The following is a 72,089-nucleotide window of genomic DNA, read 5'->3' as shown; positions in this document are numbered from 1 at the left end:
GCAATAATAATAATAATGTCTTCTAAATGTCTCAAAGTGCTTCACAGAGTATACTGTAAAGTGAATTGTCTGTATATTTGTGGGTGAAATGCAGCAGCCAATTGCGCACAGCAGTGCCTTAGAAACAGTTGTGGATTGAAGTAACCAATTTTATGTTTTTTTTTCTTGAGGTATTATCAGTGTGGAGTAAAGAAACTTGCCCAAGGTTTTGCTTGATGGGAATCAAACCCTGGTTTCTATCTTGCGAGCCGAGTACTCTAACCACTGAGCTACAGGACTCCTTACTGTAATTCCTCAGCTAGTTTTCCAATTTAAGGGACGAAAACTGGTGCAGCTGAGAGATTTACTCTGACCTTCAGATAACTGACATTTCATTGTTCTTTAAATTGAGGTTAAGATTTATTGTGAGGTTCAATTTCATTTTTTTTAATCATTTTGCAAAAAGTTAGATGTCTTAGGGCACTGTACCTTATGTGCAACTTTCTAACATTCTGTTTGGTCTGCGAGTATATAGTATTGATTAGGGGTCTTGTTTTCTCATTATTGTCCCCAGTGTACTCCTTGCATGGCTTTTGCAAGGACCAGTGATCCAACAGTTGAAACTATAATAATCCTTGTGTGATAAGCGCCTTATCATGTCGTTGAGATGTTTCAAAGCGCTTCACAGAATGTAGTGTAAAGTGAATTAACTGATTATTGTGTGAACGAAAACGCACCATCTTTTAATCCACCCGGTTGCAGGTGACATAACAGACAGAGCCAGGCTCCTGCCCCAGCCAGTCACATGGATCTGTGAGCAACACACTGCTCCCTTTTTGGTCAGTTCAGCGGCTGCCTCGCTCGCTCGCTCATGGGCGGGCAGAGAGCAAGAGTGTTCAGTGGCTGTCTTACCCGCTCGCGGGTGGAGAGAGAGAGACTCCAGGGCAGAGAGAGTAGATGCAAATAGAAATTCTGGAAATGCATAGTATAGATAATGCTATTTTTGTGCATTAACCTGATTCATTTGGTTGCACACTCATCTTAAGAATCAGAAGATCAAGTCCCGTGTTGAGTTTTGGAACTCTTATATAGTCTATGCTGACATTCCAATGCAATGCTGAGGAGGTGTTGCATTGCTGGAGGTGCCATTCTTCACATCGCAGTCCTGCCTGTCTGTTCAGGTGGCCATTAAAGATCCAGTGAGACTATTTGAAAAGAGAAGGGAATTTCTCCCTGTGTCCTGGTCAGTTATCCTCCAAAATATATTTTTTAGTTGCTCATTCACACCACTTTATAGTGGAGTCCTGTAGCGTATTGGTTAGAGCCCTCGCCTCGCAAGCGAGAGGATGTGGCTTTGATTCCCAGGCAGGGCAAAAAGTTAGGCAAGTTGCCTTACTGCACATGCCTCTTCATCTAGGAGTAACCCGGTTGTTAGTCGATTGGAGGGGTGCTTTTCCGGCTGTGCACAATCGGCTGGTGAGTTTCGTCCACAAAATATACAGTCAATTCACTTTACGGTATAATCTGTGAAGTGCTTGAGACGTCTCAAAGGCATGAAAAAACGTTATACGAAATGCAAGGATTGTTAAAATGTGCCAGGAGTTTTACTATTTTTGGTTCTGAGCAAATTGAATCCTCCGAAGGATTAGTCCTTTGTTGGATAATATGCACTTAGAAAAGAGACAAGTTTAACTGGTATTCATAATTTATCAGGCCCTACATGGAATTTATCTGATTGTGAAAGTCAAGTAATATTTTTGTGGCAGGAAATTACACATAAGTAGCTAATTTAACCAGGGGGTGTAATTAGCTGCAACAACATAGATATGTTGTAGGCCAATGGATCCTGCCCTCACAAATTGCAGTAGTCAGGACTTTATGAGTGGAATGGCCAGGATACAACAACAACAAAATTACATTCATGTCGGGAGGTCGTCCCAAGGTGCTGGACAGTTGAGAGATATGGACCTGAGCTGGGGGTCGGAATTAGGAAAGGTGGAGGGTAAGGGGGAAGCAGGGAGATCGAAAGCACGGTTGAGATGGGTCTTGAAGGTGGCAAGAGAGGGGGCGAGATGGAGGGACTGCGGATTGGAGTTCCAGAGGGTGGGGGCAGAGTGGCGGAAGGCCAGCCCGCCAAAAGTGGGGTGAGCAAGGCAGGGGGCGTGAAGCAGGCCAGAGCCCGCTGAGCGGAGGGAGTGAGCAGGATGGTAGGGGCTGAGCACACACCCAGCAATGCATTGGATTGTCAGCCTAGACTGTATGAATTCAGAGTCCCAACACAGGGTTTGAACCGACAACTTTCTGACTCAGAGACGAGAGTGTTTTGCACACACATGCTGCCTCTCTTTATACTTCCTGCCCTGGCTCTCTTCCCATCACTTTTCTCACTGCCTCTGCTGCTGCTCTCTGTGTTAGCAACTCTTATAGATGGAATGCCTTAGCCATAGTGATTGTCATTTCTTCACTGCCAACTCCAACCAAGTGTTGGAGAAGAAGAGATTTTTGTACTAATTCAACTGTTACAATTTTATACTTGAAATAAAGGAAAAAATAAAATAATTTTATGCTTTAATTTCCTGTGTTGAACATTACAATCTGAAATGCACATATATGTTCTTCAATATGGGTGTTGTGGTATAGTAGGGATGGTGAAAAAAGCTATTTTTATATAGTACATATAAAAAATGTACATATTATATAGTAATCACCTAAACATAGGGTTCAAGGCCAAATGAGCTATAGTAAAATTGAATCATTAGTTATAGTCAAGTCTGGCATATAACCTTTGATGTCTGACTTACCAAAATTTGTTGAAAGAATTCACATGCTGCATTGATTGATTTTAAATTTTGATGGAGCACACCATATTTCAAAGGTATGCACACCAACCAGAAAAGATACTGAATCTTTAAAGAGAAAGTAGAAGTGGAGCATTTATTACCTGTCACACTACTCCGCCTAACAAAAGTAGTATTTATTATCCAAACAAAATCGATATGTCCTTCCTTCTCGTATGCTCTGTTTCATGGGATGGTGGGTTTAAAAAAGAACTGTGTAGGACATGGAGAATTTTTTTCTTATTGACGTGCAACAGTCCTTGTAATGAAAACTAGTTCTGTATATATTGTGCAAATTGATTTAAACCGACTGCAATCGAACCTGTGCATTCTTTGCTATATTTGGTGTATTTAACTGATTTAAGCTGTGCTATAAACTACCTGGTATGTTTGCAATAGTGGTACAACAGAAAGGGATGTGCATTGGAATGCAAAGCTTTTCTGCCTTTTTGCCTGTTTAATTTGTCACTGTGTTCAGACAATATTGATTGCATTTACAATCAAGATCATGGCATTCATTCACCCAATGAAACTGTTTAAGCTGAAAATGAATCTAACCTTGTGCTTCCAATATGAATTGAGAGAGGTTGTCTGTTTCAAGTTTTTTTTAAAAAGAAGGCTCGGGGAAAAGAGAACATTCAACACTGAGTGGTTATTTTACTTTTTTGTATTATAAACTACATATGCAGGTTTGGAAAAAGTTGAATCTTAGCATTTGAAACCAAATGTTATAGGAGAGTGAAGTTTTTTTAATATTTACTTTGTCTTATTTGTATTTTGGGAAGGCAACGGCATGACTGCAAAGGTTGCCAGGAAAACTAGCTTGTGTTCAGTATTTATTGGTAGAACTCTTTGCATTGAAGTCTAACCACAACAACTTGCATTTATATAACATCCTTCTCGCAGATAGTTTAAATGCCCTAAATATGAACTCAATAGTTTGCCACCAGCTAAAAAGTATTTCTCTTTAAGACCAATTCTCCGCCATGCTCTTTTGTTTTGGAGTGGAGTTCAGTGGTTTCCCTCTTTTAAACTTTAAAGCTCCTTCTTCCTGAGGTGGGGTACAGAAGTCATCTCTGGAATCCTCTAATTATGTATATTGCAAAACATGTTGCCATTTATGGTATGGTGTGACGTAATTCACGATTCCCTGACAGGAGGCACAACATCAATGGATCTGGAATCGAGAGATGAAGCGGAAAAGTAGATTTGGGAGTTGTCTGCATAAGTATGAAAGTTAACCCTGTATCTGTAGATGTCACCAAGCAGGTGCATGTAGATGAGGAAAAAGAGAGGGCTAAGGATAGTATCTTGAGGTACTCCCAAATAATAGTGCAAGGGTGGGAGGAAAAACAAGTAAGTCCTGATGTGGCACTTGAACCCACAATCTTCTGATCCAGAAGTGAGAGTGCCTGAACACTGAGTGCCACCGCTGATGCAATCAATATCACCACATCTTAGTTGGTCTATTCCAAGCTAGATGCTTCCTGGCATTTAGGGCTGACCTTGAGTCTTCCTTTGGCAGGGATGGGGATAAAGAGGGAAACTGCCTTACTTTAAAAAAAAATTAAAATAACTCTCAAAGGGCACTGCATAAAATGAAGCCAATGCATCACTAAGTTTATTTAGTTATTCATATCTTTAAACAAACATTGACACTTGAATTATTCAACAGAATGCAAACAGACTTGTTTCAAAACAAGTCAGGTACATCCCTAACTGAATAACAGAGCAGATAAAGCATTGTTGGAGAGGTCCCAATCTCATTTGAAGAACCATGCTCATTTATGATGCCTACAGCCAAATCTGTTTACGCCCCACTCTGTAACATAAATGTTATAGTTTGCACGCAAAACACACACTCGTTGCACTTCATAGCCTGTGAAGTGCCTGTTGGAAAATACACATTTGACTTGGAGTGAGGATAGATTTGGCTTGACTCTCCACAACTACAGTGCCTGTTGACGATATCTTTCCAGGTTCATACATGAAATAACTACTGTAACTGGGAAAGATACTTGAGAGAAACTTGTGCCTATTGAGCTATTAACCAGCTTTTTATTTGAGGGGAAGGGGCACTTGCAACTTTAGAGCTAAATATGTTAACTAAAAATTGAGAATTGATTTTTACATGGCTGTGTGGTTAGGTAACTGTTTACAGTGACATGTAACAAAGCATTTCTGTGGGATCTTAGTGTCCAGCTCCACCGCTCTGATGTGGCCCGTTTGAAGGGTTCTATATAACTGCAAGTCGTTGTTGTTGGTCCAAATTGAAATATTACAACACTTTTTTAAAAAAAAAGTCATAATTGGATATGTTAAATCACTTTCTGAGTTTGATGAAATTTTGGTTTAGTCAGACTGGAATTCATAAAGTGGTCTTGAGCAAACAAGACTTTTGATCTTGGGGTTTGAAGTTGACATTTTTGTGCACAACATTGCTAACTTCAGAACATAATTAATGGGTAAAAATCTGACTATTAAAGACTGTACTTCAGACCAATAGTTGCAGAAAGATTCTGATTTTTTTCATACAATTAGTTTAATTGCTGATTACTGAATACGCAAGATTCAAACTTATTTCTCAACAAATGTTAGCTACTTTTATGGAAAACCCTATACATTAACATTGTTTAAGAGGATGTCTGTTCATAAGTTATCTACTGAATAGAAAAAAATGACTGGTATGAATTCAAGCCCCATGTCAGGATTTTGATTACTGGAGAGTGTGCTACACTGTCAGAGGAGTCCTCCTTCAGATGAGGCCCGTTTGCACGTTCAGCTGAATGTTAAAGATTCCCTGGCTCTATTTGAAAAGAAAGTGGAGTTTCTCCCTATGTCTTGGCCAGCAAGCTGCCCCCCCACCCCCTCCCCCCCAAGTTAAAATTGGTCATTCACTGCATGGTTGTTTGTGGGACATTGCTGGAAGCAAATTGGCTGCCAAGTTTGCCTGCAAAATACAGTCACTATACTGTAAAGTAAATCCTGTGAAGTACTTTGATGCATCTTCCTGAAGCAAAAAGGCGCTTTATCAAATGCAGAGATTATAATTATTGCACGATCTGCTTGTTGGGTGGTGGTGGGGTGGGGGGCGGTTCAGAAAATGGGAAGAAAACTCTTGTGAAGTCTGTTTTTAGAAAGTGGTGTAAATGAATTGCGGACTTGGTGGGTCGATGGATTGACTTTTACAGATGTGTAATATTGATGTAGAAACTAAAGCACTATAGCAGTTAAAGTACTTCTTTTGGAACCAGACTGTCAAATCTGCCTTATCTAAAGCCAATCTCTCCTAAAATTCTTTGCACATCTGTTTTATTAACAGGCAATGTGTCACAAAAAGAATATATAGCGGTCTGTTGGACTACAAAGCTTCAGTGCTTATTAAAATCAGACTGCCACCATTGGTGCAGAGTCATAAAAAATTCAGAACAAAACAAAATTTCACATGGAAAGCTTTTTTTAAAAAAAAGGTTGAATTGATTGTACTCTTGCAAAGCCGAGCAGCTCTAGGTAGGGGTGGGGTGGTGGGGAGGTTCTTACATGACTGCATACAAAATCTGTTTCAAAATTGAATGATCCTCCTAGTTTATTTCTAAGATTTAGACAGGGGTGTGCAATTATTTTGACTGGCGGGCCACTTCATGAGTTTTGGTAAGCTTCATGGGCCACACATTTAATAGAGATGCGAATGCTTAATAAAAGCTCAAGTCTTACACTTGTACATGCATAAAATAAAGTCTATATAATTGACATTCATTAAAATTAGGTTAAGTAAAAACAACTCATTGAGCAGACATTTATTCGATATTTATTCACATATTGATGAGAATGTGAGAAGCTCACTCAATGAAGAATGAAAGCTCTGATGTGCGTTAACCAGACAATTGAAGTCAGGCATCGTCTCCGTTGTTGCAATGCGGAGTACTGCTGCAAGGTGGTCATCAGTCATCAGAGAACTATGTTTTGATTTATTGAATTTCATCACAGAAAATGTCTCCTCGCATATGTATGTTGATCCAAACAACACAAGCATCCTCCAGGCATGAGCATTTATTTTTGGAAAAGTATATTCATTAAAAGAAGCGTAAAAACTGGGAAGCGGCACTGATTTGGGAAGCAATGGATCACATTACAGGTCAATAAGCTCGAGTTGGAGGTCAAATAGGGTTTTGTCAGGATCAAATGAGAAAGGTGAAGAGACCACAGACAGGTCATTTCTGATCAAATTGAAATCCTGGAATCGGCAAGAAAATTTGGCATATAAGTCAAGTAGTGACGAAGTATACTTTTAAAGGCTTTGATCGCAAACAGTAATCTGCTACAAAGTTGGAAGGTGGGCGAACAGCCTGTTTCCTATCTGACGCAATAAAATAAATAAGTTTGTCATAAATGACTTGACACTGCAATACAAATCGTGCACAAAGGCCCCCTTCGTTGCAGTTTTGAATTCAGTTCATTCATGTGGCCCATGATATCAATGGCAAATGCGAAATCAGACAGCTAATTTGCATCATTCAGCTGTGGGAAATCTGAATCTTTTTGTTTCATGCCCAAAAATAAATCAATCTCTGTTCTCAGTTCTCACACTCTTTTCAAGACCTTTCCTGAACTAAGCCATCTTACATTCGTGTAATACAGAACATCCGTGTGCTTGGATTCCAATTCTTCAAGCAGAGTTACAAATTGCCTGTGGTTTAATCCTCTTGCTCGAATGTAGTTGACCACTTTCGTAACTGTCCACGACATTGCTTAGTTTTAGAACACTCATACAGAGGACCTCTTGGTGGATAATGCAGTGTAGAAAAACAATATTCTGTTCTGGATTTGTTTCTTTGACTTGATCTTGAATTCTTTTCAGTAACACAACATTTTTGCCTGTCAGATTTGGGCTTCCATCTGTGGTCACATTCACCAATATGTTCCACTCCACTCCTAATTTTAAGATGCACTTATTTACTGCCTCCAAAAAGTCTTCTCCGGTTGTTGTATCTTTCATTGACTGCATTGATGCCAATTCTTCTGTGAGCTCAAAATGTTTGGTGATACCTAAATAAAAATTATCAACTGGGTTGTGTCTTTGACATCACAACTCTCATCAAGTGCCAGTGAAAAACATGCAAAATTGCTTAATTTATTTTGTAACTGCAGATACAGGTTCTCAGAAATATCCTTGACACGTCTCACAATAGTTATCCTTGATAAGCTAATGTTCTTGAACTGTTTTTTCTTGTCTGGGCATAAAATTGAGGCAGAGTCAACCATACATTCCTTTATAAACTCTCCTTCAGAGAATGGTTTGCTGTTCTTGCCGATTTTGTCTGCAATCGTGTAACTCACTCTTGTAATCTCATCCTGGGACGCAAATTGTTTTGCGAAAATGCTTTGCTCTCTTTGTATTCGAACAACTATCTCATCAGCTTTCAAAATGGCGATTCACATTGTAGTCTTTGAGCACTGCCACACTATCTTTGCAAATTAAGCACACAGCTTTTCCACCCACACTGGTAAAAATATTTAGAAGTCCATTCTTTGTTGAATATTCGGCCTTCAGGATCCACTTTCCGCTTCTTTGATAAACTCATTTCGAATTAATGTCCTCTTTAGTGAAAAGTATTGCTGCGGTTGGTGTGCGCACGTGTGTTTGAAAATTTGCGGGGCAGATTTGAAGGGCTGAATGGCCCACTCCTGCTCCTACACGCTATGTTACAATTATAGGCAAGGTAAGATTTGAAGATATGACTATTTTTCACTGACCTGTTGTATTTTCAGTGTTTTTGTGTCTTCTTTGTAAGACTTTTAGTGTTGGCTCACCTGATTAGGAAAATAGGACGGCCTTTGGATTTCAAAAGATGGTTTGGGTGCTTTGTTTTGTGGTCAATGTGTAAACTTGAACTACGTGGTCAACATAACTCTCTGAGTGGATTATAAGCTTTTACTGCAGGAAGTAAGCATGCAATAGGTTTTTATTAGCCCTCAGTATGGCATACTTCCTTTTAGCTCAACTAAGGAAAGCAGACATGCGTAACCAATTAGAGAACACGGTAAAGCTGAATAAAACAGATTATTTGCAACAATGCTCGAATGGCAGCACTTGGGCACCTCACCAATTCACAGTAGTCTATCAACTTTGAATATTGTTAATGAGAAGAAACTTTGACTTTCAGACAGACACAGCAGGGTCGGAAATAACCATGGTTCAGCTAACTGGAAAAGCTGGAGTTTGATTTTTTTTCTCAAGTTTTTGGAATGAAGTGATTAATTTTACTTTTGTTGCTCAGTTTTTTTGAAAAGTATTTAGGAGACACTGTTAAATGCTATCCATAGTGGTTAGAGCATTCGCCTCACAAGCGAGATGACTCAGGTTCGATTCCTGGCAGGGCAAAACGATACACAAGTTTCCTTACTTCACACGCCTGTTTACCTAGCAGTAAATCGAACCTGTTTGTTAGTCGATTGGTGAATCGTTTTCTGGGGATAATAGTCCTTTCAAAAAAATAATAATTTGGTCACTCAATCCATGACTGTTTGGGGACACTGCTGTGTGGCTGCCACGTCTCTCCCACAAGATATATAGTCAATTAATTTTACAGTATATTCTGTGAAGCGCTTTGAGACATTTCAACAACTTGATAAGGTATGATATCAAATGCAAGTATTATTATTTGCCTGCATGTTTTGTCCAAATTGCTTTTGATCAAGCATTATGTGTGTATTCCAGTAACTTTAGTTTGCTGCTTTGCTAGCACACAAATAATCTGTTAACTGTAGAATAGTGGCAACCTTTGCCTGTTAATTGTCCCAGTGCATTGTTCTGTAAGTAGAATTTTTAACTCTTCAAACAGCCAAATCTATAGCTGAAAGTTTATCAGAACCGCTTGAACTCTCAGAGGAAATTTTATTTTTAAATAATCTGTGAACAGCTTGTGAGCATGAAGAATTTTTATGAGGAAACTTTTTAAAAAAAAAAATGTTTTCTATGCAGCTGTCAATATTCGGAAAACATAAATCAGTTATGATTTGCAAGAGTGATGTAGGTTGTAAACCATAATTTGACCATGTGGAGTTGCATTAATTTTTCAGAGTTATGCTCATATGAAATACCCCAAAATGCTGCTTGTAATAAATTACTCTACTGAATGCCGTATCATAGTTAAGTGCTAACTCCAAAGAAACCAGATAACTTATAATGCATGTTGATTAAGCTACTGTGGAACCATACTACAGCTTGAGCATGATACACTCACCTTCCAGAGCCAACCAGTCAGTTAAAAGATGTCCGCCACCAACATGCATAGCAAGTGCTGACCCAGATCACTATAATATAATAGAGTTGCCTTGAACACTACAGACAAAATGGTAAAATTTTCATTAAAAGAATCCCATTCCTTGTCAACAAATCTTAAAGGTTTGGGCATACATTTTATGATATTTTGATATATAATACTTGACATGCAAGTTTCTGATATCTCGCCCTACAAGCGAGAGCCCCGGGTTCGATTCCCAACAGGGTGAAATGTTGGGCAAATTTCCTTACTCTGCATGCCTCTGTTTACCGAGCAGTAAATAGGAATCCACTTGTTAGTTGATTGGTGGATCGGTTTTCCAACAAAAAAATCGGTCACTTCAATCCACGACTGTACGTGAGGCTCTGCTCAATTGGCTGCCATGTTTTGTCCACAAAATGTACAGTCAATTAACTTTGCAGTATATTCTGTGAAGCGCTTTGAGACATCTCAAAGGTGTATTAAGGAGCTATATCAAATGCAAGTATTATTATTATCTCAACATTGGCAAGTGCGTTTTGCTCCTTATAATTCTGATTAATTCCACAACTGATGAAGCCAGAGTAATTCTGTGAAGAAAACGTAGAACATGCAGTCATATTGTACAGGACTGGAAACTTCTGCTTCATCTGTCCGGTCGAAAAGATTGACACAATTGAACAAAATAAACACTTATTTTTCTTCAAGGCTCAATTAATAAAGCGAATATCCAGTTTACAAACATGAAAATTATTGCATAAGGCTTGCAAAACTATACAGTGAAAACTGAGGAATCCGAGCAGCCTGCTGGTCTAATGGATGGTATGTTCAGATTCCATACAGTCACAATAGACTGACTACCAGTAGACAAATTCCATTTCCTTCTGAATAAAGTACATCTGGTGAATACAGAAAGACTACAGGAAAACTAGGTCAAGCAATCACTTCCATTCAGCAACCACCCCCTGTTAAAAACCAACCTGGAACAGTCTGGACAGATTTTGCATAATAAACCACTTTTATTCAGTAACGACCTGTCTAAAGAAACCAGTGGCTGCTCTTTGCTCTTACGGCCTGTGTATTTGTACCGATCCTCTTTTCAGAGGCCAAGCTTTCTGAAAAACAGTCCGAAAATAGTGAGACCCCATGAGAAAAAGGTTATGGACTTCAGCAACTGGTAATGCCTTGTAACTAATTTAATTATATGAAATATTTAGTTAATTAATCTATTAAAATTAATTAATGGGTTCATATATCCACTGTATTTTTCTATACACTTAGAAATACACTTATTGTTCTATACACAATAACAAACTCTTACTTAGAGGTCACCCTTATATAAAGGCCAATTTGGCCCAGTCCCCATGAGTGGTCGTTGAAGAGGGCTTTGACTGTATTTCAGTTCTAATTGAGGATCAAATTTCCTGCGAAAAAAATTGAGTAAAAATAGATGAAGGAAGAATATTATTTTGCTTTACTTTTCTTCTCCTTCTGGACTTTTTATCATGTACCCTTTTAGGTGTTCCCCACATGCAAATTAGGAAATCAAGAAGTTGTTCCATGACTTGCTTTATTCCTCTGGGTGTCGTCAAGACCTCTAAATAAACTCAAGAGAGTTATACAATACAAATACAATAGAGTTTTATAATTATATAATGTATTTCACATCGCAAGGACATCCCAAACTAATATCCCATTTGCCTGTAACTTGGAATTTTATTGACGTGCATTCATTGGATGGATATGGCCCCTTACACTCATGATTATCATGTTAGTTATTGCGTTTTGTGTTTACAAATGTAGATATTGAACCTGTAGTTATTTCTGGGAGGAGAGAGAATTAACATTCAAGTTAGAAGAAATGCTATTTTTCTCCATCTGCTGGTGTCCATCTAATGCAATCTGAAAAGTTGTAAAGGTTTCTCACATGTGTCATGAGAGAGATTTCTGAAGCTCTGGTTTAGTAATGAAGCTGTTGTGAAGACTGTCATCAGCCCAGGTGTAAATCTGTCTGCAGCTGTGAGTTGGTTGAAGTGATCGGATTTCATACTTGTACCAGTTGGTCTTGCTCCTCAATTCTTCCAAAGGAATGTAAGTGGATTTAGCAATTGATGGTCTTTCTACTGGGCAGAATGTTTTCCATTCTAAACCATGCAATTAAATTAGAATACTAATAACCCCTGCATTTGATATAGCGCTTTATCGCGTCTTTGAGGCGTCTCAAAGCGCTTCACAGAACATACTGTAAAGTGAATTAACTATATTTTGTGGGAGAAATGTGGCAGTCAATTGCACGCAGCAGTATCCCACGAAAACAGTCGTGGGTTGAAGTGACCAATTTATTATTGGTATTTTTTTTGAAGGAATTATTACGAGGGCTCTAACCACAAAGCGACAGGACTCGTAAATAAGTTTTTTTCAACTGACCACGTCAGAACAAATGTAACTTACTCTTTGTAAAATCATTTGTATTGTCTACGCGACCTCAAACTGATGAAAGTGATCTTCTTGTGTTTTCAAAGCATCATTATACGAAGGCCCTGGGGTGTCTTTATAGAAATCGATCACAGGCGGGCATAATGCACGTGAACAAAGATGACTACTGTGCATGGAATAAGTAGATTGAGTATCAGTGTCACTGTGCTTTTAAATCTTAAAAGTTCTCTACCCCACCTCAGTTCATTATGTCAAGATACTTTTGAAAATGTGTTGGGTGTGCGATGAATTGTGAGGAGTTTTGAAGGGCAAAGAAACATTATCAGCAGAGAGGTATAGTTTAATGTTTGCATTTCTGTTACTAGTCTCTTGATGTTTATAATTTTATAGAATGCTATAGGCAATATTCAATAGCTCTTTCCATAACTTAGCAGATGAGCTTGCGTTGGTGTGTTCCTTCTCCACTTTGTTCATTTGCTAGAAGTAATTTATTTTCTATTATAACCTCCAAACCATTTATGTACGTTTAGGGCATTGGCCCTAATGTTCGTTCCTGATAACATTGTTGCTTTCAGTAACCCCCCCCACACACACATACACACACACACACACACACATTCCTTGTCTTTCACCCTCCTGAGTGGCACTGTGCCAAAACATTTGCTAAAATCTAAATCCATTGAATTCTTGTTCGCAGGCTCTAATTCCTTAAAGAAATTTTGTCAAACATGATCTACTTCCCATAAAGCCATGCTGAATCCCACTTCTAGGTGCTTTTCTCTCTCCTTCAGGATACACTGCAATACGTTCCCTATAAAAGATGAGACTCACTAGCCTGCTGTTCTCCAGGTTATCTTTTTGAAAATTGGTGATGTGTTCCCTGTTCTATCCTTGGGCACCATTCCCATTTTTAATGAATAAATAAGCTTTTACTTTACAGAAGTTTGATATGCATCAGAGAGGAGAGGGGGTCAATCTTAGAATGCAGTAATTTCCATAGCTCTACAAGCACTGTTTTTCACAGAGATTGAATGGTACTTTTGTGTTCAAATAACAAAAGGGGGTTAAACTGGCATGAGGATAAGTTATTGGCTGTGATTACATGCAATAGTTACGCCAGCTATTTGTGGGGCCCTCTTGAGTTTTCCCCTACAAGTTGCAAACAATATTGATTTTGTTCTCTTTGACTGACAGGCCAATTTACATTGCATTTTCATGGAACATATGATTTGCCTGCCCCCTTTTTTTAACATCTTAAAATACGTGCTTGAAATGCTGACAGTGAGTGCTGATAGCTGAAACGGACAAGTCTGTCTGCAATGTTTGGGCAGAATTATGTTGATGTTCTTGATTTTTTTTAGTCTCTCTCGTTTTCCTTTTAATCAACCTTCTGCTCATTTCCCCAATCTATACTTCACATGTAAACCTATTTAGATCTGACTGTATGATTTTTCTCCCCCGCCCCTTGTTTCCTTTCTCTGTGTTTCTGCCCTTCTGTTGTGATTCCTTTTTGGTTTCCCTTCTCCAACAGGCAGTAAACAAACCAAACTATCTCTTGATTTTCCTAGCTTTTTGCACAGTACCTTCTTTCTGTACAGTACAATTGTTGAAATTGTGCATGTGCTTTTTTAAAAATGTTATTGTGGCGATGGGGAGTTACTAATCAACAGATGACCTTTATTTTACAAGAATCTGAATCAACAACATGATTCTCCTTATGCACACGACTGAGCCCAGTAAATCATTCTGAATGGAATAAATCACCAACCATGTGCACAATGGAACGTCTTGAAGCATTTACAAACTAAAACTGATTAGAAACAAAGTGAATATTACACAGTTATGTATAGCAGCTAATCTGGTGCCAGCAACATCCCGCATGAACAATAGCAAGATGAGTAGCCAACTAGTTTGGATTTGGGGATGAATTTCAATGAGGAAGAATATTAGTTGGGTTCAGTGGAAAAAAAGCTCTATACTAGTATGAAAACGCGACAGAGGGCGGAGGGAAGGTGATGTCCACTAGAAATTAAGTAGATGGATGCTGAATTAATAATGCAGGTCATAAGGCAATGATCGTGTCTGCTCACTCTTTAAAGGAGTAACACATTCAGTCTCCATTTACCTGCCTTTTCCTCATATCCCTACAAGTCGCCCACTTTTTACAATACAGTACAATTTACACTTGTATACTGCCTTTCATGTTAGGAAGAATCCTAAAGTGCTTCACAATTCTAGCTGGGCACTGGAGCTGAGAGGAGGGGGTGAAGAGAAGAAAGATCACCAAAACCACGACCAAAGAGTGGAGGGAGCAAGTCACAGGGATCTGTGATGGAGTTCTGAGGCATTAATACCATGCGCCTTAATTTTTTTTGACAAGCCTTTATTTCTGAAAACCTTATTTTCTGAAAATCTATTTGTTTTTGTTGCATCTGAAGTTAAGCTTGGAAAGTTTTTATCAAAAGGCACCTTCCACACTGTGCTATAACATTGAATCAACAGTGATTCTGAACTAAGCCTTATTTTTTTAATGTTTAAATGGTACCTTCCCGAATGCTCAAAAAATATCCGAACAAGGTGGGTGTCTGGAGCTTGTGAACCCAGCAAAAAGGTGTCTTAGAGAAGGTTCTCTCACTTGAATGGGAACAATATTAATACCTATTCTATGGCTCATTGGTGTTGCATTGCACATGCTGTAGTTGAGGGTCACTGTGTAGTTGTACTTAATGATGTGATGTGAGCAAGCTTTGATATATACTGTAGTTTCAGCTTGCAGAACAAGTAACTAATCAAATTCATTTTTGTACTAGTTCACCACATAATCGCAGACTGTGTATATACTGGGTAGTATCCATAGTTTGTTGCAAGATCACCATACTAAATTTTAATGTTAAGGTCTTTCTAGCTTTCTGTATGTTTTGAGGAAAGTAACAAATTATTAACTGAAGTTGAAAAATATTCAATTGAGTTTTAATTGTGTTAGTGTATTTATAAATTAAGTGATTCAAAATATTTTTGTTTCAAACTGAGTTGACAAATATTTTGCTTTATGTTCAGAATAAATGAAGCTTAGCGCTTGGTAGAAGTGGCACAATGTGGGACGTTGCTGTGCATAAATTTGCTGCCACATTCACGTATAAAACACACTTTGATGCCACTTGATAGAATATCCCATGAGGCGCTTTGAGACATCTTATAATGTGATAACGTGCTGTATCAAATGCAAGGATTGCTGTTATTAATTTAGTATTTAAGATGAATGTAACATTGCTTTGGGATAACATAACAGTTGGTTACTGTGTAGATAGGACTAAATATATCAGCATATGCTGTCATTCAGACCCAAAAGGACCTGGATTTAGATTATTGTTCAACTTTGATCTCTGGGCATCTGGGCATTTTTGGGGGGCTTGGTGCAGTATATTAACTAATTTGGTTTCACCATTTTTGCACCAAAAAATTATCAACAAGATTGAAAACCTGTACTGATGAATGGAGTACTGTTCTGCTTCTGGTATGGTATCTATTTGTTAGGTCAAGCATGCTTATTGTCTAGTACAGAACAATTAAGTTTGAAGTGAAATGTTTTGATATGATATCTCTGGCTTCTGTCAGTTGTGTGTGTAAAAAAAAATAGAAATAAGAGGTTGGAGAGACCCTAAAGTTTTTCTATTGTATAATTGTGTTCCTTTGTAAGATGTCAATTAATTCCTCAATTGACAGTTGGAGGGGTTTGTTTTTTCAACATAGTGACCTGATGTCTTGTCCCACAGGAGCTGAGCAGCTGACAGCACATACTGATATATTTAGTTCTATCTGCTCTGTAACCAGCTGTTCTGCTTGCACCAACCTAGTTGAATCAGTATTCCATTTCAGATCTGTGTTGCTTCACCTGTCTGCAAAATTACAGTGTTGTTCTGTGGTAAACTATTAAGCAGTATTGCTTGTTCAACAGTAAGATCTATGAACGCCATGTTCATCCCGGGCAGATTGCCTTTGCAGCTCCTTCAGTTAAGTTACAGAATCTCATTGAGCGATTTTTAGTTCTCATAATTTTTGAGACTCGAACAAATTATTAAAATGCTAAAATAAAATTCTAAGGCCTAACATAAATATTTGTTCAGAATTTTTATTCATAGAAGTTTTTGAATTTCCATTTGATGTCACAATAAAGAAACACTGGTGTTCTCATCATACACTATAACCCTGTTATAATGTGCTTCATTATAACATTGATTCATTCATAGGATTGGGAAGTGTACCCTGATACTTATTTAACCACAGAATCCAAAATGCAAGCAGAAAGATAGCTGTTTCACTTCAAAACACTGATCAGGTTTTAGTCTGTTAAAAATATTCGACTTCCAAGTTGCCATTGATTTTGATTCCTGCACAATGAGGATGGAAGTTGGCCAGATGTGGAAGCCCTAACCTCATTATAGCACTGGATGGTATTTTGTGGAATGTTTGTACATTAAGGATTGACCAAATCCTTTCATAGCTTTTCATGTCACTGACCAAAATTGATGCATATTTCAGGAAGGAAGGGTTTAAATTGTACTAATCTCAAGTCAAAATTGTCTAAAATCACTGCCCAAAAGTCTGGTTGATGAACTAAACTCGAGTTAGTTTGTTACTGAGAACTGGGAACGTGACTGTTCTTTTAGCAACTAATTAAATTATCAGTTGCGTAGTTTTCTTCAGCAGTGTTCACATGCACACAGAAATATGATCTGTTTCCATTCATAGCAGCGCTGAACTTGGCTAAATTACATGCAAGATGCCATTCCTGTCATACTAATATTTGGAAGCAGAAATAACAGTAATCTGCTCTTAAATTAGTGTTGTGGAAGTCTTGGTTAGTGAGGATTTCCATCCCTGCCTTTCCTTTCTTGTCTGAGGCTCCAGTCTTTTGGGATGAGGGCAACTTTCCTACATCCTGCAGATTAGTTTATGCTGCATTGATCTTCCCAGAAAGAGGTCTCCTGTGGATTTTGGAGCTGAGGTGAAGTTATACTTGACACAAATGAACATGACAGCTGTTTCAGTCAGTGCAGGAACTCAATCCTAGGTGCAAAGGAGCACATCCAATGTTCATTTTAACAATTACTGTACTCAAATAAGTAACCTGAGATTGGGGCACATGGATTTATGAAGCAACATCTAAATTTGGCATTGCTTAAGACTTGTTCATGAATGAACATGGTTTCCATAATGTTCCTTATGTGAGAACATTCTTTCTGTACGCTGATAGAAAGTGAAGATTGGATATTTTTTATAACGTCCAATCTGTTATTGAATGAAATACATTAAACATGACTTGAAATACAATTCAAAATAATGGCTAAAAGCTTAGGATATTTCTGAGGTTAAAATGTTGTATCTGGTAAATAAGCAGATAAATAGATTGCAGTGTAATTTCAGGAATAATTGGGCTATCAACCCAGGACTAAGAATTTTGTCTTATTTGGTTTTAATTCCTTTTCTTCTACTGGATTATGGTTCCACGAGTCTTGTTGGCCCTCCGTTATCAGCCAAGTGGCCATATGAGACCACTTGTTAAATTGCAGGATGAGACTGATGCTGCCCTCAGCTGGCAACTAACTTTTAGCATGGGTCTCAGGATAGCGATCAGCAGCAGAAATCCTGTTTGAATTTTCCTTCTTCTTTGAGGTTAACTGTGAAAGGTCAATTCTTAGGTGGGATCTGAAGTCATATGGCTACTTTCTGCGGATAAAGTGTGAAACGCACATTTCAAACCAGAGTCTGAGATTTGGGTCTATTATACATCTTGGAACGAAACTTTGAAGGATTGATTATTTTACAATTTGACATTTAGAATTTGAGAAAGTTTAGTCTGAATTCACATCACTCCTGAAGACTTTCCCCTTCGATTTTAAATGAATAGCATTTAACAGCGGTATGATTTGACGCCAAGCTGGAAAGAGAGTGGGGAGATAACCGAAGCCACATCGAAGAGAAAAGTCTTCAGGTGTTATTTGAATTCGGACAAAGAGACGGCAAGACGCGGGGATTGAGGCAGGGAATTCCAGACATTCGGGTGTAGAACATGCTGCCTCATGTTATACTGAGTTCTGGTACTCATCCAGCACTGTCAAGGGTCCTCCTCTCGTGAAAGCGCTATACAAATGTAAATTGTATTGTATTCCTTCCTGTGCCTGGAGTATCCAAAGGACTTCTCAAACGAATCTCTAAATTTAAGAGGGCGCAATGTTCACTGTTAGTGGACAAAGTACTATGTTGGAGGCTGCATCATTCCTAGATAATTATGCTGAACCCAGCACCCAGCTTTGGAATTCTGTTCGGATTTTTGCAATGTTTTTCCCGTAGACTTTCTAACAATCTAACTGTTGTGCTCTTATGTTTTTTGATCCTCGATGGATTGTTTAAATTCTAACTGTTCAATGATTCTACATCTGATATAGCATCATTAAAATATTTGCCACTTTGTGAAAGGGAATTCTGTTTAAGGTCACTTGTTAAACTCTGAGATTTATTATAAAAGTTAGGCCCTATGAAGGCTTTAGTAATGCTTGTGTCACTTGAGATAAGGTGCAGTTCTAGGTCAAAAGACTCTCAGTTTGCTTATGAGTACTGTGAGCAGGTATTAATTTAAACAATTACATAAAGCCTTTGCAAAATTCTGATGTAACTTGTGAAAGAGTGGCAACTGAAATTTTCACTTCAAAATCTTTTTCACTCCATATCCTATGGTGTTCAGGTAATTTCTGTTGCACACACCTGTTGCGTGACCTGGATTTGAACCTACAATCATGGTGTGTATGGTCTGGTATTGCACTACTAACACTTTCGTATCTCATTTGAAAATGGGGAGCTATAATTTTGAAATTATTTCCTGCTGAGTAATTTTATGGAGTTTCTCAATTAGTATAATCTAATTGAATGAAATGGGCGACAGTACTAAATTTCTGTCTTTGCTTAGTCTACCATTAATTGCTGACTTTTTAATACAGTAAATGTAACAGTGATTTGTACGTGTGAGCTGAAAGAGACTTGCAGTGAATAAAATACAATTTGACTTTGTGTAGCTTTCCAAGGTTTGTATATTGTGCCTCAGACATCTCCTGCTTATTATTCAGTTCATCCATGTGGCAGATTCAAGATCAAGGAAAGTCATGTATATAAAATTGATATTTGAGTATGTTGAAGCTGTAATTGAGGTATTTGGTGCCACAGTATGTGATTCTCATGTAGATGAATTACAGTCTTCTAACGTCTTGGTGGCATTTTATTTAATGAATACATCACAGAGATGATAAAATGTTCTTGCTTACAGTGGTCAGTGTAAGTGGATGGTTGAAGTGATGTAAGATAAGATTAAAGCCAATTTCGGCCACAAAATACGCGGTCAATTCAGTTTACAGTGTATTCTGTGAAGCACTTTGAGACATTTCGGGGTCGTGATAAGGCGCTGTATCAAATGCAAGGATTATTATTATTATTTGTCCAAAGAATTTGCATCTTTCCAGTGTTTTAAGAATCCCTATACTACCAGCTCTGATGCTGGTAGGCACCAATTCAAAGTTGATCATCAGATGCTGAACTAAGTTGTGGAAAATTAGCTAAATTACCCAATAGCACCTGAGTGGAGTTTTCTCCCAAGTTGTTCAGTGGTTGCTGGGACCAAATGTCTGACCTAGTTTGTTGGTTGGCTGGTTCAACCCTGTTAATGCCATCTAAAGTACTAAAAAATGTTTAATTGTAATTGACAATATCCTGTGACCAGCAATCTTGTGTTGCTAAGCTTTTCCTTCTCGTGGTGCACAATGCATCCTATCAAATACAGAATAAACTGCTGAATGTTACACATATCTATAATACAATTAATATCTATTGATGAAGACTGCAAGAGCAAAGTTCATCTAGTTTTATAGGAAGGTATATGTTAAAATTGAACTGCAATTGGCCCATTTTAACACCAATTATATTCTTGCATTTAATTGTCATTTTTTGAACCTTGCTTTACGACTCCTGTCTGAACCTTAAGACTTTGTTTGGAAATAAAAAGATTGCTTGTCTAGAAATAGCCAGACCATCTCAGGGCAAAGTGTTACTGAAACGAAGACTGTACTGATCATTTTAATTCCTCTTCCTCTGAGTTTCTCTTTAAAGTTTATTTGTCATGCAATTTTTTTTACAGAAATGTGCACAGAGGTCACTGCCTTGAAAGCAATCCTTTCAATTACACTTGCCTGCCATTTTACATATATCACTGGAATTTAAATCATTGATCGTTTGCAACCCACTACTTTTCCAGCTAGGACCACCCTATCCATTAGGGCTTTGGCTTCCAAGAGCAAGAGGAGCGAAATGGGACAAATGCCTGCTCCCAGTAACCAATAGCATAACTGAAAACATTAATTCCATTTGAAGTCTTGCTCAACGTGAAGGACACTATATAAATGCAAATTGTTGGTTAAACCATTTTGCTTTAATTACATTGGGTCTGTACATTTAAGTGGCACAACTTTCTACTACAGTGTATATCACCTTATAAAATGATAGACTTAGGAAACTGGCAATATTGTGTGCAAGTAATTTGCTAAATTAATAAGAAATCTGAGATGCAACAGTTGAGCTCCTTATTGCTATTTATTTACCCCCTACTGCAAAGTCCGCAAGTGTACATGTCGGTTGAGAAGAGAGGATCACGTTCAGCTGTAATTAATAGTCTGCTGATGCTCACTCTTTGCTCCATGTGAAGAATAATTGCAAGGTATTTTTTTAAACATAGTACTCATTATACTTTGCTGAATTCAGTTAATCCATACTGCAGGACATACATTCGTGCTGATTTTAGAATATGGTTTAAAGATTGTCTAAATTCCTCTTTAGAATAGAAAAATACCCCAAATGGCGGGTAAATGGAACTGAAAGGATTGCTCTTAAAAGAGTCACCACAGACATGATGGACTGAATGGCGTCTTTCTGTAAATCGTTATGATTTTAATTTATTTTTAGATTTGAATGGTACATCACATTTTTGCATTTTGTTAGATTTGATGTATTTTACACCCACCCTTGATATTTGCCATCAAAGTATACACACCTATCATAGGCGGTGGGTGAAAATATTGGGTGGTGGGAGGGGTTGAGTGGTCAGTCCCCATTATGAGAGTCACAGCTTCCGCACCAGTGTCAAAGATGGCTGCCCCCTTCCTCACCGTCCAGACTCTAAGGCCCAACAGTTGGCTATCTTTAAGGCTGGCACGGAGCCTGTGTGAGGAGGGGAGGGAGAGGGAAGTCGTCATCTATCGACTGCTCACCGCCCCTTAAGGAGGGGCCATCTGCAGCCTACGATACTCTGGTCCAAATACACTGTTGCAACATTAAACCCAAATAAAACCTCTGGTGTAAGCAAGAGCTAATAGAAACAAGTTTAGACATTTATAGTCTTGTTGAACGTTAGGTATCAAAATTATTTTGAATGATAAATAATCTTCACATTTGATATACCGCCTTTCACATCAGATGGACTTCTCGAAGTGCTTCACGGGATACACTGTAAAGTGGAATGACTGTATTCTGTGGGTGAATGTACAATCATGAAATTTGAATGTACTGTAAGGAATTAATGTTTTTATGATGCTTTTCAAAATCAGATTATTGAAAATAATTATTCTTCCTCACTCTTTCAACCTACATGTAGAAATAAGATATTGTTTCATTGCAATGAGAAAAACAGTGCACTGGCCAATTAACAAAATTGCATTCCAATCAGTCAAGTGATCTTTCTCTTCTCCTCGCTCCACAAAACTGTATTAAAGGCTGGTTATAGATTATCTTTTGTTTATCTCCTTTCAGATATCTCCCATACCAGATAATAGCTACATTTGCTGTTAGAATTCAGAAACTGATTTGACCCAGCAGTTGAGAGATGTTCTTGTGAAATGTTATCATTCATTCTCTAGTTTTGTACCTCCAGATTGTTTAAACGATTTTCACAAATGTTATTTTGAGAAGAAAGTCAAGTGCAGCAAGCATCCATTAAACCTGACCATGGTTTCATCCGAATGCAACCACCATCCATTAGATTAACCACACTTTAATCGCGTTGCATGCAACAGCCATTAGAATAATATCCTATTGTGACTAATACCGGACTGAGCTAGAGAGAATCTCGTGTGCAGAAGGTTAGCTCAGATCGCATTTAATTTCAATTGCACACAGGATAATAATATAATAATAATTCTTGCATTTGATATAGCGCTTTTCATGTCTTCTAGACGTCTCAAAGCGCTTCACAGAATAGACTGTAAAGTCAATTGACTATATTTGTGGGCGAAACGCGGCAGCCAATTGTGCACAGCAGTATCTCACAAACAGTCGTGGATTGAAGTGGCCTTTTTTATACATATCTCTCTTGTGATACGGTAGATTCAAATTTGAAAAATAATCCTTGCATTTAATATAGCACCTTAAATGTCTTTGAGACGTCTCAAAACGCTTCACAGAATACATTGTAAATAATTAACTATAAATGCCTGGGTCCTGAATACACTGTCTTCAGTTGAAAACGTCAACAAGACCGAGGCTCTCCTGATTGACTCTCATCAGCGCCTCCTCACCTCAGGTGCTGACAGCATCACCATCCATGGTTGCGCACAACATTTTGCTAAGCCAGTCCGGAACCTTGGGGCCTTGTTAGACCCCCAACTATCCTGTCTACCCCACATCTGCGCCGTGACTGCTCTGCCTTCCCCCACCTCTGCAACGTCACCTGGCTCCGCCACTGTCTCACACCGCAGGCCGCCGAAACTCTAATACATGCTTTCATTACATCGAGGCTTGACTATGCAAACTATTGGCGGGCGGGCCTTCTGCCATTCTGCCCCCACTGGAACTCCATCGTGCAGTCCCTCCGCCTCGCCCCCTCCCTCGCCACCTTCCAGACCCACCTCAAGACCCTCCTCTTCAACCGCGCTTTCTATCTCCCTACTTCCCCCCCCCACCGCCCTCCACCCTCCCCGACCCCCAGCTTGGGTCCATAACTCTGTCTGTCCAGTGCCTTGGGATGTCCTCCCGATGTGAACAACAACAAAATTACATTTATATAGCGCCTTTCACGTCGGGAGGATGTCCCAAGGCGCTTTACAAATGTTGTTTATTTTGTGAGCGAAATGCAGCAGCCAATTGTGCACAGCAGTGTCCCATAAACCATCGTGGATTGAGTGACCAAATTATTATTAGTTTTTATTTTATTTTTGAAGGGGTTCTTACCCCAGGAAAGGTGATCCTCCAATCAACTAACAACTGGGTTCCCACTTACTAATAGGTGAACAGAGGTTTGTGGAGTAAGGAAACTTGTCTCACCTGAGAATCGAACCCAGGTCCTCTCTCTTGCTAGGCAAGCGCTCTAACAGTATGCTCCAGGACTCCACTAAATTTGCAGGGAAAGGGTTACTCGCACCAGAAAGAATCCAGAATATTTGAATGGATTTCAAATGTGGTGAAAGGTGTTCTTACATATGTTGAGTCATTTAGTTGCACTAGCCTTTATGATCCTAAATGTCTATTTATAAATCGTTCTGTTACCTCAGTTGTCCCTGTGGCACCCACTCAATCCAAGCAAAAACTGGTTAACCACAATGTTTTTAAAAAAGAAAAAAATTGCAACTTTTAAGCCAGTGATATTGTCTCAATTCAGTCAACTGGCAAAAAAAAATCTTTTGTGGAGAAATCCCTTTTACAGATTTTTCCTTATTCCTTCCTGACCCCTTTGTCTTTACAAAGAAGAAATGTTGTGCAATTATGTTGATGCCATATTTCCATCCCTAGCCCTCGTCCTCTGCAACTGGTCATTGATACAGCACAATACAATTTACATTTATATAGTGCCTTTCATGTTGGGATGATGATAATAATAATAATATGATGATGATGTCTCAAAGTGCATTAAACAGCCTGCTGGGCATCTGAGCTGGGATGGGAAGGTGGTGGTGGGGCTGTCGAGGAGCATGGTGGGAGGGGGAAAGATACTCAAGTGTAGTGAAAGAGGTAAATCTTCAGTTGGGCTTTAAAAGTGGGGTGGGAGGGGAAAAGTCAGAGGGAACCCCAGGATGGAGTTACAGAGAGTGGAAACAGAATGTTTGAAAGCTCACCCACCGATGATGGAGTGAATCGAGCAGGGGACGTGAAGCACGTCACTGCACGGAGCGAGTGTTGGGTTGGTAGGTTTGCAGAAAGTCGCAGAGCTAGGGTAGGGTGGGCTCTTTGGAGAGATTTGAATGTGTTAACTTGTGATACCCAAAAAATGGGTGATACTACTTACTGAGACCATTTGAGACTGTCTGAATCCTGAAAACATAGTTGCTGAGATTGTCTACCCCCACAGATGTGTAATAATGCGTGTACCTCCAGTATCCTACATTTTGTACTTGGATTAATTTCAAAGCTATTAAATGTAGTCAGGCAACAGTGAATAGCTTGATTTTAGATTTGTTTGTGTACTTTGGACAAAGCTTCTACAGGATAAACATTTTTTTAATGGTACTTTGGGACATTGTCTTTTTAGCAATTTTCAGACCTTGGGAAACAAACGTCATTAAAACAAATCTGCTTGCATTTTAGTTGGTTGTAATTGTTCTGGAAAGAAAAACAGTTGAGCAAAATTATAGAGCTGGCAGAACCAATTTGAGTAGAAATGAATAAGAAGTAATTGGCAACTGCAATTGACCAGAAGGTCATCGGAGAGCAGTTTCAACAATTTTCTAAAGGATAATCCAGAAGGGATTTCAAAATCTCACTGGAAACAGAGCAGCCTGAAGGGAAAGCTAAAAGTACAAGCAATTACATTGGGTTTTCAAATACTTTTAGCATAAGTGAAAACCAGGTTAAATGCTGTACGTTTTTTTTATCTTCATTAATGGTATAGAGTGGGTGAAAATCTATTGCCTCTTTCTGAAAAAAACCAAAGTGGTTCTTAGCCAACCTGTCCGAATTGACTGATTGGCTGTATTATTTTGCCACTCGACTTAATCTTGCTATTCTGGTACAGAACAAAAGTCTCCAAAACAACAAGCAAGATTCTAAAAGAGCTCTGTATGCTCTGACTTTGTCCTGATTATTTTGTCTCTTGTGATGCATGGCAGTTTGGGAGCCACATCTTGGGTAGTTTCCCTTAAATATTTTTATTAAAATAAATTCCCCTAAATAGACAAGTTTCCTTTGTCCACTTCATGGCATCTTCAGTGCATTTACTTGAGGTCTGTGTTGGCAGCACCTCTCAGTGAGAGACTCTGAGTTGCCTCTGGTTCTGGAGTGGGCTATATCCATGTATTAGTACAGGAGCTTGCTGTGTCAATTGCTGCCCTAATGTAATAACAATAATTGCTAATAATAATAAGTACCATGTATTAATACAGAAGCTTGCTGTAACAATTGCTGCCCTAATGTAACATCCAGGAAATCAACCCCAAAAGCTGAACTCTTCCAAGATTCGTTTTGAAAATTGGCACAGTGGGACTTGATGATTGTGCACTCACTACCTCTGGACTCGATATTAGTTTAAACATCTGGCTGTTCAGCATGTTCATTTCCAGCATGTGCCTGAGATCCTGGGTGTAGCCACCCAAAGGTTCAGCCATTGTTGCAGATTTTCTGAAGGTCATGTTCCTTGAACTATGGATGTGTGTTTGGGGTGCTTGTCCTGTAAAACATCCTTTTGCATGCAGGTGTGTCTGTGACTGTGGAAATACTAATAAATAGTAATCCTTGCATTTGATATAGCGCTTTATCATGTCTTTGAAACTTCTCGAAGTGCTTCACAGAATATACTGTAAAGTGAATTGACTGTATACTTTGTGGGCGAAACGTCGCAACCAATTGCGTACAGCAGTGTCCCACAAACAGTCGTGGATTGAGTGACCAAATTATTTTTATGTACTTTGAAGGAATTATTATATCAGGCAAGCTTGACCATTCATACAGGTTCACTGCGTTACCTCATCACAGCAAAGATTCTGCCCAGGACACTCAGTCCGATTGTTCTTGACCTTCAGTTCAGATGGCTGGATGTTTGGGTAGTTTTGCCCAGGATCAATGCAGAGAATAAGATTGGGACGTCATGCATGCTAGACCTGGAGGTCACACCATTTGGTATTCAGACTCCTGCTCTGGCCAATATTTTAAAGACAAAGATCAGTCCATGGAATTAGTGGAGAATCTCCTGCACTGCAACATCTGGAAGAAGTGTACATAGCCGACCTTGGAGTGAAGCCGCCAAGGTCGGCTTGGCTTTAACTGGCAGAATGTGTTTGGAGGAAATCCTGTTGGAGAGTATAAAGCACAACATCAGGCCTATTCTGGGATTAGTGACGAGGGATAGAGCAACAAGTTGTCTAAACCAGGGGGACCTAACCAACTTTTGTGGATTTAGCCAGGAAGATTTAGTTTATCCTTAAGTCAAAAGTTACATTTTTACTGCTGTTAACTGGGTATTTTGGGAGCTACTTGAGGGTTAATTTGTTTTGCAGACCACTCATGATGTGCAGAACTCTGGTATTTTTATGATTGACAGGTTTTGTTTTTTTCCATATTACAAATCGCTCTGTGAACACTGGTTTTTCCTTTCCCCCGGGTGTTTAAGTATTTAAGTCACACTTGACATTGTCGGTTGCTGCTATCATTTTGGTAAAGAAGTAATTCATGATTCTCATTCAAGCAGATTTTAAATTAATTTTGTGTGGACAGTGTTTCCATTTTGATATGTGAATGCCAGCTTTTCAGCAGTCCTCTATGTACATTTGATAGATGAGTATTCTTTTTTGATTGTCCAATTAAGCATTGAGCGGTTGTTGATCCTGTAGAGCTCCTGATACAGGCAGACTCCAAACGGCTAACCTGTGCTGATATGAAGCTGTTTGTTTTAGCATACTTTTTTGGAATTGTAGTTTGCACCTACTTTTACTGCCACTGTAAGTAATTTGATACAAATGTTTACAGAATGACTTTTTCCTGAGCAGGCAATAATACACTGTTATTAAATCTACACTAACCATTCCCCTGGAGTAAGACTGACGGTTTAAGATGTTTCTGAGTAAATTGAGATCAGATGAATCATTGGAGGTGGGGGTGGGGGTTTGGGAGAGGATCAGCATTCTTAAATGTTTTTCTCAGTGAGGGGGTTCTCAATTATATATCACATATAGGTTACATATATATATATTTCATTGCATATTGTATTGTATTGAGCCTGCTGTAGAGCAATGCAAAATTTGAATGTGACCTTCAACTTGAATGTCGACTACATTCTATGTCTTCCCTTGAAAGTTGTGTGGGACTTAAAGCAGGATATTCTCTCACCAGACTGGAAAGTGAAAACTGGTTCTTTTGAGGGTTGTCACAAACTGTTTTGGATTACTTGGCTTATTCAGGCTGGAGGTCTCAATTAATTTCCACTGAACTATTTGTGAGGTAAGGCATAATGTGCATTCTGGAAATCCAAGACATTGATGCAATTCAAATCCTATAATTTCATATATTTCATATTTCATGTTCTCCGGAACATCGCCAGACTACGCCATTACCTCAGCCCTCACGCTGCTGAAACCCTGGTTCACGCCTTTGTCACCTCAAGGCTGGACTATGGGAACTCTCTCCTCGCCGGCCTTCCCGGCACCTCCCTCCACAAGCTGCAGGTCATTCAGAACTCTGCAGCTCGTGTACTGTCCCGCACCAGGCTTCGGGACCACATCACTCCCACCCTCACTCGCCTCCACTGGCTCCCCATCCCCAGAGGATTGATTTCAAGATCCTCATCCTCACCTACAAGGCCATTCACGGCCTTGCTCCCTCCTACCTCTCCAACCTACTATCCCCCTACCTACCCGCCCGTACCCTCCGTTCCTCCGGCTCCAGTCTGCTCCACGTCCCCCGCCCCAATCGCCCTACCATTGGTGGTCGGGCCTTCAGCCTCTCAGCCCCGAGGCTCTGGAACTCTATCCCCCAGTGCCTTCGCCTTGCTTCCTCCCTCTCCTCCTTCAAGGCCGGTCTCAAGACCTTTCTCTTTGACTGTGCCTTCAGCTTCCCTCTCGACTCTCTTCCCCCTTCTCGCTCCCTCCCATCCCTCCCCTCACCCTGACCATTTCCCCCCTCCTCGCTCCCTCCCATCCCTCCCCTCACCCTGACCATTTCCCCCCTGCTCGGGTCATGACCCAACTGTGCAGCGCCTTGGGATGTCCTCCTGACGTGAAAGGCGCTTTATAAATGGAATCTTGTTGTTGTTGTTGTTGCTATGTGTGATGTGAAATTGTCTATAATTGGAAAATAATTTTCAGCAGGATTTTTATGTTGGAAATCAATCGTGCTTACTGGATTTGGTGCTTTACTGTAGGTAATTACCGAAGGACTAAATTTTGTGTTACTCATTTTCATAGTTCATGACTGATGCATGAGTCAGCTTGGCTCAGTTGGGTCAAAAGGTTGTGGGTTCATGACTAACACTGGACTTTAAGGTCATAGTGACACTCAAATGCAGAGCATCAGAGTACTGCATGATTAGAGGTGGCATCCTTCAGGTGAAACATCTGCTTGTTCAGGTAGATGTTCAACGTTGAAACACTTTGATATGTGGGAAGCACAAGATCAGTTGCCGTTCTAAAGCCCATCTCCTATCTTCCATCTCCACTTACTGTCCAACTCCATACTTGCACATTAAGAATGGCCCATTGGATAACCTGCAGGCTGGCTACTGATACTTGTAGAACTTTACCCAGCACACGTCGGTACCTTCATTAAAAATAAAAAAAATTTGGAGGGATAAGTTGTGTGTCAAACATATGCAGAAATCCATCACTACACTTCGAGTATCCAAACCAGAAATTTCCCTTCCCTCCAGGCACTCTGCTTTCCAAAATTATCCATTCCTCCCTCCATGCACTCTGCTTCCCTAATTCTAGAAAGTAATAATAATAATCCTTGCATTTGATACAGCGCTTTTCACGTCTTCTAAACATCTCAAAGCACTTCACAGAATATGCTGTAAAGTGAATTGACTGTATATTTGTGGGTGAAATGCAGCAGCCAATGGGGCACAGCAGTATCCCACAAACAGTCGTGGATTGAAAATGACCAATTTATTATTGTTTCGTTTTGGAGGGATTATTATTAGGCGTGTGAAGTAAGGAAACTTGCCCAAGGTTTCGCCCTGCCTGGAATTGAACCCAGGTGTCTCGCTTGCAAGGCGAGTGCTCTAACCACTGAACTACAGGACTCCATAAAGTATTAGGCACAGCATGGAAGGAGTCCAGGCTTGAGGGCTCCAGAGTATGTGGGTACTGCTGGAGTTTAATCAGTCAAAACTGTTTAGATTGCCATTGAAAGCACTGTCTGGCATTTTTGTGTTGCTTGTCCGGCTAGGGCCACCCTACCCCTTAAGGGCTTTGGCTTACAGGGTTAACAGGAGCTGAATGGGAAGAGATTGTAAAATTAAAAAAAGGGAGTGGAGTAGTCAGTGGTAAGAACAAAACCCTAAAACTTGTGATTATTCAGATATCACTGAAATGTTTCAGCTCTAGTTTTAGAAATTGAGCAATGCATCAATGCCAGTTAATACAATGTGTCCATGACGTTTTTGACACTGGTAGATCCTGGACCAGCATATACAACGCACTGAAGTAAAAACCTCTTAACGGATTTATTATGAATGCAGTTTGCCAAGAATGATGTGAGGGAACAAAGACTTCAAGCCCTTTGTTTCATCCTTTTCCAAACTATTACATTTTGGCACCAACCCATGAAGCAACAATTAGTATAAAATACTCGTGCCCTCAGTTCAAGGGATCCAAGTTATTCATTAAATGTTAGGCACAAAGGAGTGACACAGAGGACACTTGTTATTGCCTATCAGGCTTTGTGGGCTCAGTCTGTTCCTGTTCTTGGTGCTAACAAAATTCAAGCAGTTTGAGAGAAAGTAATTAACGTAGATTTACAATTGAAAATACCATGGCCCCTTGCCATTATGTCATGGTCACCAAATGGTAGATTTTGCAAGTGCCTATGTGTCCAGATATTTTGTGCATTTATAATCACAATTTATGGCACTAGCTTTTTGTATTTATGTAACACTAGATTGGTTAACTTAATGTGCTGGAACCCTTCTTTGATTGAATCTCAGAGTCAAAGCCCCAAAACCTCTTGCCTTTGAACCAGTCTGTTATTTGGCTTTATTATTTGTGGTGGTTTGATGGCAATAATTAGGTGTATGTTACAGGGTAAGGAGTAGCATTAGCACTTTTTCAAAACGCTAGTCATTTTGAACTCATAGTTATACTACCTCTGTTGCAGCAACTTGCTTTTATATAGCATTCTTCACATAGGATAACATCTTGGAATGATGCACAGAGATTGTGCATCATGCTCAGCAAAGGCTGACAGATGGTCATAGATGTGATCAAAGAGTCAAATAGATAGGCTTTTAGGTGGGATTTAAATACACACAGAGGGGACAACATGGAGGGGTAAAGGGAGAGAGTTCTAGAGATTGGGCACAAAGTTACTGAGGGCTTGGCCACCAATAGTGGAGCAGGGGCCAAACAGCAGACTTGAGTTTACTGAGTGAAGGTCCAAACAAAAGAGTGGGGTAGAAGATCGCAAAGATAAGTTGGTGCTAGGGTGTGAAAGCATTTATAGGTAAGGACTTTGAAATTGATTAGATTGGAGGCAGTGAGCAAAGTAGAGCCTGGGATGATGGACATGTCCCATAATAATAATAATAATCCTTGCATTTGATATAGCGCTTTTCACGTCAGGAGGACATCCCAAAGAGCTTCACAGAACACACTGTAAAGTGAATTGACTATATATTTGTGAGCGAACGCGGCAGCCAATTGCGCACAGAAATGTCCCACAAACAGTCGTAGATTGAAAATGACCAATTTTTATTATTGTTTTTGGTTTTGGAGGGATTATTATTAGGCGTGTGGAGTAAGGAAACTTGCCCAAGGTTTCGCCCTGCCTGGAATTGAACTCAGGTCTCTCGCTTGCAAAGCGAGTGCTCTAACCACTGAGCTACAGGACTCCACATAGACAGATGAATGTGAGGATGAGGGTGATGGAGTTTTGTATGTGCTGGAGCTTGTGGATGTTGGAAGTAAGGAGACTGGAGAGAAGTGTGATTGAGAAGTCAAATAGGGAGGTAAAGGCGTGAATAACTTTGTATGTGATAGTGCCAATTCAATAAGAAAATCATATTGAATCAGCACTGAAAACATAACAGGAAGGGTTTGAATCACGTCATGATATATGGCAATTAAGCTCCCAGGTTTTAGCTACTGATCCTCTTTTCCTTAAGAAATCTGTATAAATTTATTTTGAATAAATGGATGCTATTTGCACAAACTACTACATTGGAGCCTGCTCCAGATTTCAAAGTCCTATGAAAGTTTCTTCCAAAACTGAAATTATCATTTTATTCAGCTTGCAGTAGTTTACCTTGTCTTACAAAAAAATGAAATGCACACCACACATCCTCCCAGGATAAGACAGAATTGCAAAGTGCAAGTTGAAAGAAATCAAGGGGTGTTAGTTGACTCATCGCTCAACATGTCGTAACAGTGAGGCAGCAATAACAAGGTACACAGGTGCTAGATAAATAATAATCCTTACATTTGGTGTTGTGTCTTTCACGTCGGGAGGACATTCACAGCGCATCACAGGGTTTACTGTATTGAAGTGTAGTGACTGATATATGGGTAACCACAGCAGGTAATTTGCACACATCAATGTCCCACAGACAGCTGTGAAGTGAATGACCAAATTTTATTTGTGGAATTGCTAGATAGGGAGAAACTCCCTTCTGTTTTCGAATAGTGCCATGTTTAATGTCCACCTGAACAGGCAGATGGGGCCTTGGTTTAAGGTCTCATCTGAAGGACCGCATCTCCAACAATACAGCACACCCCCAGCACTGCATTGGAGTGTCAGCTTAAAGTATATGAGCTCCAAGTTCTAGGATGGGGTTTGAATTGAGAGTGCTACCTACTGAGCCAGGCTCATATGGATGCTGGACTATATTGCCAAATCAATTGAGTTCAGATCACCAGAAGTCATTCTCAAGCTAAATAGATCTCTGGTCAGACTGCATCTATAGTAAATTTTAGTCACCCATGCAAATTTTAGTCACTTCTCTTCAACCGTGCCTTCACCTCCCCTCTCAACTCTCTACCCCCTCCTCGCTCCCTCCCTTCCCTCCCCTCACCCTGATCATTTCCCCCCTGCTCGGGTCCCGACCCAACTGTCCAGCGCCTTGGGAAGTCCTCCCGACGTGAAAGGCGCTCTATAAATGCAATCTTGTTGTTGTTGTTGTAGTCATCACAGCATAAGGGGATGCCCAAATCCTAGACTGGAGGCAGTGCAGAGGAGAGCAACAAGGATGATCCCCAGTTTAGGAGACAAGCTAAGATTCTTCAGTCTTCAAAGCTATTGTATTGTAATATTTATACTATTTGTGTAAGCATGGTTGAGAATTGATGAGTATAGTTGGCTAGTTATCTTCCTTTCTAGATATTGCCCTTTGAATTTGTGACTGATTGGATCAGAATTGGATGTGAGCAACAAATGTATTTTAACTTTCTGATTTAATTAGATGGGTTGTAACCTTTCAAATATACTGATCCTCTTTATAATTTATTTGCAAAGAGTTATGCGATAAGAAAATATCTGAGAAGGGGACTTGTAGAGGTGTCCCAAGTTTTTAAATGGGTTTGAGAATGTAAACTAGCACAATATGTTCAGATGCATCTTGGTACTAGAGCAAGAGAACATAGATTTAGAGTTGCAAAGGCCAATTTTAGGGCAAGAGTGAGGAAATATTTCTTTACTCGCAGCCTAATGAATGACGAACAGGTTACCTGGAAAGGTGGTTGAGGCCAGGACACTGAACTATTAAGAAAAACAGCTTGATCTGTTAGGAGATTAGGAGAATGAGATGAGCATGAGATCAAATGGACCGAAGGATCTTCTTCATCCGAACTGATCATGAGAAATATCGAATGTTCACATCTCTGCACTGATACCCATAAATTTACACACTGGTCCTTCATAATGACAACGTATGTTGTGTTTGTAAGGCTTTAAGGCAGGACAGAAGGAGGAGCTTGTTTGAATAGAGAGAAGGTGATGTACAATTAAAGTGCAGAGACAGCAAATGTACCAATCCTCTTTATAATACCTTCTAAGCTCTATAAGATTTATGTGACAAGAAAATATTTTTTCTTTGGGATCTTTCAGAAAATATTTGTTCCAGATCATGGAATTTGGTTTAAAGAATAGTTAAGCTATATTTTATTTTTTTTAATTGCAAGTGTTGCAATTTTTAAAAAATGCAAATTCAACGCAAAATTGACTTATTGTGAACAGGTGTAAAGAGAATGGAGGAGTTAACTATAGCTACTATTGTAGTTTATTCTTTTTCTGGAAACATGGTTAAGGATTGACCAGTACATTTGGCCAGTTATCTTACTTTCTAGATATTGCCCTGTGAATTTGTGACTGATCAGATCAGAATTGCATTTGAGCAACAAATGTATTTTAACCTTTTGATTTAATGGGATGGGATGCAACCTTTCATTAGTAGAAGTGCATGAAGGATGCCCGTGGCGGACTGATGATTTCAAGAAAGTAAAACAGCATGTGGTGCCCACCACATGGTGCAGGCACAGTTTATGTTGGCGGTGGTGCAAATGGTTTATTTTTAGAAAGACTTCAGATCCTATCAGATACATATGTACGGTGTGTGTATAATAACATGAAGTGAAGTCCATACTCAATGTATGCTGCATTACGTGCATTTTTCACCTCTATGGATAATGCACTTTGCAGAGATTACATCAATAAGGCCTCTCTTACTGGAAGCAAAAGTAAGAAAAATCAAATTGAGGACCAGTAAGGAAGGGAATTAATCCAGTTTTGTTATCGGATATGTTGACAAATGGTATGGATAGAAGTTAGGGGAAGGATGGGCAGGTTTAAGGCAAAGACTGGTATCTGGGTTGCTTCCAGTGTTTAGAAAAATGCACAGGATAATCGATTTCAATAAGCGCAGGAGCCTGAAAATGTTTGATCAAAATTAACTGAAAGGGTCATTAAATGACTCAGAATTTAAAGATGGTTTTGTGGTGACACTGAAAATATTAGAAAGATGAAAAAGTTCAATGATCAGTTAGTTTTCTTCAACCTCACAACAGAGAGTACACTAGAATGTCAATAACAGGTGAAAACACAAGGTGATTTTCAGTTCTGAAAAATGTTTTTTTTGCCTGTGGGAGAGTTAAATGAAACATTTAGATTTTTGTCTTGTTTCACACATCATAGTGCAACTCTCTTGGAGCCAGACATCAATGCCCCGTTTGATAAGGTGCCTCTATTTGAGACCTGCAGTTGATGTTGTACCAAGGACCACTTCAATTACAAGACATGACGAAGATGGCATTCTCATTTAAACATCCCCTGGTGTTTATTGAGTTTAGATTTGAATTTGTAAGACTTTGAATTGCTTTTCCCACACCTGCTTAACACTTTAATTAGTTCTTCTCTGGAGAGCCTTCAAAATACTGTCAAAAAATGGTCCCTTTTCAACCAGCGAGGAGGGAAAGAGCTCTATATTGTTACAAATTCTTTGCCATTGTAACCTTTAACTATGGTTTCACTGTTGCTTTCGCTTGTAGAAATCTGAGACATCACAATGCTGCATGGTATTCAATCGGGAATGCAGTCCACTGCACCGGGTGAAAAAAAATCAAGGGCTTAAATTGTTGTGGTTCTGGGGACACTAACTTATATTAATGGAGTTTGAAAAGAATAGTTTTATAATAGTTTTTCTGTAATAGAGTAATATGAGATTACTGAATGGAGTAACATGACAGGAAGTTTGGAGTGTGGTCATAAATGATAAGGTTGACTGGAAATCTGATGAAATTTGTAAGGTATTTTTATGCATATTACAGTGACCCCCCCTTGAGCATATATTTTCTGTCCACCATTGAAATGGAAAGCCTGGCACACATCCAGTTGTGGAAGGATCTCATTCTGAAAGGAGATGGAAAACACTGTGAAACTAGTATTGTTGAGTGTTATTGCGCACAGAATTACTGACTATGGAATTTTTTTTCCCCCAATCCCCCCGCAGACACACACACACTCACCTACCCACACACACACAAACTTGTAATTTATTCTGAATACTATTGCTACAGCATGCAATCAATTCTTCCACTTTACCAGAAATAATTTGAGGAGGCAAATAAAATAGCAGTTTGCTCTTAATTGATTTCCACATTCAATATATTTTGAATTATACTGTACGACAGCTGTAGCTTTTTACATTGTTTGGCACAACTTTGCACTATAACATTGTGTATGGTTAAACTTTAAATGAAACCCACCTTCTGCTGCTGTGATTGTCAGCTTTTCCAGGTGATAAAACACTAGAGCCATTGAAGAGAAGTAGGATTAGCTTTGCAATAAAGTAATTTTCTGCTTCTGAAGTTGCATGAAAATGCCTTCTGTATATGCTGAATTCAGTCTGCAAAATAGTCACCACCATCATAGTAAAATCTTGAAGCACTTTGCGATGTCGTCCTGGCATGAAAGGTGCTATATCAAATGCAAGATTTATTATTATTGAGGGAGAACCAATTTGGGTGACTAGGTTCTAAGTTGGACTGTTTTTTGAAATCTTTCCTTGAAAAATATTGTTTCAATTTATTCTTTCAATCTCAATTTTTGAGATTTTTGAAATCAAATGTCAGTATTCATAACATAAGAAACCTAGAATGAAAATGCATCTTTGACAGGTCATATCTCCAGACCTATGTTTTTCATTGTTTATCATTCACATGCAGCAATATGACTCATGCTGTTTGAGTGGGACAGAACCTTTCAATGGTTGGTTGGAATGGAGGGATACTGTCCATTATCGCTATTCTGAAATTTGTCTCCTATATAATCACATGTAGGATTTTAAATATTTCAATCCTGTTGATAAAATTTTAACTAAAGTCTTAACTGGAAACTAATGCTTCTTATTTTTGAAGAATGGAAGCAGTGCTTTACAGCTCTGCATTTGAATACATTTGAGTTTGAATGCATAAAGTTTGCTATTTTCTGAGCCCTCGGCAACACATCATTGCCCTTTGATTTCCCTACATTAAGGTAGGGTGGTAAGATTGTATGCAGTATTCAAATACAACTTGATTTCTTATCTTTTTTTGCTATGATAATGTAATTAATCATGTACCCTGATTTCCCTTGTGATTTACATTATTTATTGGCTGCATTGAAGCACACATGCTTACAGTCTCGCATTGACTGAAATCTTTCAGTAAATCATAAATCAACACCATAAATTTACCACCCTTTGTAATATTTCCATTGTATATCTATGCTTTGCTATTTTTTGTGCTAATTAATGTTATGTTGCATTTTATTACATTTAAATCCATTTGTTTTTCCTTTACCCATCTGTATGGATTATGTGAATTGTAGTAAAACTTGTATAAATTGTATCAGCTGGGACCATAACATTTATTGACTTGGGCAAAGTATCAGTTACAGACAAACTTGTATAAATTGGATTTTATAAGACATAACAGTAAACACATAACAGTAAACAAGAACCTTTGTTTTCCATCCACGCTTGTTTCAACTGAGTCACTGTACTGCGCATTCTGTACTTCATCAAAACAGCTTGTAAATGCAATTATGGTGATGAGTCAAGACCTTGTTTTCAGTGCTTGTTTCAAATGGAAGACTGCGCATGCATAGTTCAATGCAGCCGGTAAGCGCTTGTGCGCCGATGGATCAAGACTTCAGTTCCCACGATTCAATGCATTGTTTGAAACAAGCCTCGGAAAACAGTACATCTATTGTGTTTTTAGCACTATGGCATTCATCCCCTCATTGTAAACTGGGATCCTCTGGTAATGTTAGAGAACCACTGCTTGAGGCTGTTCTGTGATTTAAAAGCAGCTACGACATCTTGAAATGTTCACTTTTTTAAAAAAATAATCTCTGGTGTGGACTAAAGAAGGAGTTTTCACAGAACTTTCATACTGCAGTAAACTGATAACTTGTCACTCTGAGGGAATAGGGCTCAGTGACCAGTTACCTGGAGCGGCGAGTTAGGCGTATATAAAAAATACATAAATAAATGGAGCCAGAATATTGACAGCTTAATGACTTAAGTGGTAGTGACAAGTTAAGCCAGGGTCAAGTTATTAGTTTACTGTACACTGAGCAAAGACTATCTCTGGAATGGAAAGATTCCCTTCTGCTCTGAAGGTGCAAGGTGATTAAATCTGAAATGTACCCGATGTCTATATTAATTATGGGAGCACTAACGTTCCTCCTTGTGCCATTTTTTTATCTATTCATCTTGGTAATGTTGGTATGTGCCAACTTGTCTAACAACTGAATTTAGCATTATATTTCAAGACAGGAGCTTTTAGCTTTTTACACTCGCTCAAAATACTTTTTGTTATTGTGTAACTACATATTACCTTTCATTGTTTATTGACATTTTTAACTATATTTTATATGCTCAGTGGCATTTTATGTGCTTTATGACCAAATGGCTGGACTTTTTAAATAGGTTTACGTGCCTTTCTGGAAATGGTAATTGTGCTGTGCACAAGGGAAGCAGCTTGTTAAATCTGTAATTACTGCCATCTAATTGTCTAAAGTTTTTAACATGTTCTGGGTTTTTTTGTGCAGAGATTGACATGGGTGGCGGCAGGCAGGATGCAACTTGGGAACAGGAGAGCTACAGGGCTTGCCACATGCGTCTTTCCCTTAGCATTTTAGAATGTCTGTTAGACATCGAGTCCTGGATGAGAGCTAATTTTCTTCAATTGAGCGTCAACAAGACCGATGCTATTCTGATTTGCTCCAATCAGTGTCTCCTCACATCAGGCGCTGACAGCATCACCATCCATGGTTGCACACTCCACCTTGCTAAGCCAGTCAGGAACCTTGGGGTCTTGTTTGACGCTCAACTATCCTTTCTACCCCACATCTGCACCATGATCCACTCTGCCTTCATCCACCTCCACAACATCGCCCGGCTCTGCAACTGTCTCACACCACAGGCCGCCGATACTTTCATACATGCTTTCATTACATCAAGGCTCGACTATGCAAACTCAATGCTTGTCGGCTTCCCCAACTCCTTCCTCCCCAGGCTGCAGATCATCCAGAACTCTGCAGCCCACGTCCTCTCCCACACTAGGCTCCGTGACCCTATCACCCCCATCCTTGCCCAACTCCACTGGCTTCCCATCACACAGTTCAAGATCCTGGTCCTCATCTTCAAAGCCCTCCACGGTCTTGCTCCCCTCTACCTCTGCAGCCTCCTAACCCCCTACCATCCTGCTCGCTCCCTCTGCTCAGCGGGCTCCAGCCTGCTTCATGTCCCCTGCCTCACTTGCCCCACTATTGGCGGGTGGGCCTTCTGCCACTCTGCCCCACCCTCTGGAACTCCATCCTACAGTCCCTACACCTCGCCGCCTCCCTTGCCACCTTCCAGACCCATCTCAAGACCCTCCTCTTCGACCGTGCTTTCGATCACCCTGCTTCCCTCCTTGCCCTCCACCCTTCCCGATCCCAACTTCTAGCTCGGACTGAGGGATGAGTTTCGCAGAGCTCGGGACCAGCTCGGGTCCGAAACATTAACTGTCCAGTGCCTTGGGACGTCCTCCCAAAGTGAAAGACGCTGTACAGATGTAATTTTGCCGTCCTTGTTACTGGTTTTACTCAAACAAGATAATTTTTTAGGTCAATAACATTTAAGGAATTGGCCTTTCAGTATGAGGTGTTCAGCACCGGTTATTAAGCAGAATTAAAATCTTGTCCCTTGGCTTTTCAAAGCTCTTTATTAAAAATCATATTAGTATTCAATCATTTAAAATTGAACCTTTTGTAACCTTTTGTAAATAATTCCAAATGCTGAGCAATACCTTGTGATTGGTGACACTGTGATTGTAGTTCAATTATGAGATATTAATCAATTAACATTTGCATGTGATTCAAGTAAAATTTGTAGCAGTGGTACAATTTCTTATAAATGACCGGAATTGATAAAGATGAAAGGAATAGTATTGTTTGAGTGTAATGATCAGTTTGCAGTGTAGTGGACTTTGAACTATACAGTAGAGCCTTGTGATAACATGTAAACAGAAGCATAAAATCCCACAAATTCTAACAGGGCACAATTGATCGACGGGAACTTCTGCATTCACTGTGCTTGTGCACAGAAAGCCGACTGGCTTCCCCCTTACTGGCCTATATCGGCGATCTGATGACCGAGGCATTGGCCGTTTTTCAGTGTAAAAGTAGCAAGCTGGTGTTTAAGTGAGACAACTGATTGACTTTCTATGGGCATTTTGGATTTTTTGGTCAGCGAATGTCAAGAATCCACACCCCAGTCGCTATAAGTGAATCCATGTTATAACAACAGTACATTTAAATAATGTCCTTCACTTAGAATAATGTCTCAGGAGCGTTTCACATAGACATTGTCCGATGCTGAGCAAGGGAGGAGACTGCAGACATCATCAAAGAGGTAGGTTTTTAGGTGGAATTTAAGATAGAATAAAGATAGAGGGATAGAGGGCGGGAGTTCCAAAAAGTTGAGAGCATAGAAGCCGACAGCTCAACTAATGACGTGGCGCAGAAGGGGCAGGGCCTTACAGCTGATTTTGCTGAAAGGAGGGTGCAAGCAGAGGACTAGGGGAGCATAAAATCAGAGATAGCGAGGTGCGAGGGGTTGAAGGGATTTATAGGTGAGAATGAGGACCTTGAAGTAATTCCATTGGGAAACAATAGAATCTGATGGAGTTTGGTGTACGTGAGGATGTGGGTGGCAGAATTTTGGATCAATGGATCTCGGATAGTGGAGCTAAGGAGACCGGTGAGGAATGTGTTTGAGAATGAAGTATATTATAACAGAGATCCATCTCGTAGCATAAATATTGAAGGAGTAGCAGGAACGATTTTATCCTGGTGTTATCTTGCTACTGTGGAAAAGGAACTTCTTGCAGTGGTGACGATTAATCCCTCAAAAAAAACAATAATAAATTGGTCATTTCAATCCACGACTGTTTGTGGGACACTGCTGTGTGCAATTGGCTGCTGCATTTCGCCCACAAATATACAGTCAATTCACTTTATAGTCTGTTCTGTGAAGCGTTTTGAGACGTCTAGAAGATGTGAAAAGCGCTATATCAAATGCAAGGATTATTATTATTGGTATCCATTATTTATGTTATACTGTAATGCAACAGTGATCCTTTCATAAAGTAAATTTTTAATTTGTTCAGCATTTAAAGGCAGTTTTATTATGCCTTAAATTACTGTAAACAATTTGGCGTGGATTGCACTTCATAAAACAAAAGTCTAGATAATAAATTGCTCACCTCATAGTGGTAATAGATGCAACAAATTATCAGAAGGACTGAATAGTTTAGCACGGAAGCTTACTGTGTAGTAACTTTCCAGTTTAATCATTACTTTTTTTTATTAGCTTCTGCTTTCTGTAAGAGAAGCTAGGGAGGTTTTAGAATAGAGTATAATGCTTTCACTGTCTTAGAGACTGGAAAAAAAATGCATTGCCTATTCTTATTACCACTGTAAAAATATTGGGGGAGAAAACTGGCATTCTCTCAGTGACCTGCTAAAGCAAATTGAATTTGTAATAAAAGTGCTTACATGCACAAAACAAACATTGCAGCACACCTTTCATGGACTGTAATATTTCTTAGATTAGTACTCTTATTACCCTCTCAAATTAGGATCTATTTGATGTATAGTTTTAGCAACTCTCAAGCTAAGTACAACTACAGATATACAATTTCAAAATACTTTGAATCAATAATTAAGGCCAGTAATTGAAACAAATTTAAATTGTTTTTTTAAAAAGTAGTCTATGTTAATTATCTTCTCGTTTCGCCCACAAATATACAGTCAATTCACTTTGCAGTCTATTCTGTGAAGCGCTTTGAGACGTCAAGAAGATGTGATAAGGCGCTATATCAAATGCAAGGATTATTATAGTGTGTTAATAGTGAGGGAGGTGACCATAATCTTTACTGTTTGGGTATATAAACTAGTTGTGAAGATTTGCCATATGTGCAAATCAATTTGGTTCTTTTAATCTAAAGCTGCTGCTTTAAGAGTAGGTGACAATTTGATACTGATCACTCAATTTAGTTAAGTGTTGGCCAGTCAGTAGGATATGAGCTGTCAGCTGGGTGGAGACAAGGCAGGATTGATGCAATTGAGCAGTCAGTGGAGGAAATGAAAATGCACAGGAAGAGAAATAAGATCAGTTACTGTTTTTTTGGTTTGAAGCTTTATTTTTAACTCCAGTGAGATTTTCTCCCTATCTACATCTATTGCATCTGGCTATCATCCCCAAAAGTGGACAGGTAACTCTGGCCTGCCTCCATGAGGCAAATCCCAATTTGATTGTTGGAAGTGGATGTTGATGGTGTGATTTGTGGCTGCTGTTTTCTGTCGCCCTCGCTTGGGTCCAGCATCAGTTTGTTTGATATTTTATTTAATGGTGAGGATGAAGTGAGCAACTTGTAGCCTGAAGGAAGTTTTAAATATGAAAAAGGATCTAACACAAAAACGTCGACCCAGTCACTAACCTGGCTTATTAAAAATAAATGTCACAGTTAGAGTGAAATAAAATGGATGCAGAGAATTCTTCACTTCAACAACAACAAGATTACACTTGTTAGCGCCTTTCATGTCGGGAGGACGTCCCAAGGCGCTGGACAGTGTACAGCATTTCAGACCCGAGCTGGGGTTGGGTGGGGAAAGGGGGGTGACCGATGGCATGGTCGAAGAGGAGGGTCTTGAGGCAGGACTTGAAGGAGGCTAAGGAGAGGGCGAGGCGGAGTGACTGGGGGATCGAGGTTGGGACCAGAGTGGCTGAAGGCTCTCCCACCAATGGTGGGGAGGGAGGGTCGGGGGAAGTGGAGCAGGCCGGAGCCGGCTGAGCGGAGGGAGCGGGCGGGTTGGTAGGGGGTTAGGAGGTCGCAGAGGTAGGATGGGATGAGGCCATGGATGTGCGGACCAGGATCTTGAACTGGATCCTCTGAAGGATAGGGAGCCAGTGGAGTCGAGCGAGAATGGGGGAGATGGGGTCACAGAGTTTGGTGTGGGAGAGGACACGGGCTGCAGAGTTGTGGATTATCTACAGCCTGTGGAGAGGAGTTGGGAAGGCCGACAAGCAGGGCGTTTGCATAGTCGAACCTGGAGGTGATGAAGGCATGAACAAGAGTTTCAACGGCCTGAGGGGTGAGGTAGTGGCGGAGTTGGGCGATGTTATGGAGCAATATTTCCATTCCTCAGAGTCTCTTGGAACAGAGTCAGAAAGAAATCTTGTGTATTCTTTAAAAAATATTGATGGAAGTTGTTTTGGATTCCTAAAAAATGGTTTTGGACTTCCTGTTTATTTGTGTAACAAGAACACCCCTGTATTCTGTTACTCTATGATTCGAAACTAGGGCAACTGGTTAGATTTCTGAAATTCCATTCCAATTTGTAGGAAAATCAGGAAGCTGGATTTATACGGATGTCACGTTTATATGTGCATGTACCCGACTGTTCTCCATGCTACAGAGTTGGATACTCATCTATTCACTTGGATAAAGGCAAGGTGTGTCGCTATTCAGATAAGATTCTCTTAATGGAGATAGATAATAGGATTTGAACTGCTAGGATTTAGTTTTGCAAGCCAATTGGAGGCAACTTCAAGTTGTATTTTGTTCACCTGGTTTGTTGAGATGATTTTAAAAAAATCATAGTATACATCTTTACGACTATAAGCCCAGGTTACCATGTGAATCAAGAAGTTGAAGTAGCTGTTTTGAAGATGGGAACATCAGCTCTGTTATTCTTCTCTGTGTGCGGTCATATTTATTTTTTACCCCTTGGGCTGTTTCAGACAACCCCAGCTCATCTATTTTGGTGATAAAATCCTATATTTATTTGAGTCAGAATCAAAGGGGTTCTGATGAATGTTCACACAATGTTTCCTATCTCAGCACTAATCAAGCCTCCGTACCTTTCCAGAGTGTTATTTTATACTTTGATTTCCAAGTATTTGCATGTTTTTAATCTCAACGTTTTTTTTATATCATTCTTTTAATAACACCCAAGCAGCTTTGACTTTCACTGACTTGAATCCTTGCTTTGGCTGGGTTTTGTACTGGAACAGGGGCCAACTCGAACAATGTTCTATTGGATTATGTCTGACCTTTTCTGGAACGCTTGGCAAGCGACTTCGTTTTAAGTACTATCGGGAAGATTTGTGTGTGTTTTATTGAAGTGTGCGTATGCGCGCAGAGGTACATAAACTACTTTTATGTACCTCTATACAAATCCAGAGGGAAGAATCCTCCCAAGTTTCAAGAACTCATTTAGACTATAAAAAGCATTAACTAATTTTGATGGACATTTGTCTAGTGCTAACTTTCAGTTAGACGGAATTCCTCGGCTATTGGTCGTGGGTCGAGTACTCTTCAGAGATGTGTGGGGCAGATAGATCCCAGATATGATTTTGGAACAGATGATTCAGACTGATTCACTGACCACTGCTGTTCTAGTTGTTGACATGAATTGACACCCTGGCCCAGTTGGTATCTCTCATGCCTCAGAGTCAGAAGGTTGTGTTTGTTGAGAAGAGTGCAAAGGGCACTACATTAATGCAAGTAGTTGTTGTGGGTTCAACCCTACATCAAGACTTTGAGATCATAGTTTTGGTTGACATTTCAGTGCAGTGCGAGGAGGGGTGCTGTATTGTCTGAGATGTTGTCGTTTTGGATGAGATGTTAAACTGAGATCTCACCTGCCTGTTGGGATGGAAGTTAAAGATCCCAATGCACTAGTCAAAAAGGGTAGAGAGTTTCTTCCAGTGTAGCAAACAATCCACATTAAATTGGTCATTCACTTCATTGCTGCTGGTGGGATGTCACTATGTAAAAATTGGCTGCCACATTGACCTTCTTAATGCGCAGTGGCTAACACTTCACAGTACAAATGATCCTATGAGGAGTTTTGAGTTGGTTTCATGACATGGTAAGGTGCTATGTCAAATGCAAAGATTACATTTACTCTTATTGCCCTCTTTGCAGTAATTAGTACAGTGTTCCAGGCGATTGCTTTCACATCCTCTGTCCGTACCTCACAACAAAAGTAGCTGAAAATTCATCCATGCCTTCGTCACTTCCTGGCTGGACTATTCCAATGCCCTCCTCGCTGGTCTCCCCAGCTCCACTGTACACAAAATATAATTCAGAACTCGCCACCCGGATTCTCACTTGCACAAAACTCCGTAACCCTATCACACCAGTCCTTGCCAGGCTCCACTGGCAGATCGATTTCAAATCCCTTCATACTCTCGCACCTCCCTACCTATCCAATCTGCTTACTCCCTCCACTCGGCTCCTGTTCGTCCCTCGTCCCCTCCACTCCACCATTGTTTGCTGTACCTTCAACCACTACACCCCGAAGCTCTGGAACCCTCTCCCTGAATCCCTCTGCCTTGCCCCTCCCGCCCGACTTTCAAATTCTGCGTAAAGACCTTCCTTTTTGATCGTGCTTACAGTCACCTGCCCCCTCCCTCTCCCCCGGCTCAGGGTCAGACTGCCACTGTCAAGCACTCTGGGAAACGACCCTGCGTTAAGGACGCTATATAAATGCAAGTTGTTGTTCTATTACTGGTAGGTGAAGTGAAAACTGAGTGCACAATGACATGCAAACATGACCTATTCACAGAGCAGGTTTATTTGTAATATTTGATATAAAGCTACAGAGAAGCTACAATCTTTGTTTTATAAAAGAAACTTTGTACGAGGTTTCAAACTAATTTATCGGTAAACGTTTTTCACCACTATCTGCTGGTTCACAAAATCAGCCAGTTGTATAAATGGATTGTTTCATGAGCTAACATGAAACAATAATACTTGTTTGAATGTGTGTAAATATTTGACTTTTTTGATACTAAACTAGTTGTGTTCTGAACATTATTTTGTTTTAGTTGTACTCCACTTCTTTCCCATTGCAGAAGATTGGAATACACCTCATATGAAATACGCTATCAATAATTTTTTCTGCATTTAATCCTACATTTCTAATATTTTCCACCTTGCTTATGCCAAGATCCACACTCAGCATTCAAATATCGGTCACTTACTTAATCAGTGGTTCTATCATAGGTTTAAAAGTACAGAGAAGATGATTTTTAAATCCTTTACATTTTCTATCTTATTATAATAATAATCCTTGCATTTGATACAGCGCCTTATTACTTCTTCGAAACATCTCAAAGCGCTTCATAGAATATATTGCAAAGTGGATTCACTGTATATTTTGTGAGCAAAATAATCTTGCTATTTGTACTTTTATTTAATATAAATTATGAACACTCAACTGGTTTGGCCTCTTAACTATCATTGCCGACGAGTGTGTAATAAAAACAGCAAATAGCAGCAGCAGGTTTACATTCACAAACCACTTTTCACGTTGGGAGAACGTCCTGAGGCGCAGGACATACACAAAAACAATATGACTTGTAGGCTGGATAAATGATGTTAATGCTTCGTCTTCTTTGTCTTGTAATCTTCAGTTAGGCTATCTAGCTTTCTGTTATGATTCACTGTTATCTACAATAGCAAAGCAGCCTCACCTCACCATGAACTGCTTTATTTGCACTCTGCTTTGATAACTGATTACTTAAAACCTTTTTGCACTGTCATTTCTCAGTTAAATATTGAAGAGTTCATCTGTTCAATTGCATTCTAAAATGCTAATATTTTAAAAATGTGGCACATGTGCCAGATTGTTTTATAAGATTTAAAGGTTTTAAATTGCATTTTTTAAAAAAGTTTCTCATAATAGCTGAGCTTTCTCTTTAGGTGGAGTAGAAATTGCTTTGAAAGGTAATTACTGTTTCAGATACACTCATAAGTGCAGCTACTGTATCACTAATGGACATTTCTACATTGAAGCAACATTTGTAGAATTCCTAACCAAATGCGATGTCACATTGTGGCTTCAGTAATATGAATATGCTATTTTTATTTAAACTCAACTAAACTTATTTTCATGAAGTCATTTAATGATCTTAGACATAAGGAGAATAAGGTCTTACTAAATATGATGCGTCATCTACATTGTTGAAAGTAGAGAAATATATTAGCGGGAATCATGCCGTGAACTTCTTAAGTGGTGATGGTAATTTTTTTTAATGATAATGGCTAGCAGAATGCAAGGGTGTATTGCAGGTTGATTTTAGTGGTAGAGTATAATAATTGCAGGGAATGTATTATGTGAACTTGCAACATGATTTTTTCCCCCCCTTGAGGCAATAACCACAGATCAGGTATTTTGTGGTCCACTCAACCATACTTCTGCTACCTCTGGAGAACTCCAAATTAAATCCAGTAAAGTCATCCAAGACTGGCATATTTAGCAATGACTCATAAATGGTTGGAGTGCCTGGCTCGACTACCTTGTCAAGCTAGCATCGAGCTAGGCAATGCACTTCAATTTTCTGCTCTAGCATGCAAAAATAAATATCTTTTGGGCTTCACACCAGCTGCTTTAAACTAACTGTAATGATGGTACAGAACTGTGAGCACATTTTTTTGATTTTATGAACGTTTCTTACTAAACAACAGAACTTTTGTCAGCTACAATCACTGTCCAGATCATGCGATCCAGGCATAAATACGAACAACAATGTTGATCGTGCCTTACTAGCAAAGGAGACTCCTCAGAACAATATGGACTTTATCATCAACTGAAGTAGACAGCCCCAGGACTGGTAAAGAAAGTTGGGTAATAGGAAACAAATGCTGGAATATAAGTATAATTTGTAAACAAATGTCTTTGTGAATGATTTTTTTCTCCTTTACTTGCTGTTTGTCCTCTTCCCTTTTCCTTATGTTTCTTTCGTGTGGGGTGTGTGTGTGTGTTTCAGTTTTTGAGAAATCTGAAAAGTGGGCTTTGGTCTCTACTGAAATTCTATATAGAGAATGGGTCCTGTACTAGTAAGACCTGTTGCAGATTAGAAGGTGGATATGGCACATTTGTGCTCTTGAGAAGGCCTACCTGTACACACAGGATTTTGTGTATGCAAATTTATATTTACAAAGGCTCACATTTAAGTTTATAATGTTTATCATAAATGATTGGTTCATGTGTCAGGATAATAACTGCAACTCTCCTGGGTAGGACATTCAAGCTTTGCTGAAGTATTTGGTGAATCCAATTTATTACTGGTCTTATTTAGGATTCTTGTGAAGGCTCTTGCAATTTGATCATTGTATTAAAATGTAGGTAGGGTACTTGCAGTGGTAATCAGATTCATGGAAGGTGACTGAACAAATAAACTGACTAGTAAAACAACTTATCCTGGATTTGAACATTGGTTTGCCTAAGCTTGTCTGAAACCTATGTAAACCAGTTTCAGAGGAATTTAACACACACTTGCTTTGAGGGTTACTACATAGATTTAAGTTCATACTTTCAGGGAAAGTTCCCTCTCGTCTACCCTTGGTCCTCTATTGATCTGCAGTCCCAGCCCAAACTACATAATAATAATAATCCTTGCATTTGATATAGCGTTTTTCACGTCTTCCAGACGTTTCAAAGCGCTTCACAGAATATACTGTAAAGTGAATTGACTGCATATTTTGTGGGCGAAATGCGGCAGCCAATTGCTCACAGCATTGACCCACAAGCAGTAATGGATTGAAGTGACCAATTTATTATTTTTTTTGAGGGATTATTATCAGGTGTGTGGAATAAGGAAACTTGCCCAAGGCTTCACTCTGCCAGGAATCAAACCCAGGTCTCTCACTTGCAAAGTGAGGGCTCTAGCCACTGAGCTACAAGACTCCATGATGGATGGTGTGGTTTCAAAACGTCTTACTTTCTCCACTGAGTGAAGAACATGATACAGGGTGTGTGAGCTGGGGTGCAGAAAGACATTCAAAATAATATTGAAAAAATAAAATAAGTTAAATACTGCAGCTATCGTGCACTAGGAGAATTAGTTTCCTGCTGAATTGCACAACATGAGTGGTTCAGGCAAAGGATGGAGGTGTTTCACATGGAGGGAGGAGAAAACTTGTCTGATAATCAAAAAGGGACATAAAAACTAGAAAAGTCAGTCAAGCCTGTTTTTTTTTACACACACCCTACTGAAAATCCCACTAACATTATGGACTTCCCTCAGCCCACTATTATCTCCTGGGTGAAGCTATGCTTAAATATTGATCTAAAACTCCTTCCGTTCAGTTTAAGATTCAGGCCTGGCCTCATTCTTTTCCTTTCAAACATTCCTTCCCTTTACCCCAGAAGCATATAAACCATTCTGTCTTGTGGTTTATCAATCTCTCTCCCATCCCAATATCCTTCAGTACTGTTCAGGTTCAGTTCTTGAAGGAGTTATTCACATAGCAGCAACTGTCATTAGAGGATTTCTTCTAATCTTTAGTCCTGTTTGAAGCTTTTTAATTTTAAACCTTGTTCTGCTCTCACAAATGGCAGACTAAGTTTACCACACTTCTGTTTTCATAGTTTGATCTGATAATTCTTTGAAGTTATAACTGTTCCCAAAGTTGGTCACGATGCAATGTATTGCATCTTTCTACAAAACATTAACTGTACTGAAAAAAATATGCATGAAAATTCTGTCGGACCTCAAAGTTGTGTCTTCCATGGTATCAGCAATGTCCTGGTTAAGATGAGCTAACTGACCATAGCCAGGGATCAGATCGGATACCCTCTGATCTTTATGGCATAGTATTTTGCCATATGGTGTATTTTCTGAGGGGTTGTTAGACCTTTCTTAATTGAGGACTTTGCTTGTCAAAAATTCTATTGTTATGTTTGATTATTTTTTTTCTTTTTCATGTTCCAGGTGCATTGACTGAACCAGTTGTTAAACAAAAAGTGTCTGCAGTCTTGGGCAAAAATGTAACCTTGCAGTGTTTGGTTACTGTGAAAGAAACTGTAACTCAGATGACCTGGGAGAAGGAAGAAAGTGGAAGCACAGAAACTGTTGCAGTGTTTAATCCCGAATATGGAATCTCAATCATAGGGAGTTATATTAGAAGAGTTCATTTCACAAACCCATCTTTAATGGATGCTACTATTTTAATCACTGATGTTGGATTTTCCGATTCTGGAAGCTATGTCTGCAAGGTGGCTACTTTTCCCTTGGGAAATTACCAAGGAACTACCACTGTGACTGTGATTGGTATGTATGCTTCATCTTTTAAAAGATTGTACAGTTAGGAGATGTGAGGAGATGTGTGATATCACTGACTTATCTTATCACTGACTACCTATCAGTAAAGACTAATGTGGCATCTCAGAAATGTGAGCCAAGTGTAAAATTGTCTTCTTTCCACGACAGCACAATTGCTGCGTTGGTATATTGGGTTCAAACCATCTGAGTGGTTACAGTAGGTAAATCACGAAGGACTAAGATTTAGTGCTTAATAAAAGTAGTAATTGCAATAGGTTAGTGATTAATTAGACCCAGTATAAAGATATTAAAGGTAGCTCATGTTTCAATTGGACCTTAAAATACAAGGAACTTTGTCTGTACAGAATAATGCCAATGATAAGTTATTTTTTTCAACAATTGCTAAGCAACCCGATCCTTAGAAGAGCCACAGCTAAACAAATGTGTTACATTTATTTTCTTCCATTCTTTCTGCCATTGGTACACAAGGTTGATTTATTTTACGATGTGTAAAGTTGCATTTTATTCAGTATTTTAATTTTGAACTACAACAAGTTGCATTTATAAAACGCCCTTCATGAAGAATAGTGTCTCGAAGTGCTGTATAGTAATGCAGTTGAACACCAAACATAGTGAAGGGGGAGGTGAGCATAAACATGGCCAAAGAGGTAGGTCTTCAGATGGGATTTAAAGATGAAGATGGGGTGAGGCAGAAGGATTGTTATCATTGGCACTAAATACATTTTTATCTTTGCTTTAGAACATGGGCCTAGTTACAAAAGATAAACACAAATGAATACTTTTAAACTGCAAAGTTAGTCTTCAGCATGTTACCCAGACTCGCTCTTTTTAAATAAACAAGCTCCTGTATATTTTCTTTTGGGAATTTTCTTGAGTTCTTCCTTCCACTCCCTGAAAGCAATGCAACAATACTTTTGGTCATGAATCACAGAGCCTGCTTAATCTAAAGCAGAAATCAACAACCAATGTTTAACCATTCTCATTCATGTACCTGAAAATGGGTCATCTATATCTACAGCTCACAGTTTGCTTTGTCTATTTGTGTTTATCTAATAATTTGCTCATTCAATTCACAATTGTTTGTGGGTTACTGCTGTGCGCAATTGGCTGCCGTGTTTCGCCCACAAAATATACAGTCAATTCACTTTGCAGTATATTTTGTGAAGTGCTTTGAGACGTCTAGAAGACATGAAAAGCGCTATATCAAATGCAAGGATTATTATTATTATTTCCTACGGTACAAATTTACATGTGATTGACAAAAGAGAGAGTAATTTTACTGATCAAGTTTGATCTCTTGGCATTATGAGGGATGAACAATATGATATTGAATGCACAACAATCTCCTTTGTTGTAATCAATATTCAACGTTCGTACACAAAACAATCTCCTTGGTCTTAGGTAAACAATTCCTGACATTCTTGACACGTTTCAAGATAAACATATGTTCTCCAAACAATAGGAAGTCTAAATGAATTGGTCTGAAATGCCTTTTATTGCTGAATTCTTTGTAGCGTAAAGGACTATTTCCTTTCTGGTATTGATTGTATCAACCCCTGCAGAGACGAGTGTGTTTTTTTTAAAAAAACTTCCATGTTTACAAAAACAAGTGCGATGTAGAATTTTATTTTTGGCAAGGATTATTGGGTAAGTAACACTGTTATTTTTGACTGAGCAGAATGCTTTCTGACTTTTCCCCTCTTACCCATCATCTTGCGCTCAGAATTCAGTAAAGGTGCTTTTCTTTCAGCATCAAAGAATGGGATTAAATCAGCTTCAACAAATGGTTCCTAGAAATATTCAGATCAATTTTGCAACATCACTTATGTTTTAGTCATGAATTCTTGTCTCCTTTTGATTGCTCGATTTGTCTTGTTTATTCCTGCTCCATTTGCAAACAGTATGTAATCATCATCCCATGAGTGGAGGGGTTAGAAGAAAGAGAAATGACAAAATTGTGCACATGGCTGCCGTTTTCTCAGTTGTCCCACTCTTTTGTAGTTGTAGCTTGTTCTGAAACAAACTATTACATTCTTCTTGTCCGCAGTGACATTCCACTCCAGGAAACATATGTCTTTCACTATAGTAAATGGCTTTTCCCTCCATTGGAAATCACCATTCCCTCTGGCTAACTCTTCTCTCAGCTTGAGACTATCAATCATATGAACAGCTGCCTTATAAATTCCATGATACAGCTTCGACATTGGGCATTAAATTCCAAAATTTATTAATATTCTGCACCAAATGCCAGCCTGGATTTTTGATTGCTCAGGCTAGAACGCATCTCACACAGACATATCCCATCCTGTGCACCATGGTTATCATCATAACACTGAAAAACTGAATCTTCTGGGATCAAGGTCTAGGTTTGTTGATCTGAATAGATGAATGGGAAAAGTATCCAGGCACATCATTGTCTACCTCATGGTGCACAATATTGGCTCGGTCATACCAGAAATTCTGCTCCTCTCTGACACAAAAAGGCGCACTTGTGGCTTTACCAAAACACACAATATCAAACCACTCTGTGAAACTAGCTTCATAATGTGCTTCCTAAATCCATCTTTCCAGATCTGATTAACAGACACTGCCTCTCTGACCCCTGTCCCCCGCACCTACCATGCAGATTAGTGCACCTCTCAGTGCTCTACTGTTGAGCCATAATTAATGACGTGCAATGCCCAATAGCACTTTGTCATCCAAGAGCATAAAGTTTTAAAAGCAGACTTGACACACATTTGGAAAATATCCTATGAACTGAACCTAGTGTGTGAATGAATCAATGTTGGTTTGTCTCTTCTGTAAAAATAAACTCCATTATTGAAGTATGAATCATCATGCAAGTATTGTATCATTAGATTAGCGTTTACCGTGTTTGTTGTCTGCAAAAATCTAATGAAGCAACAATTTATGGTTTGCATTTAGCTATGAACTAATTTCTCTTGTCACTTTTCATAGTTGAGCCAACAATAACTGTGACGGGGGGCCCTGACCCACTGGTGGATGGTGCTAATGAGACAGTTGCAGCAGTGTGCACAGCAGCCAATGGAAAGCCTGAAGCGGTGGTTTCTTGGGAAACTAATCTCATTGGAGAACAGGAGCAGACGAAGATCACTGCTGCAAACAAAACTGTTACCGTTATTAATAAGTTCAAGATCATTCCATCACGATTTGTGAGAAAGAGACCAATAACATGTGTCATAAAGCATCCAACATTGAACAGTTCTGCTCGAATACAGCACATCTTGGACGTTCAATGTAAGTCCCTCATTTTACATGCATTTGAGAATGCAATTGGCTTTGATTTGGGTGCTAACTTTGATTAGTAAACTAGTTGCACTAATCCATATCTAAAAATGTTTAAAACTTCCTATATATTGACTATTTCAGCGTGGTGTTTTTGTTTGGTGGTCCATGCTCAATTGGGAGAGTAGGTAAAATTATTGTGAAATCTTGCTTGTCAGTTTTACATCTTTCTAACTTGTAATTTAAAACCAAGGCTTCCTTGGGAACCAGGATATGTATAATTGTGCAGATTTGACTGATGTTTTGGCTTCTTAACATTCATAAAGTAATCCAAGGAGAAAAGAAAGATCTTCCATATAGATGATTATTGCTCCTGAAGGTGATCTTTTATGCAAGAAAAAGTAAATTAACAACTTTGAATGCTGGAGTGACAAACTCAAACCCAACTACATTCTTACAAAAACAGAATAATGTCCTGGGGAATGGGGCATGTTGACATTTTTTTAATAATAGGGCTTAGTGTTAATTAAACTTCAAAAGCTAAAATAACTTCTGGAACATTAATCTTTTGGTTCTTGATACTGAATCCCTTACTTCATTCAATGTATTTAGCCATGTGTTGAACTTCAATATGCAGTATCTCTTGGTATTACACAACATTTCTCTAAACTTGACATATCTACATTAGAAACTTTTAGTCTGCATATTTGTGTCCAAGTCAATTTTTGCAGTTTACTTTGTACTTGCCACGATATTAACTACAGAAACTGCATGGTGCAAAACGATAGTATTTGGTTGGCAAGCTTAAACTACTCTTATCTTTGGAAAAGACAAACTAAGAAAAATATTGTGGCTGATTTTGCAGTTACTGAAAGCACCTTAATTAGTTAAAAACTTTTTTTAAAAAGTACTTGCAAAGAATGTAAATTTATGAAAAGTCCACCAGATTAAAGTACTATGGGTTAAGCTGGGTGTACCTGGTTTCCTTAATGACCATGTTAATTTCTGTTTTGCAGTCTCTTTTGGACCATTGTTTGCTAAGAAGGGAAGACGGTAGCATTAACATTCTGGAAGGGTAGAATCAAATTAGTCAAAGAACAGGCTTTGTTTTCCCCCCCTTCCCCAGTTTTGAGAAATGATTGAGATCTCCCATTTCAAATTTCGACAGATAAAAGTATTTTGGTATTGTCATAAAATGCTCCAATTGAGCATCCAAAAAGGAAAAACCTCCAGCAGTAAGAAGAGATTTTGACCTCAGTACTGCAAAGACTCATTATGGAAAAATTTACAGTTGTGATAAAGCCAAGTTATTTTTGGAAAAATGACTCTCAAATTGAACTCTTAACATTATCTATTCTTAACACAAGAAGCAGACTTCAATGACCAAGTGAACCTCATGCTGTGAGCAAACACTTTTGGTTCATTTAAAGAAATGTTTGATTAGGAAAGTAGCCAAGGTGTGTTGTTTTGTAAATGTATTCACATCACAAGTTTGTCATGTATAAATCTTATAGAAATATGATGGATCATACCAATGTCAGGTTCTTTAATCATTTCCTCCTTGATTTAGAAATAAACCTTTTACAAAAAGTTGCACTCATTATGTATTGTTCTTGCACATATCTGACGACATCCTATACAGATGATGACAAAAGAGATGCATTATGCTGTTCTTTAAGTGCAACAGTTCATCACATTTAAGCCACAAAACTCACCTAGAGATGAAAAATAGTGTCAAATTCTCATCCTGAAAGCATTGTAATTATTGAATCTTTTAAGTTTGAAGAACCTATCTGGTTTCTGAATCATTAAATAAGATTCATGCATTATCTGTTTTGTAGATTATATTGGTAAAGTAGAGCTTCAGTCTGACACATGGCCTGTTCCATCAACTGATTTGTAAATTAAAATTACTTGGGTTAAAGTTAAATAAATAATACACTAGCAGAAACGTACTGGTTAGAACCCTGATGCTCGATAGATGTATTGTTACAGAAATGAGAAAATGCCACGATAGCTCAGATAATTCCTATTTTTGGGGCGGGAAAAAAAACCTATATAGAGTTGAAATCCAATCCCCCTAAAAGAAATTGAAAAACACTTCACATAACACTTCATATATTTTCCAATTGAATTGGCCTATACATAGTTAAATACTGTTTGTGCAAAACGACCAAATGCAACTGTAGTAGTTTCTGAAGGTTCATTCAATAAATACCATTCAGTTTGCAGCAAATGGATACTCCTAGATGAAGATGCGAATATTAAGGCAGTTATTTACGTGTGAGCATTGATGTGGACTATATTATTCCATTGTAGGGGGCATGGTATCTGAGCCCAAATCAGCCTTTACCTGACGTCAACCCACATACCAATCGAGCAGGGGTCACTGCATAGTGATGCTGGAGGGTGAACCCTGGTTGATTTTATTCCTCTAAACAGAGGTGCAGAGTCCAGTTATGGCATTTCCTCACTGAGATCAGCTTATGAGTCTTTTCAAATAATAATAATATTGGAGACCTGAGTCAAGATAATTATTTTAGTGATTATATCTATCATTTCAGTGAATAGCTAACAATAGGATATAATAACTGATTGTCGGTGTTGGTTTGTTTTAGATGCACCTGAGGTTACCGTGATGGGATATGATGGCAACTGGTTTGTGGGTCGAGTGAATGTGCAGCTCAGATGTAAAGCTGATGCAAATCCATCACCTCATACTTACATATGGAGTAGGTATGTAACTCTCAATTGCTGCACAATCCTATTTAGTTCCCAATGGGTTTGAAGGTATTCTGAGCAGGTTGCGTCCATTCGGGGATAGAATGCATATTCCATTCCAGACAAATGTGGAATTCCCAGTGGTTTGTTTTGGATACTTTTAAGCTGCGTGTGTGAAATAGTTGGCTGACCAGGTATTCTAAAGTGTGGCAGCAAACAGTTGTAATAAACTGCACAAAAATTATTAAAATGGAAGATGCCTTATGAGCCATAATACAACTTACATTTGGCATAAAGCCTTTCACATCAAGGAGATGTCTATCCCTGCTACACAAATCTCCTGCCTTGAATCTCTTAAGTACCCTGAAGGGTTTTTCAGCCCCTGAAACCTATCTAGAACCTCAATTTCACTTATGTACATCCTGGAGCTCAATGTTTGCTGTATGTTAGGGAGCATATTTTATTAATAACAATGGTCCTAGAGTTGAACTTTGGGTATTTGCTCATGCTGTAGTGATATAGTGTAGTATATAATATAGTATATATAAATATATTGACACGTGTAGAAGTTTAAAGACTTCTATGGATGTAAAATACATTTTAAAGTTCTGTAAACTAGTTCTACTCTCACCATCACATTAGAAGCGCCAATGACTGGTGGGAAAGCAGCAGGACAAATTAATTATCTTAAGGTCTCAGAGTGGGTTGGGATGAGATGCTTCAACATGAAGAGTTTTTTAGACACAAGGTTTACCTACCTGCCTTTTTCAGTTGAGGACTGTTCCCTGTTGCAGGATCATCAACTGAAGTTACTGTGCTGAGATATAATAATATGGCAACTGACGTTCCCTTCAATTAGAAAGGGTGGGAGTTGAAAGGGGAGATGGGGGAAGGGGGAAAAAGTGGTCCTTTTTGGGTCTGGATTTATCATTGGGATGCGATGCTGTCATCAGAGGAAAATAAGGAAGCAGACCATTGAATGAATGGTTTGTGCTGTTGCTAGGAATTTAAAAAGCACTTGCTTATTAAAACATGGGTTGTATGGGGTCAAAAGGTACGGCTGACAAATGAAGCCGTAATTGTTTTTGTAAGTAGTTGTTTTCTGGGATCCTTTATTAAAGGTTTCACAACATTATTGTTTTATAAATATATCTTTTGTAACATCTAGGTTGGACCATCAGTTACCAGAGGACTTGCTGATTGAAAATGACACTCTGACTTTCAGTCGACCACTCACACATAATGATTCTGGCATTTATGTCTGTGAGGTAGTGAATGTCCATGGACTTAGAAAAAGACAAAAAGTTGTCCAGATAAGAGGTATGTACTTTCTTTCCACGTTTTTCAGTTACAATAACTAAGAAAATCTACCTTTTAATATTTTTGTGGCTTAACTAATCCAACACTAAATTGATTATTTGATATTCTCAGGATTTGTATTTTTATAATATACTTGAAAACTTTTTTTTACAATTTCAAAAGCAAGCATCTATTTCTCAATGTCCAACATTCATTCAACATTGAAATCTGAATCGGATATTTGGTTCAACAATTATATTGTATCTTAAGTATTATTATTATTAAAGAAGGAAAGGTATAACTATGATAATTGCACTTAGAACATTAAATATACAGTACTTTAGAAATCAAGTTAGTTAGTTAACACAATTATAAAATGCAGTTGCTGGGTTTTACTAGTTCACTTGCTTTTTATAGCTCATTTGCTTTTTATATAATAATACTTCAGCCTTAATGTCATAATTTGAGATTCAGGTTTGCAAATGGACAGTAATCTGTATGTGCATCCATATATATTTAATATCTCTTAGTTGAAATCAATAGAATTATTATAAAGGAAAATCACCTCGGAATAAATCCTTGTAAGACATGACATGTATGTGGTTAGATGTTTTTCCCCTGTTTATTTTACATAAGGTCAATTGTAGACCTTACATTTACTATGTCTGTCCTATTGTCGGTAACCAATCATTTTTTGATGTCTCCTGTTAAAAGATATGCACATTGCCATGAATCCATTTTCTTTGTTTATCTTTGTTAAGTAAGAGAATCTTACTCAGCTACCAGGCCAGAGGGAAAATGGGTTTCCTAAACTATTTTATGAACTGAGCATTCAGTGCTTGGGAGATTTGGATTAAGGAATCCAAATAAATTCACAACGCTCTTCCTTGTCTGTCTTCCAACCTCCACCTTCCAATTCATCCAAAACTTTGCAGCCATATTCTCTCCTGTACCAGTTCCACACCATCCCAATACCCATATTTGCCTGAGTCCACTGGCCTTCAAGTACACATGATCATGTACCATCCTACCTTTGCAATTTCCAGCTCTTTGTTGATTCATTGATTTGCCTCCCAATACTTTTTCACCAAGGAATGAAAGAGTACTCTGAATGCACCAAAGATTTTTCTGCATTTGGGTAAATTAGTTTTCAGCATTTTTCCAGTCAGAATTGTTTTCGACTGAATTTGGTAGAGACTAAATGGGATGAAACACAACCTGGAGGAATGCTGTGAATGTCATGAGAAACCATGTGAGAAATTTGATGTAGCTTCCAAGGATTGACCAAAGTGTGATATGCTGTTAATTTGGACCAAACCAACTGACGAATTAGTGTAAAGCAAGTGATTCAGCATAATAAGAACAAATGTTTAAAAGTTGTGGGAAGGAATGTGCACTCAACAGTTCTCTGTTGTGCTAAGTAGAAAACAAGTAGGGATGCTGATTTTTTAAAAAAGTTTGATGGATAATATTTATTTTCTCTTTAAAAATTTTTCCCGATTTTTAAAGATCTTTAGAGTAGAAAAACTTTCCGAGTTCCTGGTTGTTAGGTGACCACAGATGCCATTTCCCTCGTGCAGAAAGTTGTTTAGGAAACCCATTTGGAGGTACTGCCTATTCACACCATGCATCTGCAGAAAGTGGTGACCTTATAGCCATTTTTGTGAATGGTGATGCTTTTTTAAAAACAAAAATAGTTTAGAATTTGCTTTCCTTGATTTGGAAGTTTTTTTATTATATATGTATGTATAGCCGATTAAACAAGCGTAAATATAGCAGAATAAAATTGCATAGTTAATACTAACCAGTCCCTTTTTTGAACGAGGTTCAACATAATTGGCTAACGCGTTTCTTATTCTTATGCAACCAGTGATGAATGTAAATAGCTGCAAATGGCTCAGCAACCTTTCCTTGATCTCGGCATTATGACCAGTTTGGTACTTAGCCATTTCAGGATAGAAGGTTGCAGATTCTTGACTCTGCTAAGTTGATATTCTGAGCAAGCAGCATTTGGGTGCAGCAGCTGCATCCCAGGATTTAGTCATGTAAAATCGGTCATGGTGCCATTATTCAGCAATTCCTTGGAAAATGGGCTTAAATATGTGCATTGGGTGAGGCCCAGCTTTAATGCTTTTCTTGTTGAATAGTCGGCTAACGTTCATTTGGGCTGAAATGCTGGCTTGGTATGCACAATGCTTTTGACAATGCACATGAAGAATAGGGGAAATCACATTAGCAGTTACATTGCTAAAGCTGCTACACATAATGTTGATTGGAATTTCAGCCCATTCATCTATGCTCATAGTTGCCAGAGGGCTTCAGGAAACAATGGAACTGTATTCGAGCAAGTTTGATATCTCCAACTTAACATAAGTAAAATTGGTTATATCACAGGAAAGGTATTGTACAATTAGAGGGGACAGCATAAATTTACAAGGATGTTCCCAGGAATGAGTGGATACAGGTATCAAGAAAGATTGGACAGATTGCATATTTTCTCCAGAGTTGAGATGATTGAGAGAGAGCTTGTTAGGGGTGAATAAGATCACAAAAGATTTTGATAAGTTGGATGTTGATGAGCTGTTTCCACTTATAGGTGAGTCTGAAACAATAGGGCGTCCATATACAATAGTAGTAAGTCTAATAAGGAGTTTAGTGGAATTTCTTTCAAACCGCTTCACAGGTTACACTATAAAGTACAGTGACTGTGCACATTCTGGGCAAAAGAGAAAAAGAATGTGATGTGCACGTGAGGGATAAAGGAATATAGAGGGTACAAGAAGGGTAGGACTCGTGTGCAGTATGAATGGCCTGTTTCTGTTTCATTACACCATGAAAGTGCTTGAGAGTGCCCAGAATTGCACAACTAACCTTCCAGCCCTTTATGGATTGAACGAGTAGTCCTTAATTCCATGTTTTAGTCAGAATTTTTGTTTTACTCTACTGTAGATGTTGTGTATGTAATATTACTTTTATATGTATTGCATATTTGAAATGTATCAGGTGAACTTTGCTTTTACAGCAGATGAATATTTCAAAGGTTTCTAGCAATATGTTCATCTCAGCTTTAAGCATTATTGTAAATGTCAAATTTATTGACTTAGATGAACACAATCCATCTGGGAACACAATGTGATTTGTTTTGAAGTCATTATCTTCAAGCTAAGGTCTCATTTAAGAAATAGAGGTACTGTAATTGGAAGATAGTTGTTGATATTCAGAAATGATGGTAAAATAGGCTGAAGGGCCCTTTTTCAATCTGAACCTCTCTTGTGGTCTTTATTTTTTTATTAAAGTAGTTTCTGCAATCTGTTTTACTTATAATTATATTGCTTAGATTCATGTCCTGAAAATTGCATTTCATTGAGAACCGTGTTGGGAATAACATCCAAAGTGTTAATTTTTTATTGTATCTCGCGGTCATGTAGTAATTATATATCTTCATTGCAGTATCCTCCACTGTCACAGATTAATAGTAGGGGAATTTGTAAAGGGCAATGTTGGTTTTAGAATATTTTTTGTTACTTTCAGTCATCAGCTCCTGTTGAGTGGTGATGGTTGCTTTTCTCATTGCTGGTTCTGAGATGTGCCTTCCATGTTCTTTTGCCAAGGACATAACTGGCATGCACAAGTCACATATCTCCTTCATTGACTTGTGTGGGCTTCTTGAACTTCATATGTAAATCACTCTTCCATATCCCTGGTTAATTCAACCTTTGCTTTTCAAATTCAGTTTATTTGGGAATTTACCTTTGACGGGCAAGAATCCTGGTTCTCTCGTGAAGCATACAAGCAAACTGACTCTGTCAAACTAGATACTACAATCAGAGTGTATTGGCTTAATGCTAAGCTAATTAAACAGGTGTCTTGTGCCAGAAAGGGACTTGACTTTTCTAGTCTAGACCTTGTGAAGATCATTCTAATACATCTGCATTATAGGAGGGAACAATGATACCTTAAACTTTAGGCAATAAAACTGACAAAGTGCATAGGATGGGAGAGTCTTGCAACAGGCACCATTGATAGCAGCATTACAGAGATGTTGGCGTTGTGTTTTTTGTTGGGCAGAACCCTTTCTTGTATTTGTGCAAACCATCCAGGTGCCCTTTAGTGTCAAATGGCTTTAGATGAAAATTATCTTGATATCTGAATTGGTTTTGAACCATTGCTCCATAAATTCAAACTGCTTGAGTCCTTAATAGGTGAATGTCTCGCAATTAAACAAATATCTTCTACTTAAGGCAACTGAATACTATGATTACAAATCTGAAGAGTCTGGGTTCATTTTATTTTGTATCAATGAAGATTAGTGAACTGTAGAGTCCTGATGGTTGGAGAACCCTTTTCACAACTTCTTTAGTGAATTCTTCAAATGTGCCATGTACAAAGTAATGAGGACATGTTTCCTGGATTGAGGTGGGGGTGGTTGGGGGAAAGAAGGAGGAGAAATAGAAGAAAGGAAAGAGAGAAAAATGTATGTATGCACAAAGTACAAGCAGCACAGGTTAATGCTGCAGCCCTCATCTCTTGAGAAAAACTCAACATCGCAATGCAGTAATTCAGTCACTCTTGAATAATTCATTTAGCCTCACAGTTTTATAAACCTGCTTTTACTCTTTGCATGCTATAGTTCTCACCGCTGTTAATCTTCAAAGGAGTGTTTTTTGTCTGGTCAGACAAGAAAATGGTGCTTTCTACATCAATGAGGTGGAGATTTTGTCTGAATTCTGTACTTGAAATGTCATCTTGAAAGTTTCTTTTAGTGCATTATAAACCCCGGATAAACAAGTTGTCCACCTTTGACAAACTTAAAAAAAATTATAGAATGCCCTTAAATTTCTGCTATCTGCCATTTGTAGTCAACAAGTCAAATTGATGTGTTAAAAATGCTGTACTTGCAACAGGATTCTTGACTCTTTTGCTTAGACCCAAATAATTTCAAACACATTTACATGTGTTGAAAAGAATTTCTGCTTTTACCTTTTCTAAATTAACAGTGTACAACAAAAAATATGCCCTTGGCAACTGAAATAAGCCAGAGTTCTGAATATTTATGGGCGCAATGTAGGTTACAGCTTATTGTATAATTTTCAGAAACAATTTGCTATGTTTTTTCTGCTATACATTTGCCTTCAGAAATATCTGAGTAATTAAACAGAAAGTCATGAGTATGGTGCAAAGATTATCAAGAATGTTGTACCTCACAGTATTTACAAAAAATGCCTTGTACCCCAATTAAGTGTACTACCATAAAATGCTATTGTCTTGTTTTGTTGAGCTAGTTTTTAAAACCCTGTAATATTTATTAGCTTATTTACCCTTATTTTGCGGTTATTGGATTCTCATCCTTCTATTACAAATGTAAAATTTTAATTGAAGTTTTTTAAAATTTAATTTAGATTAGAGGTTCAAAACTAACAAAATGACTGTATCAAAATATTGTATGCATGCAAATTGAATGATGTATTAAAACAAGTAATTACTTTTCATGCATAATAAATGCTGTCTACTCCTGCCACATTTTAGTTCAAACGCTGTACTATTCATGCAGTATTTTGTCACCCTTTCTTATTTCTTCCTAAAAAGGTCACTGTCTTAACGCAGAATAATTCACTATCCTTTTTCCTTGGCTAAATACTCGGTGCCATTACATAAATTGTACAACAATGCGTTTTTGTGTTGCTAATGACGTTATGTCATTCCATCTCTGGTGATGAAGACTTTTGCCCTTTAAATTCTATTTCTTTCAGCTTGGCATTCATTCCAGGGCACTGAGATTCTAATGAACTTTGTGTCTGCAATTTGACATTTTTACTTCTATATCCTTCACACATTGCTTTATGCACCAAAGTCAGGAGTTGTAGGAAATCTCTTAGATTTTGGAGCATGGTTTGTAGTCCAGGATATTTTTCCCAGCCATGTCAGCTGGCTGTGTCTGCAAGGGTTCAGATTCCTTGCAGCACTACTATATTTTGAAAATAGTCCAAAACTGTGTAACATCTACAATACATGGCATATATTATTATGGTTGCTCAGTAAAATTGGAGACAAAGCTAGTAAGTATAAGGTCATCTCAACTTCCCTTTAACTATTGTTGTCCGGATGCACCAGTAACCCGTGGAGTCCTGTAGCTCAGTGGTTAGGCACGCGCCTCGCACGTGAGAGACCTGGATTCGATTCCCTGTAGGGCGAAACCTTGGGCAAGTTTCCTTGCTCCACGTGCCTGATAATAATCCCTCAAGAAAAAAAAACACAATAATAATTTGGTCACTGAATCCTGTGGGACACTGTTGTGCGCAATTGGCTGCCGGGTTTCGCCAACAAATATACAGTCAATTCACTTTACAGTCTATTTTGTGAACCGCTTTGAGACGTCTCGAAGACATGAAAAGTGCTATCTTAAATGCAAGAATTATATAACCATTACTGAGACCCTCTGTTTTTGGTTATCTCACAACTGCATATCCATGACTTGGTTTGATGTTACCCATCAATCTCTTTTGCCCTCATTTCCCTTATGCCTACAAACATCCCTTTATGCATTGTTGTTCTCCTTTCACTCCTCCACTGCTTCTTCTATACAATTCAAATTTCTCTTCGTCACTTGGCCCACTCTCTCCCCTCTGTAGACCAGTATTCTTTCCTGCTCTCCCAATAACTTACTCTTCTTCATAGGAAGACTAAAATTACTGTCTTTTACTATTCTTCAGTAATCTTTACCTAACTAACTAGCCCACAATTAACAGATTTTTAGCATGTTATCCAACAGTCATTTTCCAGATATTCCAGTAAAATAAAAGAATCTGGCAATAAATATCACTGCACATGCTGTACATTTAAAAAGTAATTCCAAACCACATGGAAGCTTTGACTATTTCTTTGCAGTCTTGGTAAGTCAGCTTGCATTAGAGAGTGCAGCCTACTGTGCATTGCTCCTGCTGCACCTTAGTTACTGTAAACAGTTTCCAGTTATCAGAGATTTTCATCCATTAAGTGTTCAAATTGTGCTTGCCCATCTAGTGACTAGGTAAGCTTGATCTCCTTAAAGCTAGGTTGGCTGTAGGGTGACCTGCTGGTCATTGGAATGTTGGAATTGAGTCAACCCTCGGTGGTAGTCTTGATAGTTTGATTCCTAAAGCAGGTGGCCTGCAATACTCCCAAGACACTGCTAATAACAGGACAACCAGCCTAGCTTGTCGGTCTGACTTGGAGGGCAGATCAGGCACTGGGGCAGGAATTCTTACTGTTCGGCTCCTCTTAACCCTGCAATGGGTTGGGTGGTCCTAGTTGTTCAAGTAGCGCAAAACTTGTGGGTTTAGCAGGTTAAACTCCAGCAACACCCCATCACACACTCTGGGGTCCTCAAGCTTTGGCTCTTGCCGGCCTGCGCCTAATACTCTCCAGAATAAGGTAAGCAGGGGTGCGTCCCTCCGGGGAGAGAGTTTGCATTCTATTCCAGATGCAGAGAAATTGCTATGTGTAGATGGCATACGTATGTCCAGTTTGGATACTCTTAATCACTGTGACGGGTTTCTGCATGTGTCAGATACCAACCAGCTGACTAAACAAATAAACAGTTTAGAGAAAAGGTTTATTCAAAAAATCATAGAAGTGACATGAATGTATCAAGAGCAACAGACTTGTTACAAATTGCTTCTAAGTCTTACCAACCTCTGAAAAGATTAATTGGTTGAGAAAAAATGTACGAATAAATATCCAAACAATTGTTTCACCTTGATTTTAAGGGATAAATTAAACAAATTAACTCAATTGTCAAACATTGAGGTCTCTGTGATATTCTGCACATTTATTTAGAAACATTTTATTAAAAAAGAAACCTAATTAAATAGGGGTTTAAGGATGAGAAACTATTAATTTGTCATTGTGCCATATTAGATGTTTGTGTTCATTAGCTTAGCTTTCTCAACAAATTCTTTTCACTGGTTTAGCATGCATTGATCTATGCTTTTCTGTCTCTGTCCATCCCTACCCCATCCCCGTTAGATCCTCCTACTACAACCCCACTGTCAACAACTGCACCACCAAGTTACTCGACAGGTGGTATCACAAGTGTGTCTGTTTTACCTCGAATACTCCCAGTAGCTCCGTCGACCTTGGCATCTATGAAAAGTGAACACTTAGGAACCATCATTGGAGGTGTGGTTGGCGGCACCCTGTTTCTCGTGCTTGCAGTCATCATTATTGCAATGTTTTTCCTGAGACGTCGACGTACTTTCCGAGGGGACTACTACACAAAGCAGTACACTGGAACTATAGATATACAGAAGGACTCTCAGATGGATGTATTGGCATCAAATCGAATTGAGCCGTACACTGATTATGAAAAGAGCGAACGGAAGCTCGAACCAAACAACTTATTCCAAGATTATCCCAAAGAGGTACACAAAATTGAGTGGCGAAATGAAGACAATATAAATAACAGGTACATGGAAGGAATGGAAATGCCAGTCGATTATTATGAAGATAGAAAAATTCCCACTGTACCTCAGTATCTGAATGATGACTACTACGATGAAAATGAAGATGACTTGGTTTCACACCTAGATGGATCTGTCATTTCCCGTCGGGAGTGGTATGTCTAGTGGTAATCGGTGAATATTCGTGAAGTTTGGAAGGAACTGCAATCCAGCTGACAATACCAGGGTTCCTTCTCTTGTGCTTTGTCTTTTTCAAAATGTTTTGGTGCGTGTACCAGTTTAATGGGTCCTGTTTTCCTAATGGAGACTAGAAGGTGCCATTGTGAAAATGGAAGATGTGATTTTTGTACTAGATTTTCAGCCACCATAAATATTTCTCATTCACCTACAGAATTCTGAAAATGAAAAAAACGCAAGGTTTTGAAGCTTACCTGAAAGTACTTACTGTAAATGTTTCTTTTTTAATTCTTCAGGAGTGAAATGTAGGAAGTAGAAAAGAGCAGTCTGTCTGCCCATTCCCTTCTGATGATACTTTCACCCCTAGTTTAGCTCCAGAGTTTTCTACAATGCTGCCGTGGAGCTTGGTTTATTTTTACTTTTTGCTGTTTAGAAACCAAATGGAATTCCACTGCAGTGTATCTAGCCAGGGCTGACTCAATAAGAACCTGAATTGGGACTTTTAAAATTGCATTATAAAAGTTTCATTTTTTACACAATTTAATTCCATCAAAGTATACATTCTTCCTCCTACTGTTTCTTTTCTTTAATATTGGGAACTTTTGTCAGGAAAATACCAACGTGTTTGGACTCTTGTCGGTATGGCAAAATATACTTCTGAGCATCTGCTGTCTGATGGAATAAAACGTTCTGAAGAAATTATTAGATGTGTGCACAGTGTTACAAAGTGAGGAGTCAATCCCAGACCAGATTTGAAATCCAATTCTGGCCTGTAAGTCCCAAACTCCACTAAACATTAAACTTTTTATTTTTTTCCTTTGATATTGAAACTGTGTTCAGGAGATTAAAACAGCTGTGTATTTTGAGATGTGAATGTGTAATACAGTGTGCAAATTTGAGGTCAGCCTATGTTGATGACCAAAAACTGATTGTTTAATTGATAATTTGGTGCATTTATCTTCTCATCCAAAAAAAATGTTCATGTTTCTAGAGCTTCCATATGCAAGCCCCAACTTTCCCTTTTCTTTGGAAAGCACTTTGGTTTTGCTGTGGTGGTTGTTATCACTTGTTCCTGGACATGTATTGAGTTTGCATTTTCTCACGGGCATGTATAAAAACATTGCAGCACACCTCGTAGATTGTGTATATGGTACAGATAAGATGGTGAAGACTTTGGAAAAAAATTAAAGCTTTGCATCGATGTGTATATATAAATACAAGAGATTTACTGTACAGTAATTTTTGTACATTTGTTTTATAAAGTTAGTACAACGTTGATTTGATGTGCTGTTTGCTAAAAGTATAAATATACAGTTTGCTGGAAACAAAATGTAATATGCCTCATTATTTTTATTTTTTCATCCCAGATTCCTTGACCATAAATTACAGTTTGGGATATTAGTGGAATCTGACTTTTGTTACTCAATGTGTTATTGCAATGTTTTGGCCAAACTACTTTTAATTTTATGGGGAAAAAACACAGTAACAAACAAAAGGTCATTTTATTTGATCATATGGTAACTATTAAGGTGATGCTATGCCTGGTATATGAAGATACTTGCATATGTAATATATTACATTGGTCTAATGAAGATCATTCCTGCTACCAATAATTCAAATGTCTAAAAAATGGTTTGCTAGAACTTATCTTTGCACTTTGTCACATGCTTTTAAGTGAAAAAATGTATAGATAAAGTCGAGACTTTATCCTGACTGCTCTGACTCGTGCTGGTCCAAGGATACCAGGTGCCACCCGGTATCTCACCCAACTGGGACACCATTCTACACGGGTAAAGCTAGACACTGAGTGTGACCAAGCTGTTTCACCCTGCGAATGTACTTTAGGTAATACTAATATTGTTGTCATCTGACATTCACACGTGTGCATTTTCCAGTGTGCAGTAATCAGAAGCACATTCTCTGGCTGATTTTCTCCCCCACCCAGATGACTTTGAGGATAATGTTAACTACTGCTGTAGCTGAGATCAACAAACCCAGCACAAATTAGAGAATGAACCTACGACTGCTGGTCTATATGACTCACCTCACACAACGTAGTCTAGCTTTGTCAACTGAGCCATTAGATGAGCAAAAAGGGATTCTATGAAGAATTTTTAAGAATTCAGTGGACTTAAATTAATGAAACAAACCACTGCAAGGAGCATATTTACACTTAATGTAAACGTTGCTGTAAGTGAATTGACCTGCACTTTTCTTTATTCACCATGACTAGAGGTTATCTGTGAGTCTGGTCTATTTGCTTCACTATGTTCACCCACTAGTAGTTATGAGGACATAATCTTGTTTGTTACAATGTCACACTCATTGTCTAGCTTTTTTGTTACTGTTTTAATCTTGGAGAAGTTATAATTCCAAATTTAAAATATTTTGTGATAATCTATCTCTTAGACCATCTGAGAGCGGAAAAGAATCGCCTAATGTTAACCTGCAACTCACAACAAAGTGAACATTCTTTCAGGCGATTTAATTTGTCTCTTCTTAAGATCACAAAAGTCAGTAAATGTAAGGTTTTCAGTTGTGTAAGGAAAATTGGTAAATCAATGTAAGCTTTTTAAGAACATTGATATAGAAGGCTGGATGAACAAAAGTTATTTATGCTGTCCTTTTTTGCTCCATTCCCACCAACTGTGGTGTAGTTTCTTGGCAATTATGTTTCTGTATTTTTACAATCCTGTTGAATATCTTAATTGAAATATCTAAACAAATAGTACTTTTTTTCTTTTCTCCTGTAGTACATTATTGCAGGTACAGGTATATGTGTAGTTTTATATTGCTACAAATGGTACAGATTAAATAATAATAATAATAATATTAATCTTTGCATTTGATATAGTGCCTTATGTCTTCGAGACATTTCAAAGCGCTTCACGGAATATACTGTAAAGTTAATTGACTATATTTTGTGGGTAAAACGCAGCAGCCAGTTGCATATTAGATGAATAATTAATTAATAATAATTAATAATCACTATGAATTGAATCCTTAAGTTAACAGTTGACTATCAAACGGATGCAGAGCTGGAAACTGAATTAAAGCAAGAAACAAGTATCATAGTAAAGTGTTAAAATAATTACCAGGGAAAAGGAAGGAAACTGCCTGGAGTTGAGTAATAACTAATAACAAGTTTCTGGGAACTCTACTTGTAGCTACTTCTAATTTCATGCTATTCAGAGTATGTTTGAGATGATAATTTGGAGACTATGAAGGTGCTTTCCACCTTTATAACTACCATTTGAAAATAATTGGGATTAGAATCATTTAAAATGTCTACGGAAGATAATTTATGGAAAGCGGTGATCTGCATGAAGATTTACTTCTAACTTGTCTCATCAGGCTCCCCTTTAGGTATGGTATTGTTATATTCTCAATTCCCTATGTAGTATTCTAATTACTTAAATACATAAACATGATCACTCAACTTTCATGTGATCATGATATTTTGAAAGTAGCGCTGATACTTAGCATCTCTTGTAGAATCTCTTGAAATATTTACCTTCAAAATACACGGTCACTCCACTTTATAGTAAATCCTGTGAAACGCTTTGAGACATCCTCCTGACGTGAAAGGTGCTATGTCAAATGTAAGGTTCATTATTATAAATATTATTTAGTTATTTTAAACTGGACTTTATGGGAATGTAACAAAAGCAGAAGAACCTGGCTGCATTACAGATGTTCTGTTCTGAACGAAACAACACATCTGAGCTTTGTACAAGCGTTTGTGAAGTTCTCTTTAGTAGGGGTACTGAGCTAAAGCTGAACATGTACATACCCCAAAAGGAGTATATACATGTTTGGTGTTGATATGGCGGGACATAAGTTTGGAGCAAAGTGGCATTGTATCTTTACAGAAGCTAGCTATAAGAACTATCAGCTGATTTGTGATGCATATTCAGAAAAAAAAATGTTTGCATCACTAGCGGCATAACTATAATATAGGGATTTAACTAACTTGCACACCCTCATTGATGTTGGTCTCATACTGCTTGCGTGATTTGTTCAGTTTATGAAATGAGATATTACCGCATTTATTCTTTTTAATATTTCTGTGCCTTGTTCTGTTTTGTAAAGATGTTTTTTCCCAATTGAGTAGTTTTTGGCAACTCTTGAAATGAGTTGTAACGAACACTGAATCTTTTAGTTCAAATTGATGTCCATTTAATTGGAACCACAATTCTGTTACATGGTATATCAACCTGGAGGCATGGTAATTAAGTTAATAAATTTAGTTTTCCATAACTGAAATGTTTTAAATGTTGTCAAAACACACGCAGATTTGGATTTGGACACGTGCATGTTGCAATACGTAAGGATTCTTGACAAAAGATTATTCACGCTCCTGCTCACTTCTGTCCCCATTAAATGACTGGATTCTTGTCTCCTGCGCATATTAATATTGTACAAATGTTATGGGCTTAATTGCCATCTGGTGCCAGAACATTTGGTCCGTAAGGCTTGTTGCAAATGCTGTGCACTCTTCCTCCTGTCACTCAGTTCATATCGTATTTGAAGCGTGTTCTCTACAGTCTGGAGAGTGGAGATTGTTAATAGGATTAATATTCATGTGATCTCTTTACATTTTTATATGTAAATAAATCCAGGTTCTTTAGTGATCTTATTAACTGTTAAATGCAGCACTCGTGCTAAGCAGCACTTGGGCTAAATCACTTGTGAGTTGATATACGTATATATATATATTTTAATAATAATAATCCTTGCATTTGATATAGTGCCTTTCACGTCGGGAGGACGTCCCAAAGCGCTTCACAGAACACACTGTAAAGTGAATTGACTGTATATTTGTGGGCGAACGCGGCAGCCACTTGCGCACAGCAATGTCCCACAAACAGTCGTAGATTGATAATGACCAATTTATTATTGTTTTGGGTTTTGGAGGGATTATTATTAGGCGTGTGGAGTAAGAAAACTTGCCCAAGGTTTCGCCCTGCCTGGAAGTGAACTCAGGTCTCTCGCTTGCAAAGCGAGTGCTCTAACCACTGAGCTACAGGACTCCAATAGTCCTGATCTAAAAGCTGTAGTTCTTTGAGTTTGTTTGGTTTAGTCGTGGAATCAACCCTGCTCCACAAAAAATGTTTCTCTTACATTGAGCATTTTGAAGTTAGGATTTATCATAATTTTTGTGCACCTTGTGGAAAAACAACTGCCAGGCTTGAGTTCAAGTAAGCAATGAAGGAGAGTCACTGCTATTCTTAGGTGCCTTTTTTTTAGAATGGTCTTAGAACATCCAAAGCTTGCTGATCAAGAAGTAGGAATCTGTTTTAAATAGTTTGATTAGTTTTGTGGTGTCCTTTAGAGCACAGGCTTTCATTAAAAGCTCTTTGGAAGATTTATTGAAGCTGAGTCAAGGTGGCATTACATTGGCTTACAAAGTGCAGTTTAAAAGTGCGGTGTTACCATATTAGGAGGTTACAGATAGGCTGAAATGGTTAGGAACACCCACTCAAAGCTCTACATAACATTCCATGTTTTATGGCAATTCTGTGCTGCAAATTCTTGTTGATGCAAGTTTTTCCCAGAGCAGCTCTCACGGTTGTGCTTCATTGATCAAAACCAATGAAGTACCAGACACATCAGTGTTTTTTTATATATCTGTTGCTAGGTGTGTCACCATGCCCTGTAATGTATTTAATCCTGTGTTTGCTAAATTTGTATCATGGTAACATTGCAGCTGGAACCTGATTATTTGATTCAATATCCAACTCTGAATTATTTCATTCAACCAAGTAATCCAAATTAATGGTTCTGAATTATATTCCACTGCTGCGCTTGCCTCATTCATCAAACTTATTGGGAGTTGTACTCATGCTATCATTTGTACTAGTCTTTCCCTTGATGCTACGGCATGGGGAGGTCCACCTTCAGCTGTGCCCTCACCCTCTTTGTATAAATCACTGACTAGCCATCCTATAATCTCCAGACATTCTCTGCTAGTTTTGATCCTTGCACCTTTTGAGTTCCACTTTCTTTGCTCATTAACCTTACATCCACCCCACACTCCCCTTCTTTCCTAGCAGCTTCCTCCAATCTCATGCACACTCATTTAGCAACTCTGACTCCTGCAGGTCAGTTCAGTTTGGAAGTTCATATAAACTGACTTGCAGGAACTCCACTCTAAGTAGATTATATTGAAACAAAATTCCCGCAGGACTGCATAACTCTGTTTCAGTTCCTGGGAGAAGATAAAAATAATCCTATTTGCAACCACAATATTGTGTTTTACATGCCATTATGTTGAATTTTCTTAAAATGTTCATATTTCTGATGTATTGGAAGTTCCATGTTTAATAGGTTAATCTTTTGGGGGTATGAGTTTAGCAGGCGTGAG

General features: G+C 38.6%; 1 protein-coding gene across 1 annotated transcript; it reads left to right on the top strand.

Moving 5' to 3' along the window:
• Positions 1-40,381: 40,381 nt before the first annotated feature.
• On the top strand, positions 40,382-67,047 carry LOC103178655 (nectin-3). The gene is made up of 6 exons (XM_042334094.1): positions 40,382-40,460; positions 49,491-49,829; positions 52,800-53,099; positions 55,706-55,823; positions 56,977-57,128; positions 65,112-67,047. The coding sequence occupies exons 1-6, from the start codon at positions 40,382-40,384 to the stop codon at positions 65,708-65,710; spliced, it is 1,587 nt and encodes a 528-aa protein (XP_042190028.1). The 3' UTR covers positions 65,711-67,047.
• Positions 67,048-72,089: the final 5,042 nt, after the last annotated feature.

Source organism: Callorhinchus milii, unplaced genomic scaffold (genome assembly GCF_018977255.1).
Source record: "Callorhinchus milii isolate IMCB2004 unplaced genomic scaffold, IMCB_Cmil_1.0 Scaffold4, whole genome shotgun sequence".
Classification (NCBI taxonomy): domain Eukaryota; kingdom Metazoa; phylum Chordata; class Chondrichthyes; order Chimaeriformes; family Callorhinchidae; genus Callorhinchus; species Callorhinchus milii.
This window is presented reverse-complemented; position numbering and strand designations above follow the sequence as displayed.

What these genes read in the sequence shown, in the direction of transcription:
- LOC103178655 (XM_042334094.1), top strand. Translation starts at nt 40,382, where the DNA reads ATGGAGTTTGGTGTACGTGAGGATGTGGGTGGCAGAATTTTGGATCAA. An exon ending in TACCACTGTGACTGTGATTG is followed by an intron (nt 49,830 to 52,799) that starts GTATGTATGCTT and finishes CACTTTTCATAG; the next exon opens with TTGAGCCAACAATAACTGTG. An exon ending in GCACATCTTGGACGTTCAAT is followed by an intron (nt 53,100 to 55,705) that starts GTAAGTCCCTCA and finishes GGTTTGTTTTAG; the next exon opens with ATGCACCTGAGGTTACCGTG.